The sequence below is a fragment of the Falco cherrug genome, chromosome 1 (genome assembly GCF_023634085.1).
Source record: "Falco cherrug isolate bFalChe1 chromosome 1, bFalChe1.pri, whole genome shotgun sequence".
Lineage (NCBI taxonomy): Eukaryota > Metazoa > Chordata > Aves > Falconiformes > Falconidae > Falco > Falco cherrug.
In genome coordinates this window covers 16,855,032-16,915,979 of record NC_073697.1, presented here as the reverse complement: position 1 = coordinate 16,915,979, position 60,948 = coordinate 16,855,032, and the positions used below count along the sequence as shown (strand labels likewise).

Sequence of the window (60,948 nt, the reverse complement as noted above, 5' to 3'; positions counted from 1 at the left end):
GAAGCCCATGGATGCTGACAGAGCACAGAGGCAGGAGGTACTTTGCACTGGTTATCACTGGGTGAATGTCCTCATAGGCAAAGCCTTGGTTATCAGGAGCTTTTTATGGCAGGGTCTGAGGCCCAGGGCTACCACGACAGTCGCGACATGGCCTGAGGAGCAGAAACTTTTCTGGTAGTTTGCAATGTGGTGGAAGAAGAAAAAAATCCATTTGTAGTGGACATAACTCTAGAAGCAAATTATTTATTGAAAGATCTTTTAAGCATTCCAGTACAGGCTTGTTTGCTCCACCATAGCTTTGAGTTGATGAAGATGAACAAATGTTTAAAAAAAAAAAAAAAAAAAAGGCAAAATGGACACCTCTATAAAATTAAGTAGTAGATGAATTATGGACACTGATTACACCAAACATAAACATGAAACCACAGGAATTATACACAGTCCTAAGGCAAAGTATGTAATGAATGTATGCAATTGCACTTACATCTTTAGAAATTTATGGCACACGCTGCTGCCCAAGAACTCAATAGCCTGGGTCAGGAGGACACTCCACTGGAGATCTCTGCACTGAGGGCAGCAGCTTTGGAACCAAGGAATACCCCGAGTGTTGCTATACCATACATTGGGCTTGTTGGGTGAGTGACCAGTGGACCCAGCAGTGCCCAACTGAATTTATTCAAGAAAATTTAATATTAAACCAGTTTCGCTGGTACCTGTTGTTTTGTGCTTCTTCTCCCTTAGCTAGAAATCCCAGTGCCTTTGACCACAACACATCTGCCTGCTGAGACAGAAATGACCCGATACCCTGATCCTGTGGAAGTCAGCGGGAATCCTGCAGTAAGTCTAAGCTCTGGCAATTTTCATTTCCCCCAAGTATGTAAAAAGCAGCAATATTGCTGACTTCCCTCCTCACCCCCATTTCTCAGCCACAAGCTCTGCTCCATGATTATTCTCCAACCCTGAGCTTTTCAACCCAAAGGGACTGATTGTACTGAGGACTCTGTATTAAAAGAACTGTTGGATCTCATCCCCATTTCAATCTCTTGCACTATGCTCACCTTCCAGAGGGACCAGCTCTCCTAAATCAAGGCTGCAAAAGATACTTTAGTGAGTTCCCTCTGCAGAGCATGAAACCCCCCTTTCCAGGAGCTGGAGAGACTGAGCTGGCACTCCAGTTGCAGTCTCCTGGTAAATCCTGCAGCAGCACTTGGCCTGCCTTGCCTTCCACATCCTCACAGTAACAAGTACCTGGACAGCACTTTACACTTCCTGCACCTACAGCCCACCCCTCGCAGTGCTCGTACAGTCAGAGATACCACCGCTCTGGGGGGGACTGTTCAGGCAAGAAAATACTCGTAGAGATCCAGTGTGCAGGATCCATCCCTAAAAGGCAGGGAAAAGGCAAACACCTGTTATGGTTTGCTCGGTAAGTCACCCTTAATGTTCAGTTCAGGCTGTAACAAAGACCATTCTTTTTGAATAATCTCATTCTTTTTCTTGTAACAACAGATGCGTGGGAAAGATAGGGAGCAGGAGAGCAAACTGACAATCTGTTTCATTCCGTTCAAACTGTGAGATGCCGCTAGTGATCCCTCTGTAATGAACCTCTGATAGGCAACTGCTGCTGTTAGGACAATTTGCTTTTTGTCCTCAGGTTGAAAGGAGCTCTCTGCTAGGCGAGAGAATTTTGCTGGTCCTGGGCTATAAAGCTGGTTGCTTGCAGGGCTGCTACGGGCAGCAGGCAGCTTATTGACTAGATAGAAAAAAACTAACGTATGTGTTGGGTCTGGCTGAGACGGAGTTAATTTTCCCCGTAGCAGCCCCCACAGTGCTGTGCTTTGTATTGGTAGCCAGAAAGGTGGGGCCACCACACCAGTGGTGGCACTGGAGCTGCGCTGGCACAGCATCAAGGCTGTCCCTCCAACCTTCCCCTCACCAGTAGGCTGGGGGTGGGCAAGGTCTTGGGAGGGGACACAGCCAGGACAGCTGACCCACGCCGACCAACGGGATATTCCATACCGGGATATTCCATACCGTAAAAGCTAAGGTGGGGGTGGGGGTGCATTTGTTATTATCATAATGTTTGTCTCCTGGAGCACCCGCTATACTTACTGAAGCCCTGCTTCCAAGGAAGTTGCTAGACACTGCCTGCTGTGGGGGAGGAGAGATTTAGCTCTTGTTTTCCTTTGCTTCTGCATGCGGCCTTTGCTTTTGCTTTATTGAACTGGCTTTATCTTGACCCGTGAGATTTTTTTCCTCTTAGTGTCTCCCCACGCCGTGGGAGTGGCAGAGTGGCTTGGTGGGCACCTGGTGACCAGTCAAGGGCAGTTCACCACGCCAAGTCCTTTGCGGCAGCAGCGTGGGGCACGAGCCAGAAGCGGTTCCGTATCAGGCGTGCTGTAGCAGTGGTGCGGGGACAGGCTCCTGCGCGGCTCGCGGGCTGTGTGGCTGCGCCGCTTATCTCTTCTTTCTGCTGAGCCTGGGAAGGGCGAGTACAAACGATGGCCACGTGCTTTGTCCTGGCATCCATGGCCTTGCCGTGCTGGGGGAGCTCTCTTGTGGGAAGGGTGAGGGAAAATACATCTCTCTCTTCCTCCCCAGGATTCACGTGGATGGTTTTATTATGCAGATTCACGATGCCCTCGTTCGCCCTTACATGAGCCGTTTAATACTAGTGATTAACGCTGTTCGCAATATTAGGGGATTTGTGGAATCTGGCATCCTGGTGTATGGGAAGACAACTTTTGGGTGAGGCAATGCTGAAATGTGCGGAGGCAGGCAGTCCCCGGGTGGCAGGGTGTGTGGGCAGGTCCCCAGGGCCATTATTGCCTCCTGTAACCTGGGACTTTACACCTGAACAAACAAGCAACCCTGGCAAACTGAGGCGCCACCTGGCAGAAGGGTGCCGTGCCTGCCCCGCTGAAAACCCAACAGCTCCGGCACGCTGCTAGGGCCTGGCCTGTGCCGATCGGGGGGGAAAGGAGGAGCAGGGGCGTTTGTTAGCATTACAGCGTTTGTCTTGTGGAGCAACTGCTACACGTACTGAAGTCCTGCTTCCAAGGAAGTGGCTGGATATTGCCTGCTGATGGGAAGGAGAGAAAAAAATCTGCTTGCCTTTGCTCTTGCATGCAGCCTTTGCCTTTGCTTTATTAAGCTGGCTTTATCTCGACCCATAAGGGGTTTTTCCATCTTATTTTCTCCCCCCACCGTATCCTGCTGAGGAGGAGAGTGATAGAACGGCTTGGTGGGTAGCTGGTTCAGCCAAGGTCAGCCCATCACAAAGTACAGCTTCATCACAACAGAGCGGTGCCCAGCTCTGGTGGAGAACCCTGCGCCAAGGGGTTTGCTGCTGGACATTACCGCAGCACTGCTAATTTGATCCCTCAGTGCCACTAGGACAAACCACTTCCATCCTCCCCAGCACGGCTTTACTCCACCAACATCATAGTCTGTGCCCTCCGCATTCAGTCCCACTCAACGCATGAATGTGCTGGCAAAGCTCGCTCTGCCAACACCATATCGGTGTCAAAACAGCCCCAAAACTGAAATGCAAGCGCAGGGACTTGTTCTAATGACTCTTCAGTGAGAAGCGTCAAATGGTGAAAAGTCCATCACCCCGGAGAGTCCAAGTTTTTCCTGAATTCTTGGAGAAAAACAGGGTTTGGTGCAGTTGCCACTAAATCTTAGGGAAGTTCACTGTCACCTTGGCAGGAAAAAGCAGTGTGTGCTTCAGGAGGCAGAGACCAGCGGGCCTGGTAATGGAGTGCTGCTACAAAATGCTTTTCAAGCTGGCGGTCTGAGTCCTGCCCCGCGCAGCATGAAGTAAGGAATTCACACAAACTGGTGTGAAGGTACCTCTGTTCTTCATGGGAGGAGGAACCGGCAGACCACTGGGCCACTTGGCAAAGCATTCACTCTTCATCAGTAGCTCATTTACTTCAGAATGAGGTGCAGAAAACTAGCGTGAACAAGCAGGGAATAACCGATGCGTAAGAAATGCGTCTCTAATCTGTCAGTTACTGATTCACTTTTGCTTGGCGCAAAACGGCGCATACCTTAGTTTCATGTATGTGCTAATTTATTTGTGAAATTTATTGTTAGCTGTACAAAGTGCGTGTTAAATACTGGTAAGTTTTTAACTTTTCAACTTAACAGTCGAGTGGTTCCACAGGTAAACCGCCCTGCCTGCTACATTCTTTCTGCCATCCATTTTCAGGCACGGCATTTTCATGTCAGGAGAACTGCAGTGTGCAATTCTGAAGCCAGCCCTGCTCCGAGCAGGAGGCTGGGTGAGGTGACACCCAGAAGTTCTTTCCAATCTTTTTTGTGTGATTGGCCAATACATCTTTATCTAATCATCTTCTATTTTGCAAAGCTTTGTCTTATCCCTTCCTTTATAAAATTTAAAAGAAGTTATGGATGGATCCTTCCTCTGAGAGGATAAAAGCCCCCAACCACTTTTGTTCTCTGTGCAATCAGGCAACCAGATAGGGCTAAAACAAAAAAGCCCCAAAACCTCCAACGAGAAGAAAAACTGTCATTTCACATTACATCTCTGTCAGTATTTAGAAGCTACTCTAACTGGCAAGTCATTCCTCAGAGCAACTGCTCTTCATTAGCAGTGTTTTTTCCCGTATCTTCCGCTTGGCGCGTATCCAGCACTGTTCAAAAAAAAACCCCAGTGCGTACTTGTCACGGACACCCCCAGCGCCCCTGATACCTTCTGCCTGGATGGATGGCTTGCCAGCCGAACAGCAACGAGCAGCGTTTGGAAGGGGGACAGTGTTGATGGAGCTTGTCCAAATTCCTGCAGCACCCATCAAGTCTGTCTGACACTTGATACCAAAGCCACCCCCACAGCAACTCCCTCTGCAGAGCTGCCTCCGACCCTTCCCTGTGCCCAGAGTCCGACTTGCTGCAGCTGTGGTTAACCCTTTGCCAGCAGCCATCGGACTTGCTGGTTTAGCAGGTCGCTTCACGAGCTGGCCGTAGCCATGCTCCCAGAGCAGCTCCCTGAGCCTCTGTCAGAGCACCCCTCTGGCTCAGCTCAGCGAGGCTGAGCCTGGGAGCGCGGCCAGCAAACGGTCTGATCTCAAATGAAGACTGAACCACAACCCTGGAGAAAATCTGGCGAGAGAGAAGGGATTGTTCCTGTAAACCCGTGATGCACTCGCTATGGAGGCCTGAGCAACAGCATCCAATACGACAGAGATTTACATACGACAACTCACAAGCAAGCTCTTCGTACTTATAAACAGAATATACACACTATATGCAGCATGTAACACACCAAGTGATGGAACAAAGCCAGCGTTCTCTCTAAACACCTAGTATTGCACACTGTGCTCTGCCAGGTGCTGCTCCGCCTTCAGCCAGAGGCAAGGAAAAACGTGTGGAACAACTGCCTAAGGTGTAACCCTGGACTAAAAGTAAAGAAGATGCGTACCTCACACCAGAAAACAAGAATCGGGACAGACATCTCAAAAATATTTTTCCTTATTGCAAGGTGATTTAGTATCAGGCAACTTCTCTTTCATTTTGTTTGTTTTTACAACTGTGCTGTTGGAAACACCCACAGAATGAAAAATACTGCAGCAAGCCTGAGAAGAACCCAGTTCTTCTCTGCCCATATTTCATTGCAGCAGGGTGACTTGGAGGCCATAGGAGCTGCACACCTGATGTGGAGCAGAGGAAGGACGAGGTCTGAACGAGGCATGCTGGGGCAGATCTTCACCTGCTGCCAACATGTCGCCTGCAGTCCGTGTCACAGCAGCATGACTCAGAGTTCTGGCCCCTGTGCCTCACTGGATGGAGACTTCCTCCAGAAAGGGAAGTGGAAATGCTTCCTTTAAGTATAAAACTACCTTCTGGTGTCTGAATATCTGACACGTACTAGAAACAATACCCAAAACACAAAAGAATTACCGTACATTATTATAATGCTCTCTCCTTTCTCTAGCTTGCTTGCTTTGGTGTTTTACAGCTCACTGTATACCATGAAGAGACGCAGGAGATCATAAATAACTGAAAGAAACCTTTGGTGGAGGGCAGGAAAATCCTCATATATTCATGAAGAAATAAATCTCCTGTCTTACACATCCAAAGAATCTTGATTAGTAAACTGTTTAAAATTAGTTGCTTAAAAAAAAAAAAAAAAAAGAAACTCAAATTGATGAGTCTCTGGATATCAAAAATGTGCAGCTTCTTCCCTCCTCTGTGCTCCTGCCAAGCACTGGCACACCAAAGAGAAGACAGCGCAAGGGGCAGCTGCATGGTCCACAGAGACCGTACAGGCTTTGGACCCAATGGACAAACGTTCCCATCTGTCCGAGGGCACATGGCTCCAGCCTGCTCCGTCTCCTTGGAGCGAGAGGATCACAGACAGTGGTGGTGAGAGCATAAAGCCCTGCAAAGCAGTACTGTCTCAGGAAGTCGTTCAGCTACACCAAATACCACTGGCATCAGAACCTAAACACTTCTGAAACTTCTCCCTTATTTTTCACCCACTTCTCCTGAAGCACAGGGGAGTTTTGGGTGGCTGCACAGCAGAGGAAGACAACAAACCCACCTTTTTTCTAGCTAAGAACACTGTGCGTTTGTTCCCCACGTTTGAATGCACAAAGAAGCTAGTATGTGGCTCAGAGACTCAGACTTACGCAGCTGCCAGGTAACTAAGGGTCCTGGGTAATACAAGTAGGTATGAAGCAATTGTGCAACACCTCCAGCCTTAGGTGAAAGCCCAGAGCCTCGTCTATGTGAACAAAGTGGTGTGCAGAGCTGCTGGGGCTACAAACCCAAAGAAATAGCTGCCTCAATGCTGAGTGGAATAAATAAACACAGCCAAATGTGATCAGCCGTAAGCAACAACCGGGCATTACGCACTGAGGGAGCAGTGGCATCTTCTGTAACAGAAGAGATGGACAAGACACTGAGTCAACCTATGAACAGATGGATATGTTCTCCTGCAGCACGCTGTGTCCAGATTATGGCAGGAAAAGATAGCTGTGGCAGGTCTTCACGCCCATCTCCCACTGGAAGCAAAACTGCGGCTGAAGGAGAAGTTGATCTCACCGTTTCTGTACTTTCCCCATGCTCCAAATGGCACTATGACAACTGTGCTGTTGTCTTCAGTGCCGAACTGCATTGCCTGAGAGAAGAAACAAATCGTCAGCATGATTATCTCGCTTGGAAAAGGAAACAAGTGTCTGGCTCTGCACGCGCAAGAGACTTCCCTGCCCCTTCCCAGCCCTTATGCTGCATTCTTGGTATGCCCCAGAGCTTTCCATAGGATATGCCACCATCCAGAACCCCAGTGAGAAACGGGCCATTTCTGTGTTGATGACACAATCAGCACAGGAATAACTGGCAGTTACAGTCCCATGCAGTTCAGTGGATTGTGAGCTAAGCCAAGTTAACTGCCGTGGTACCTGGCAAGGACGTGGCAAGACCCGGAGTGAAGAAAAGGCTAGCCAGCAGGGCTAGGGCATGTCTCAACCAATTCACTTGGATGAGTGGTTGTATACTATACTTGTATTATTAAAACCAAACCAAACAAAAACCAACAAATATTTGGTGCTATGAGAAGCCCTAGCATTACCTGCTCAGTAACAACGTGGGCAGCTTCAGCAGGATCATGGCACTGGTTAATGAAGTCGCAGATCTCCTGACTGTTCACCATGAAGTTAATACCATCTGTAGTAAGGACCAGGAAGCTGTCGTCTGCATGATGCAACTGCAATAAAGGCACACATTATGCACAACGCTGGAGCGAGTGCTGAAAGGCAAATCAACCGACTTCATTTTTTTGCCTTCTATTAAAAAGCGCTTTTTTGGGGGGGTGCTATACGCTCTCCTGTTTTCTGTGCAAGGACTAACTGGAACCCCCAAACCCTTGGAGAGCTAAAGGCTGCCCCTTGAATCCTTGAGCACACCCACCAGCCACACAGACTGTGTTCCCTGTACTGGAGAAAAGCATCTTAAGGTGCTTCCAGTTGTAGGAAGCAGCCCTCTGAACACACTAAAGGCTGAAAGACCAGACCTGTTCATTGCCCAGTAAACAAAATGCCTCCTTAAACTGAGGATTTCAAGGAAGACATAGACAGCACTGCAGTCATCTCCCTAAAGCCCTCAGCCTAGTGGGTGACGTTCAGTTAGGACCAACTGAATGTAAGTTCCCCAGGCCCTGGGAGGTGCATTGGGGAAAAGTAACAAACACGAGCTGAGAAGAAAGCCTTCCTGCAAAAGTGAAGGCAACTGTGCTGAATACCTTCTGGGTGGTTAATTTGTTTTCCAGACAACTACAGAGCTATGGTAGGATGCACACAACTACCCTTTCCTCTTCCCTTCCTCCCAAGTGTGCAGACCTCTAGATATTCTACTTTTTTTGATGACAGCCCATCCATATCCCACCTAGTTCTCAGTGATGGTTTTATATCAGTATTAACCACAAAATTACTCATTTGGCCACGAGACCCAAACAGACTAACAGCTTTGTATGTCAGTAATGGATATCACGTGCTCTTTCTTCCCTCATCCTATATTGTACTGTGATAAATGGGATTTAGAAGTTGATCTGGTTGAATTTAGTATCAGGGCCTGATTCTTTTCTGTCCTGTTAGTGTTAATCTGAAATTATTTCATTAGAATTGGTCTCTGGTTACTTCACCACAAATAAAAAACAATGCTCGGTCATCAGGCTTCACCTGGGCATCTGTCGTGTGGGTAGCACCACGTGCATCAAATAGCTATGATGCCCCTTAGTCCGAATGTGGCTGTCCCTGTTAACCAGGCCTTCTTTTACCTGAACCCTTTTTGTTTCCGGCTGGGCTATCACACCGCTGTTTTTAAGATCCAAATCTCCTATGCTCCGCGTCATTGCAAGTCTACCATTCACATGAGGTTGTCCCAAACTGTTCCAGGCAATGAAGCCACCGCACTTCCTAATCCTGTCCAGAGGCACGAAAGAAAAAGTGAATATGAGTTACTGCTTCACACCATTACCCCTGTCTCTATCTGCAATTTCTGTCACTAGCTCCTGAGGCGGAACGGGGCACAGAGTGCCTAAGCTGGGAGACTGATGGTTGGCTTTTGCTGTTTGAAGGCTCCACACAAGTGATGTGGCTTGGTGGGCTGAGTCCTGACCTGGGAACCATAGCACATTGCTGCAGCAATTGGCTCTAACTTGGCAGTCTTGGACAAGTCTGAACCACGTGGTCGCAGCTCTGTACCGAGTCCTAGCTATGCTGATCCTACTGATGAGACAGTTTATGCTCATGCAAGGCTTTCCGCATCCCCAGTCCTCTAAATGGAACCAAATTAATTAACTGGAGCTGTGCTGCTTTCTGCCCGCTCAGGGGTGGTCTTGGGGCATTATGTTGAACTCTCTGCTTTCTTCCAGGCCCAACCCAGCAGCAGAACACAAGCACATCCTGACCTGAGGCTGCGCCCTGCAAAGCCACGACATCAGCTGACAGGGTACCTTTCCTTCTCCTCCTTTCTTTCTGGAGTATGGTCAATGGTGAGTTTCATGGCCTTTCCCTTTCGACACAGCAGAGCACGACTGTCTCCCACACTTGCCACAACCAGCTCGATACCGTCCCGGAGCAGAGCCACTGTTGCAGTGGTCCCAGAGTTCACCAGAGTTGCTATAAACATCATACCAAAGAAAGAGGTTTTAGCACTGCCTCGAAGCATGGGACCATTTGTAACAGCAAGTTTCAGCTGGTAAAATGAAGACAACTTGTGTTCTACATTACCGGTCAGTAACTGCTTTTAAGTTTAAACTAAATCTAAAAAAAAAAAAAGTACCGCAAACATGCATGCATGTAGGACTAGGGGGAGAGAGGGGAAGTGGAAAGGATAAGTATTTCTGTGCAACAACATGGCTCCATGCAAAGAGGGCAAGTGGAATAAAAGTGGTACAAGGTACAGTGGTTTCCTTTCTGCTTGCAGCAAACACTTTTTCTGTACCACAAGCTCACCCCAAGTTACAGGGTTATCGTCCTTATCCCTGGGCACCGTGATTACATGGGTAGCCCACCATAAAGCTGATGGCCCTTCCCTGCTGTTAGATGGTGAAGTGGGAAATTGAGTAATAGTAATTGTAGCTCCACATAGTTCACCAGAGGAGAAACACTAGATCGCTCCTTTCCACCAGTCTGTGGCTGTCAGAGTTGTTACAATCTTCCTCTGCTTCCCCCAGTCTTGCTAAGAGACAAAGGGTTGAGCCAGCAGGCTGCTGGCTTCTTTCAGAAAGAGATGCTGCTCCCTTCAGACCCTGTCAACTTGCTGGAGGTCCTAGCACAAAGGTCAAGCTGGATTCTGCCTCACCTTGTGCCTGCAAACCGGTGTGTGCAGTCAGCTGCCAGTGGTTCTCCAGGCAATCTGCCCCAGGAACTGGTGGGATCACTTGATGGGTGTGTGGGGGTACAGTGACTGCCTCGAGGGCAAAACCGAGCCCTGGGTGTTGTCTGTCTTCTCTTACAGGGTAAGAGAGCTCTGAGCTGACTGACTTGTGTCAGGGACCTGGCTGAATTAACTGGTGCAAGTAAATTTAAGGGTTTCTCATTTCAATTTCTACAATGCTCTGGGAAAAGAAAAAAAAAAAAAAAAAAAAAAAAAAGAAGAGTGCCTGAAAAGGAGAAATGCGAGTCTGCCTATTTCAGAAAGGATCTGCCGTTTTATCTGTGGTGAAGGAAATGCCAGAAGAACTTTCCAGCTTTCCTTTTTTGCTTGCTTTTTGAAAGAAGCAGTCCCATTTGACAGTTAGTTCTTCCCTTCCCACAAATTATGCAAAGGTAACTCGGTGAGAGGTGCCTGGAAAGCAGTAACGGGCTACCTTGAGCTACTACAGTAAAATGTCTGGCCAGGACAAGCTACGGCCCGGAACACATTTGCATTCGCAGCCAGTGGAGGTCCCCTTGAAAGGTCCTCTCTAGGCCTTCCGCATTCTGGGATTTTCCAGTTTTCCCAGGTTTTAAAAGCAAGCCAATTCGAGAGGAGTTTTGCTGTAACTTAGTAACAAGAATCCCCAGTTACCGTCCTGTTTCCACATGACTAACAGCTAAAAGATCTTTCCACCAAGCTACGACTACAAGCACCCCTCCCCTCTGGCCCTGCAGCCCTGTCCCGAGGGAGGCAGGATGGATCTGAGACAGGAGCGTGTGCTGGAGCCTGAGGAATGCCGGCCAGCCCCATCCCTGATCAGCTGCCAGCAAGCAGCATACACGTGGCACGACTTGCTGCGTACTATGGAAACAGAACTGCGAGTGCTCGGCGATCCTGGCAACCTCTTTTCCCAACCCTGCATGGTCTCAGCACCCTCTAAGTCAAACAGGGCTGGGAGTAAACTGAAGTGCACAGCGCCCTGGAAGATGCATTGAGCCTTGTTGTGCAGCGAAAGCAGTGGGTTGATGAATCAAAAAAAACCTCACAAAAAAGTCTGAACGAAGCTTGTGTTATTATTTAAAACAGGTATTATTACTGCAGTGAGGACTCGGTTTAGCTACACACTTAAGCAATACGTCAGTCGTGAACCATGGTGACCTAGGTCAAATCTTGGACTACGTTACGGCTGCCATGCAGGCTATGGTATTCAAAACTGTTTAGATGCCGGTAGCTTCTGCCTGTTCAGGTAAGCACTGACATCCTGATTCTAATTTGAAGCAAGGACTAGTCCAGTGCAGGCTCGTTTAGAGGCACATAATGAAAGTAAGATGCTAAGAAGCACCAGTACGATTAGAAATTTTAGTAGAACCAGTAAAATACCTGTTTTAGCCAACAGTTAAAAGAAGGGAAGAACTTACGGAAAACTACTCTCTTACTTCACAGAAAAGACATTTTATTTAGACATTAAAATTAATGCAGAACTGCCGCTACTCTCCCATTTCGTTCCTTGGTTTTGGAGCTGACAAACATAAACAGTTTCTGAAAAAGTCAAGATCTGTAGTCTTTAATTCAAAAATGACTGGAAACATTTGGACATTCAGGTGAATCTGTATCTTTCAAGTGCAAACTCTCAAAGACAAGAGCTGCTACCACAAAATCAAGGGATGGTACTAAAGAACAAGTCAAGATATTGTCCAAAATTGTGGTAATGGTCATAGTGACTTGAGCTTTATATACATTTATTAGTTAAACAGCATTCTTAGAAAAATAAATGCTGCTCACACTCTCTTCCTTGGGACCAGTTCACGTTCTGGGTAGGGGTGCAAGAACATGGATGTAACTAGACTATAAGCATCATGTAATTTCTAGCACAGCTCAAAACCATAGGAATGATGATGGGATAACATTTCTAGTGTTTTACTGCAACTGCTGCTAAGTTATTTAATAATATCAAAATATGTTGTATCAGCATGTATATTGGTTTTTAACAATTAAAGAGTTTATTTTGTTTTCCTAACAATATCACTATAAAACTAAGATCTTTCAATAGGTTCTTAACACTCACTGGACAACTTCTACTGCAAGTCATCTCAACTAATGTGACAAAGAGGATGTGGGAACCTTCCAGTAGTCCAGGCTAGGAACCGCCGGACTCCTTCACCTGGGACAAAATTAAGCAGATCTCTCTTTCCACTGAAGCCCAGCATATAGTGTCCAGGGCCTCCAGTTCTAGAGCTGCTGACCAGGTACAGTGTCTGCCACAAATAACACGCACACAGAGGCAAAGAGGAAATTCACCCAGGGACTTTGTTCAAACAAAATAAACCTGCAACACTGAGATGAAAGAATAAGGGCTGCAGAACAGGGAAAGCAGTCACTCTTGGGTTTGCCTGCACTGTCTTTTGCATGTCTTGAGACTTACACATGCATCTTTGGTCACAAATAAATCAAATTAGCCTTGGTGTTTCTCGGGAATTGCCACCAACCAGTTTAAATTCAGCCAAAATAAAAGATACACTTTTTTTCCTTTTGTTGGAGGTACATAACCAACCACCAAATCAATCAAAGAATTTCATCCATGCTAGAGGGCCAGCTGTCTCATATTTGGCAAGAATGGCCACACTGAAGAACATCTTCAGTACAGAATATGGCCCAATCTGCTTCCTCAAGGTAATTTGTTTTTTTTATATATGAACACAAAAATGGGGAGTTCAAACTGGTGCCAACTAAAATGGAGCCATCTTAAAGGCACTAAATAGAAGTATATGAATTGTTCTGACCCATGGGAAAATATGCAAAATAAACACCCCTTTAATATTGTAACTAGTATCTTCTAACTTGACTAGGTAATCATCAGGGCACTTGGTTAAAAAGGCTGCCTTTGTAATGTTGATAGATTTATGAAATATTTAATTACAATTTCTCCAGCTCTCCCTTTTCCTCAGTGTTGCAGGTTAACATACTCAAAGAAATAAAAATCATATGTTTGAATGGTAACTGAAAAAAAACAAAACCAAAACCCACTACTAAAGTTTAGTTATTTTTAAATAACTTTTGCTGTTTGCTCAGCATAATAAGATTCCAGGACTGCGTTTCAAACATAGATACATCGGTTAATACCTGGCTACATTTTAATAAGATGGCTATTCCAGAAGTGAGTGGCCAATGTAATTAGAGTTGGATGCACCGAACATGGAGGTGAATGGAAAGACTCCCTCTTGTCTTTTCTGAGCAGTGGATCACAGTGAACAGAAGCAGCAGCAGTACCTTGTATGACGGCACTAGGCCAGGAGAGTGTTTGTCTTACATTTCTCTAGAGGGATGCTCAAATTTCCTGAAGAACGTGATTCACTTCCTTATTTCTGTCCTTGCTAAGCAAAGCTTACTTTTCAGTTTTTATGGCTGGTCAAAAACATCAGAAAATTATGTCTGTCTGTGTTAAAGCTGTCGCATGGATAATGACATATTTGTTGGATGTGAGCTTCCTTTACTGTGTTCTATACCTAAGTTTATCAATGATTTTGAAGTGACAATATAGTTAAAACTATGGAAGTGAATATAGATGTATTTTTGAACAGATAACAAACACCACGCTTCAGGGCTCAGGCATCTCTCTAAGCTGTAAATGATTAGAAAGGATTTAGGTGGAGGACAGATTATCCCAGGTCTGCCTACAGCGAGTTTCTCATGCTTTTGTGTAAAATAACAGGTACAGATCGCTGTCAGAGGGGATACTGGACCAGTCTCTGTCGGGCCAGTACAGCACTCTAACAGCACCAGGGAACTGCATGCCAGACACAGTAGCAGCACCTGGAACCCATACAAACACCTTTTTTCTACTGAAAGCTCACTGTAGCTATTATGCTATGTGTTTTCCATCTATGATTTCAAATATTCTGTAATTGTAAAGTGACCAAAGGGCCATGCCCTTAAAGACATAGCTAGGTGCTCCAAGGCACATTTCTAGTCCTGTTAAATCTGTGCCATTATATGAGGGTTTTACCTCTTAAACAGAATTGTAAACAATGCATCAAACATTACCCATGCAATTTTGGTGACAGGGATTTGTCCTAGGACTTACGTTCCTTCAAACACCCAGGCACACATTTTCAGAGCTGGTCGTGTGTTAGTAAAGACCTGGACATCCTGAACATGCACTGGTGGTTTTTTTTGCAGATACAGTGAAAGCTGAGTGAACTCTGGCAGGGTCATCTACTGGAAAAAGACTAAGCTATTATTTTCCACTTTGACAACTATGGCCAGGTTTCAAAAGAAGGTCAGTCCTGGGGAGCCAGATACCCAGTGTTACACAACCAGCCACCATTTTCAAGATACTTTAGCAACAGTCTTGACTGTCACGTCTAGAATAGCCACAATTAATCACAAATTTTGCTGGCAAACTGAATCAGTTTGAAAGTAGGCTTCTAACGAGGACACATGCCAAGCATTGAAATTTTATGCAACTTTCAAAACAGCGGCAACAAAAATACCCACACCAAGTAGTCAACATAGAATTGAATGATTTTAACAACAGATATGCAAAAAATTTAATTTGTTCAGAAATCCACACTTGTCTTTGCACCCTTTTACTCCACTCCTTGCCTTATAGCTGGGCAACCAGACAAGAGCACTGGGCACTTTTAGATCCTTCTGGCTCCTGCAAGAGCTTGCAGATGGTCAACCTATCTGAGAAACACTGAGTGCTTGCCAGAGTGTGGCACCTGTGGATGTTTGACAATGCTTTTGCCCTCTGTTTCGCTTGACCTCAAGCTTTTTAAATGAGGAGGGTTTGCCCAGTGTACTGGTAACTGTTACGTAAATTTGCTGGCATTTGCATTATGTTTCATTAGGCAGCACCTGTTAGTTAAATGGTATGAAAAAACTCTATAAGCAGTTCCAAAACGCTCAGCTTACTGCACAACTGGTCGGTCAAATTTTGTTACCCAGTTCCGTAAGTGTCATGTCCAAAATGCTATAATGAGAAACCATTTTCAGAATAACAAAATAATATACCCATTACAGTTCCCAATCGTTCCCCTCGAGGAGCTGCTCTGCCAATTAATAGAGGTCCCTTCAATAAGCCAAACCAAGAGCTGCCCTACTAACAAAAGGATGGGGAGGGGGACAAATATAAAAGATCTTCACATTAGTGAAAATGAAAGGTCCTGATCCAGGGACGCACATAAACCTGTATTCAGATATTTTCTTGAATTTGGGCTTTTGAGAAAATTTATTTGCAAGGAGGCTCTTGGATTAAAAAAACCACATCTGCTGTAGTGATGGGTCTCTCGTGTTCGGTTAAAACACACCACATAGGTCAGTGGTGACTCTGGACTTTTTTTACAATGTCATTTTTTGTTAAAGGATTTCAATATATATCAAAAAAGGGGGGATATAATGAGGAAATGAGCTTTATAGATTTAATCTCCCTTTTTTAAGGACTGCATTTCAGGACTTAAGACTTTTTTCCTGATACCCCTGATACCTTGGCTTGTATCAGGTAAGAGGAAAGGTGTGTATACCTCACAGTGTGCAACAAGCAGGCTACCTGTCCTGCCAGAAAATATTTGAGTCTATCTAGATTCATCTAGCAGTTGAACTGCAGGAAGCTGCTCAATTCCTTGACTGTATTCATTCACTGCTTCAGAAAAATAGCTTGAGAATACAGTATTGCTTCAGTTCCTAGATGGCCTGTTGGTTTCAAGTAGTTCTTCAAGCGAAAACTTTTATAGTTTTTTTCTGAAATGACCTTAGTCATTTTGCCAGCATCCGCACCAGCACTGGGACAGGTTTTTTGATTGTTTGTTTTCAGTTGAGTTTTGTTTGGGATTTTTATTAAAACTGGCTAAACTGACTCAAAATTGTGTCTCATGGCTGAGGAAGCTCCTATGACAGAACTGGGATGCGGACCTCTATCTCCCTTCCCAAGTTACTCTAAGCTCCCCTTGCTAGAACTGGAACTTCAGATGTGCTTAGTCTCTAGACACATATACAAGAACTTGACTAACAGCCAGGACTAAGGAGTCTAAAAGGGCTGGTGCCAGCTTTACCACCACCTTACCACAGCCAACCTCGTTTTCCTCTTCACTGCTTTTTTCCCTTTCACACTCTGCTACTCCTGTGATTCTGTTTGTGCAGAAGCAATATCAATTGTATTAATTTTGGCTTACGTTCCTCCTCAGGTGCAGCAGCCAAGTTAGAAAGGGGAACTTCTGACACTGTTGCTTTTAACCCACAGGAATAACAGCTTTAAAACAAACAAACAAACAAACACACCAAAAACTCCAACAAAAAACCCAAACCAACCCCCCCCCTTGCATAGTCAAGTTACGATCCTGGCAATTCTAAATCATTTTTTGCTAACTTAACACTTTCTTTGACAGAATCACATTAAGAGAAATTGATGGTTATGCTAACATTCAGATTATTAACTCCCCCAGTAAATTTGACTTAGACTTTTTCTAGCGCTTTCATTTTCAGGAGGTAAAGTGTAATTGTTTCATTTGCATTAAGTTATCAGAGCAAAATCCTATGTTAAGTAAAATTGTTTTCAAGCATTTTTCTGGACATTTTACTACAAAACTACTGAGCAAATAAGAGAAACCTTATTCTCCACATCCATAGGAGTAGAATATTTTTTTACCTACCATCAGCAGACAGATGAGCATGCCTTTCGTACGCATTGTTTATTTCTAGAAAAGCTTTGTTCAAAACATTTTCCAGGTTCTCTTCCTCAGCAAGAAATTCTCTGGAAACAAACAAGCAAGCAAAAATGTTCATTTCTTTCCAGGAAATACACTTCTTGATGAATCTCTTTCATAGCCTTATTGCCTCCCTGAATGCTTTGAATAATGATGGAGTTCAGTGAAAAGGAAATATGATTTTACTAATGACCTGCACTGGAAGCATAATCCCGTAATTTTGCAAATACATAAATTCCTCTTCCAACACCCAAGGATGTGGCACAGAGATACAAAAGAGTGTAAGCAAGCCATAGGTCAGTGATCACAGTGACCCCATCTGAAAACAGTCAATTCATACTCCCTCTGTATTCCCAGTCCTTTCCTGGAAGGTGGGAACAATCATATTTTCCCCTCTTGTCTTTGTGGTCTTACTCAATGGGGCAGGCACCATACTAAGTAGTTGCTAGCATATCCATTGTAATGGACTGTTCCAGACTGGTGTTCCTGCTGTCCCGTTGGGCTAGGTGACTATATAACCCAGGAGGATTAGTGACTATGTATGACCCACTTTTCAGTCCTAAGGAAGGAATCTCTACTGTAATTCATTTGACACGCATTCACTTGATGCACACTTACTTAATGTATTTTTCCATGTACTTATCACAGAAGTCTGCTGCTGCTGCCCCACCATGTCCATCATATACCGCAAAGTACAGGATATCCTCTGTCAGCTGAGCATAATTAAACCGGTCTTCATTTTCCTTGCGCTTCCCAATATGGCTAGCGCAGCCCACGTTGGCCAGGCTTACTTTTGGAATCGGCTTCCCATACTTTATGCTTGGTGGGAGGAGAATAGGTTCGTCAATGCGATTGTCCCAGATGCCAAAGGTGTCCCATGTAGTAGGTCGCCCACTCCCATCTGGATCGAAGCGGGAAGCACGGCGCTCAGAGGTGGAGCTGTAGCAGGCAGCTGTCGGACGCTTCTCGTCTTGCAAGAGGCGGGACGTTAGCACAGCTCTCCTTCTTACTTGATACCCCCCGTTTCGTACCAAATTAATTAAAGTGGCTGTTGACATAACTTGTCTTCAGAGATTTGTAGGAATAAAAGATCAGGAATAGCAGATATGCAGCTGCTGGAATGTCCATGAGAACAAAGAGAAAAGTGATCAGGAAACAAGCAGTACAGAAAGGGGAATTTTCAGTTACATCATTCAGGAAACAATGTCACCCTCAGAGCCCGCTAATCATGCATAGCACAGCACTTCCTAGAAGAAACTACAGAGCAATCTGCATGACTCACCGAGAAACAATCCCACACAGACCAGCCTACATTTAACAGGGAGTACTGCAGATAGATGAAGGTAAGTAATTTCTGCTGGCCACCTGCATAATGATATCCTGAATTTTCAAAGGCTGAAGAGGGTGTGCTGGAGCAAATAAGAGCAATAATGACTTTGCTCCATGTCAGCTAAAATATGAATGTGTGAAAAAATATGGTAAGGTCATGAAAACAAGCTTATAATGCACACTGAAGCATCTGCACTGTAGCTCCTGAGGAGGGAAAGGCAGAAGAAATATATTTGCTTAGATTTTAAAGAGTTTTTTCATCTGCACGTGATATTTGCTTGTTATACTCATTGAGGACTTGAACAATATTCTTCAACATAGACCTGTGAAGTTAATTGTGATTTTCTTAGGTTTACCTAAGAATGACCACTAAGACTGTATCCATGGCCATACACAACTGTGTATACAAACTTGCACCCAGAAAACCCCGTGCAGCAATTTGCTGTTGTGCCTGGCCCGAAGTCCTCTGCCACCTGAAAGGGGCTCCCTTGGCTAACACAGGTAAGCAAGATTTTCTACTGGCTTCTCAGGTCTCTTTTCCAGCCCGGATGAGTTAAACACACGATTTGGCTCAGCACAGATAAAAATTCACTAATGATGACACATCTAGCACGCAGAAAAAGTAGAAAGGTGGGCTTATGTAACCTTTTGCAGAGTAACACCCACCTTCATTAATGTCCAACAGGCTAGGATGCAATCTGTAGTAACTGCATGTTGTTGCACCGGAGTAATTTGAACTGGACCATCAGATCACTGTTAACTAACCGCACTAAATTTTAAGTGAGGGATTTCTAACCTGATTGCTCAAAGTTTGCCGAGAGCAAAATTACGAGTGAAAGTTATTATATGCCATAATAAAGGAATTAAAAATATGCAGGCTCACGGTGAACGCCAAAAAAGACGGCAGGGCAGTCTGATGCAATTGAGCAGCAAAGAGCAACACGTGTACTCGAGAGATACTGTAATTCTGAGCTGGAGTGCCTTGTCATTGTACTCTCCCCTTGCCCATCACAATTGTGTCTGTAGATCTGAAATATTTGTTAAAACTCCTTTTTTAAATTACTAAACAAAATCCAGGTGCTGGCAAAAACACGCAGTCAAAGGTAACTTAGTAAGTCATTGCTTTAGCAGAAAATGGCTGCGACATGAGCTTTTTGGAGCCCCCCATTAAACTTGTCATTCACAGCTCAAAGCATGTTGTTCTAGATGCTCTCGGTTTACCTTTCGTGTGAGTCTTAGAAGAAAGGTTTCTTTACTTAGCACTTAAGAGAGTGACTGCCAACTTGATAAAAGGCCAAAAGTGCTGGGAAAGGTTGCTGTTGCATCAGAGGAATGTGGGCTAGGCCACCAGGTGAGTGGAACTAACCACTTGGAATTTTAACATTTTCCATTTTATTGTCAAGGTGACTGCAACATCACATCTTTATTTCAGTATACTTACAGGTGCTTAATAACTGGTTTATTGTTAATAACTGGCTTAATAACTTTATTGAGTTACTTTTTCTGTTCTCTTCCCTCGACTCATAACAGTATGTTAACTTCCTTCTATGAGACACAGCACGACCAAATTTAAAACCTGCCAATTAAAAAAACTCACACTTGGTTTCACTTCCGTCAGCTTGAAAGGAGAACATGAAATGCTAACTATATTTAGAACTCCCAGTATCCACAGCATGAATCAGAGGATTAATCCAAAATCTCAAGCTAATTAGTGTGTTTGTTCCCTATCATATTCAACTCTCAAAAGGCCTTTTTTTCCAGGCAAGTATAAATGCTGATGATGGTTTCACTTTTCAAGTGTCTCTGCAAGTCAGGAGTAGGAACCTGATCTTTAGTTCCTGTGATGTAAATAGTTACGCTTTTAGTCGGACATACAACAGCCTGCACTTTTGTAACTGGTGTATTTGCAAGCACAAGGCAAGCCTGTCTGGGCAAAACAAGAGCAATGCATTGAAAAAGGGGGCACTGATGTTAAAGCCAAAGTCCAAGATACAGGCAGTTCTAGATGGAAGTCTGTTTTGAGGTGCTTCATCTGATCCTATTAATCTGTACATGTTTAACCTCCAGAAATAGATCCTGCAGACAGACAAATACAAGGCTTAAAGTGAACAAAGTGAGCAATTAAACCCTAGTTCAATGTGACCGGTGCCCCTTTTATAGACCAGCTGCTTCTCAGCAGATGGAAATTTTCCAGACTGCAATAAGAAAAGGGAAAAAAAAGAAACCCGGAAGAAAGAGAAGGCGTTCTTTCTGCCCCGGGGATTAAACATATTTAAAAAGGAATTTTAAACTCTGAGCATGTATAAGCGCACTTGCCTTGCAGGCTTCTCAAACCCCACAGCTCTGAGCAGTATTTCCTGTCCCTCTATGTTAAGCTCGTCTTAAATCAGAGAGGTTTGTAAGCCTGTGACAACACCCCCTCCCCGCTGCCGGGATGGTGACCCGCAGGCAGCTGCAACGCCAAGGTTCATGCCGCTGCCGACTGACCGCGGCCAGCCCGCACCGCCTGCGCCCGCCCGGGTCGCTGCGCGCACCGCAGCCGTGCGGCCACTCGGGCAGCGCCGCGGGGCCCGCTGGGGCCGGCCGGCTGCGGGGCACGGCGCGACCCCGAGGGGCAGGGCCGGTGGAGGCGCGGCCAGGTCAGCGGCCCCTCAACCCCCGCCGCTGCCGCCTTTGCGGTGCGCCCGGCCGCACGGAGACCCACGGGGTCCCCGCCCGGCCGCCCTCCGCCGCGGCTTCCAAGACCGCGCCTGCCGCCGCCGGCAGGAGCCAGTGCCGGGGAGCGGAGCCCTCCCGCTCCCCCCGGGCTGGCTCGCTGCCCCCGCCGCTCGGCCCGGCCCCAGCCGCCACCCACCCGGCTCCCCTCAGCGCGGCTCCCCTCAGCCAAACGGACGAGCGGAGGGAGGAGATTCCGAGCCCTGCACCCCCACGCTCCCCCAGCGCCCCCCTCCCCTCCCTGACCCCCACCCCGGGCCCCGGCGCTACGCTAAACGCCGTTGCGGCCGCCGGGCTGCCGGTGCGGGCGTGCGACGGCCCTTACCTCCTCCCGCGCCCGGGCAGCCGCCGCTGACCTGCGGCCCAGAGCTGCGAGAACGGCGCCGGCCCCACCGCCCCCCGCTGCCTTCCCCCCGGCCCGGCCCCGCCCCGCCGGGCGGCCGGAGCCCGCCGGGCCAATGGGGCGGCAGCGCGGGCCCGCCCCGCCCTAGCCCTGCCCCTCTCCGCCCCAATGGCGGCAGCCGCGGCGGCCGAGCCCCCCCCAGCGCCCCCGCCCCACCCCGCCCGCCGCGCGCCCGGCCGTTGGCCGCGAAGGGCGGGCGGGAGCCGACGCCCCGCTGAGGGGATCCGGGCGGGGGCCTTGCTGTGCCGGCGGGGGCGGCCGGCCCGCGTCCCGGTTCTCCCCTTCGCAGGGCCCGGAGCAGGGGGAGGGAGGGGGGTGCGGCCTCGGCCGAGGCGGCGGCAGCGGGGCTGCCCCGGCGGTGTCCCGGCACAGGCCGTTCCTGGCGCTCCGCCGCCTTCCTCGGCCCGCGAAGCCGGGGCCGGCCCGGTGGCAGACCCGGCAGGCTGCCCGCGGAGCACCGGCTTCTCGAGAGCGCCTTGGGGAAAGGTGTCTGTGTTGTTAAGGGAAAAAGGGCAGTAGGTGCGGAATGGCAGCCGTGCCTGTGCCAGGGCCCTGCCGCCCCTCCATACCTGACCCGTGTCCGAACGGCGGCTTAAAGAGATCATTTGCCAGGCGCCGTGCTACTGACACGGCCTTTGGCCTTTATCGCAATTTGGCAAATCAGTTGCTTCTAATTACAAAAGCATTTGAAACGCACCTTCCCCTTGCCCTCGTGCTGTCCGCTAGACAAGTAGACTGGAAAACAGAAGCCTGCAAAGAAAAATGCCGGCTGACGCAGTTTCCATAGGAGCTTAAGGAGGCCACTGTCAAGTTTATCCCAGATATTTGTGAGTTATGGAAGTTTTTGGGTTGTTTTTTTGTTTGTTGGTTTGGGTTTTTTTGTTAAATTTCAAGAGCATTATCGCCTCTAACTTTCCTTTGTGATTGATTTTGACGTTACTTTATAAAATGCTCTTTAAAATGTGATGTTGGATCTGTAGGTTTACAGACCGATGATTTCGATTTCCCACCTAGGGACATCGCAAAAGCACTGTATTTCAGGAAACCGAGTTCTTAGGTCACCTGACTATGAGTACAGATTCTTGAAAACTTGGACCTAACTATCTGTATCTAGTGCTGTTATTAGGTGGGGTGACATCCTTAATTTGTCAAAGCTGCCATTAATATTAATGATCTGCTGCAATGTCATCTTTACTGTGTTCTGAACAGAGCTTGATGTCAGCTGTCTCCCTTCCATGTTCAGTAGAGGACACCTAAGCCATCCTAGTGCCCACTCCACGATGTCCCTCGACTACAAAATCCATTGGCTTCTGGCCAGAAAAGCAGCAAGAAACCCCCTTGTTGCTCTCACTGTATGGGTCTACTTGTAGAAGAAGAGGTTAGGCAAGCATGGTAGCACCTACCAGATTGTTCTGGTTTCCAGATGTGTGGTGTCCCACTCAGCATTCAGAATGAAATTTGACCCTGTGAGTCTTTTGAGCATAGTAATGCTGTCATCTGTCGCTGCACGTTGTTCCCTGGTTCCCATTTGTTTTCAGTGAGACAAAGGAAAAACAATGCACTGTGGAAACTAGTTCTCCTGGCATGGAGATTGTCCTGAGCAGAAGGTGATCTATACAGCAGTGTATCCAAACTGGCACAGTGATGTATTGCAAATGAAAACAGTACATTACCCTGTACGACAGGTATTGCTATTTAGAGAGCTGTACCAGCAGGGGCTTCCCAGAAGTGTCAGACCTATATGATGTTAGGCATGGGTGCTGAGAGACAATTTCTACCCTTGATAGTTTGCAGTGAAGGCCAGCATGGAAATGGTACGTTTTGTGCTGAGCCTTTATATGCAGTGGAAATACTCTTATATTTCCCGGGTTTTGGAAGTTAAGTAGGATGCAGCTGAAGAGGCTGAGGCAAGAATTCAAGGTGGCAGGAAAGAAGAGCAGGCATAAGAAGAGCTTTGTGAGAAGGCAGCAGGCTTGAAGATGAGGCCAGGGCACAACAGCAAGGATCCACAGTGGAAAAGGTAGAGGTGCAGGGCGGTGGGGATAGGCTACAGTACAGCACTTGGTAATTTGAGGAGCCTCTGACAGCACCCTGAGGACAGGAGGCAAAATTTCAGAAACAGGAAGGGCAGGAGCCCATACCATGCAACATTTGTTTTTGACTGCAAACAGTTAATTTGGACTTTCCCTTTGCTTTTTTTTTTTTATTTTTTATTTTTTTTACCTAAAAGATGACTTAAATTTTCTAGATTCCAGCTCTCCTAACATGGAAGGTAACTGCAAGATTACCTTTCTTGCTCTTTTCTGTCTTACTGCCTCTGGTTTTGCTTCTCCATCATGTTCCTGACCGTTCCCTCCCCCACCTCCCATTCTCCTTTTCCTTCACAATTTGCACATATTTTTCTGTGATTATTTCTCTCTTGCTACCTCTCTTCCCTTTTTTACTCGTGCTTCTTTTCTGCATCCTTCCATCTTCAGATTCTAAAACCTTCATTGACTGTCTCATATGACTGGAAAACAAACCAAGCTACTGGAGGCAGGGGGAGGTTGGATGCCAGTGTGCTAGCATGCTGTCCTCCCCAGCGGTGTAACTGAGCTCACAGAAGCTGTGATTCTTGGGTGGCTGGAAAAGAAATGCCCGTTGTAATGGCCATGCATTAGATCTCGGATCAAGCCAGAAATGCAGAGCAAACTGGTTCTGAACACCATGCTTTTCTCACCAGCACCATGTGCTCTGTGATGCCTGACATTACAAGTGGGAAAACTTACTTTTTCAGTATGCTTTCTCTCCTCAGAAGTGAAGAATTGTTCCTTATGGTACACTCCCAGCTAATTATCTCTCTGTACTCTCTAGGTCTGCTAGCACATCAGAAGAGACCAGAAAACATCCTGTGGCTGTGGTGAAGGCAAGTACTCACCCTCTTAACACTGACCTTCAAGTAATTGACAACAACTATCATCTTTCATGGCACTTTTCAAAGGCAGCCCTTCAAAATCTGGTGAGCTAATTGTGGGAAAGGCTTGCATGGCTGCTGTCAGACCCTAACTGTGCCAAGAAGTTCCACGGGCTCTACCCCTGCCATGGGCATTTAGCTGCCTGTGCTTGTGGCCAGTCCTGGCATGGCCCAGCTGTCAGCATGGATCTCAGTGCTGGGAAAGGAGCTGTGGGAAACCTTATTGGGGATCTCTGTCCCTTGGTTCAGGAGCCAGATTTAAGCTCAGGCCCTTGTCTGAGCTATGCTGTAGGTACTCGCATGCCTGGCCGTGTACCTTGCTGATCCTGTGCTTCCCTGGCTGATGTAACTTCCTGGCTTGACCTTGAACCTCTCTTGTCTGTATGGTCAGCTTTGGTGGTCCTTGGACTGTGGCTGACCACTGTTGCTGTCACCAGCTGGCCTGGCTCTCTGTGTTCGGGTGCCATGGGACCGTCAGTGAGGTCCCTGCCCACCTCACCATCACCCTTATCCCCAGCTTGCCTGCCCTGGTGGAGCAGCCATGCTTCTTGCTGGCAAGGACTGCATGCAGGGTGTGGGTGAAAAGCAGCTTCCTTCTTCCAGGGAAATGTGCTTTTTGGCACTCTTGCCATGTATTGCCCTTGCATAATTAATAGTAGCATTAACATTGAAACATGACTAAGAAAAATAATAAGCATTCTGATTAGAAACAAGAAATAGAAAAGTGAAACTGCATTATTTTTGGCACTGTACAAATTATGTGCAATGCCTATTTCTCAAACTCATGTTCTATACTTTTATGGGTGATGTGACGTCCCTTGTGTGCTTAGATTTTAGGATATGATAGTCTTGTTTCCTCTGGAATCTTACTCAGTAAGTTTCTGTCTCATATGGGACCCATGACTTACACAGAGACAGAAGGCATTCTGAAAACAGGATGGTTATGTGGCAACTTGAGCAGATTCACAGGAGCACCCAGATCAGACTGCTGCCTCTGAACCAGTTCTTATTTGTAGGAAAGATGGGAGTCAGCTGCACATCTGTTTCCACTGGACTCCTCTCAATTCAGATGACATGGCTTGCTTCTGTCCCAGTAAAGATGGAAAATAAACTTCTATATCTAACTGTACACTTTCTGGGACAGTCAAATGAAAATCGTGGCTAGAGGATTAGCTGTAGCCATTAAAACAAAAGCCAAGTTTCTGTACTTAGTGATCCCAGGCGTGGCAGGTTATTCTTGGCTGCTCACCAGGTGCCCACCAAGCAACTCTATCACTCCCTGTCCTCAATGAGCAGTGCCAGCACTGCTCACCAGCAGCCAAAAAATCTGCTGCATTTTCAACACCACTCTAGCTACAAAGCAGCACACTATGAGGCCTACTATAGGGAAAGTTAGACTGAATACAGCATGTTTTCTGAAAGTAAAAAAAACCACAAACGGTTGTTTTGTTTATCCTAAAACTTTAAATGGCTTTTGAGTATCCAGTTTATTTGGAAGCAGGAAAAAGTTTTTTGCTGAGCCTTTTGTGCCCCTAGTGAAGAATCTGTCCTCTTAAATGCAGGAAAAAGTGGGCTGGAACAGAATATTCCTAGTCCTTCACATTGTGCCTTTGGCGTTCTCCATTTACAGCATGTGCAAATTGAACTTGTCCTTGAACCCTTGTGAAGTATCCTAAGTTAGAGAAGTTGTGATACTTAAAACATTAGGATATCAGCCATGGTAACTTAGTATTAGAAATATGTAGTTGAAAGATCTGATCTCTGGAATGGCTGTGCAGCAGTACAGCTGATTTTGTTTCAGCAACAGGACTTCAGTAAGGTAATATCCCAGTTCAGAATTCAGTCATCTGTCTGCTGAGAGGAACCACAAGCATATGTCTGTCTTAATGATTAAAGAATTTTCCTAATGACCATTGAGGAGCTCTTGTGATTTGACAGCAGGAAATCCTTCTGGCTTTTGAGTATGTGCAAAATATTTTAAAGCAGGCTTTTAAGTGGTTTCCTTAGCAACCATTCTTCATTAGAGATCGACACATGCTATTAAGTATCATGCTGGGTTTGGATCAGCTTTGCAATATTAAAGACACTCGTTTAAAACTCTGCCAGGTCACGTGCAGTTTTGGAGCCTAGATGGAAGCTTGCCGGCTGCCAGACTTTTTTTCCAGACAAGCAAGGACACACCTCTTGGTAGTGAGCTAGCATAGGCACCCTGATGGGTGGAGGAGCTGGCCCCACTCACTATTGGCTGTTCTCTCATCCAGGAACTGTTAGTAAAGGGAGATTTTATTTTCATTCATCTGCCACTCCACCCCCTCCCCCAAGAAAACGCTAGTGACTTGTGATTCCCTTTTAAAGAGATATCAAGCACAGCTCTTAACTGAGCACAGCTCATACTCTTTGTTTTTCTTTTATCTCAAGTGTCTGGGGCATCAGATAATTTATCCTTCGATCCCATATTCAGTGCTTATGATCAACAGGAATGTCAAGCCATTAGCAAGGTTAATAGTGGAGAACCTGGGAGCTGTCATTAATATAAAGAAGCACCTCTTCTGCTCTCCTCCAAAGCTATACTGTTATTTATTTATTATGATTTAGATTGCCTTCCCTATTTGCTATGGATATTGGAATTTAAGGCAGCTTTAGCAGAGCTGACCTGAGAATCTTACAGGAAACAAATGCTGCTCAGGGGAAATGTGTTTAACGGTAATCCTAATGCAGGGCATTTGCCTGGCATTTGTCATCAGCCTGATCGGATGCCCCAGCAGTGCTGGGGTCTCTAGGGGCAGACTTCTCTCTAGTTCTGGCTGGAAGCTCAGAGTTTGTTCCTGCCGCCATAGAGTAAGAAGGAGTAAGAGTAATTTTCTCCTGATGCTTTCTCAGTCTGTGCCTTTGTTTACCTTGGGATTTGGTTGCTGCAAAGCCTCCAGGTGAGGCTTCTGTCTAAAACTGTTCAGCGACACAGAGGCAGACCTAGTGTAGCACACGATAGCTGCCTGCAGCGCCCTCAGCATGCACAGTGCTGAGTACTGTGAGTTATTTTGCTCTACCTTGGCACCCAGGAGGTCTTGGTTTCTGCGTGCAGTGGGAAGTGCCGAGTCCTACTGATAAGGCTACTAAATGAATTTATTAGGGTGTTGCTTTGAGAGACAGGCGGCTTTTCTGGCTTCTGCGCCCGAACTAAAATTGGAGCAGGTATTCAAGAGGGAAGAGGAGGGACTGCCAGTGCCTATGGCTTTGACAGTCTCTGCATTGTTGGTCTGAAATAGCTCATGTCTGTTGACCTTCAGAGCTGGGCTGTGGTGGCCTTTTTTGGGCGACTTGGAAAACAGGGTGGTAAAGTGAAGTAATGCCTGACAAGCATCCTTTAAGGGTAAGAGTATTCTGATACTTGCATTTTTTTAGGTAAGCCTGCTCTGTAGGAATATCTTCTTATTTGGCCATGCTTTTTTTTCTGTAATTCTCCAGATAAAGGCTTTTCCAGAACTTACATAGGAAAAGAGAATGCTTTTTGACAGTGGGCTGCTACTTTGTATTCATGGTTTTGAGGGCAGAAATCAGCAGAAATTTCTGAAGTTAAAACTCATGCAGAAGTCAGATCATGTGTGAGCCAGCTTGTGGCTTTATTGCACTTAATAGCAGTTTTTATTTCCTGTTGACGCTGTACTCGTCTTTGCTTGGTTGTGGTTAATACAACTGCTGCTGGCTATTATGGAAGGAGTTACTACTTCATCCTAAGACCGAATAGGAAGAATAGGATAATAGGCATTAAATGTTCGATAATAGGCATTCAGGGTTCTAAATTCAATCTCTTCTGTAAGGCAAAAACTGAGATAATATTAAAGTTAAAAAATATGTTTGTAAAAAAACAAAAATCAAAGCGCCCGTAAGCAAAATGAAATCCTGTAGCATCATTTTGTAATGTAGATGATTTCATGAAATCTCATGTTTACAAGTAAACCTGTCAGCTTATAAGGTCTGACCCAAAGCATACGGAAACTGCTGAGGATCCTCATGTTGACTTAACATGGGCTGCACTGGGTCCACAGGACAATGGATGTGTTCAAAATCATGTCCAGCACTGAACAAAAGCTTCAGCAGTGTGTGTAATCTTTGCATGTTATTGGCACGAGAGCGTCACCTAGAAATACCATATGTAAGCAACAACCCGCTGCATTCCATGCATGATCTTTGCCTGCTTTGCCATTTACCTTCTGTATGGGCCCATTACAGTAAGTGGGAATCTGGGGTGCGGTGTAGTTGCGGTGGTTCTGCACTTGCAGACTATCTGCTGCTGACATCTTCTGCCATATTTGGTTATTTTAAAACTTAGATCAGTTTAGTGCATGAATCTGATGATTATCCTTGGGGGACAGGGTGGATGGTAGCAATAAACAGCTGGATGTATATAGAGTGAGGATGCTGAGAACAACCAGAACTGAGTTTACTGCTGAGAGAATATTTATGGGGAATTGTACTTTTTACGGATGAAAATAAGATGCATAAACTGGTTGTTTTGTCAGTTCAGCTCTTTTTCTAGGATATCAGAGGTGTGAAGCATTAACTTAAAGCTCTTTCAGTGAGAAGACCCAAGCCTGTGGCTGACTTCTCACTTCACTTCATAGCCATGGCTTTATCTCTGCTTCTTATCTGCAAAGTGGGGACAGGAAGGCTTCTCAGCATCGCTAGGAGTGTTGTGAGGGTGATTGCAGGAGCAGTTGTGATGAGTTCAACAGAGGCTGGACTATCTCCCAGGCTAGCTGTCGAGGGGGGTACCAGTCCACGAGCAGCATAAGGCTGAGCAGCCAGCTCATTACTGCATTGCACATGACTCCGTATAGTGTCAGCGTTGTGCGTAGCTAGTATGAAGCTTTGTGGAAATGTGAGAGCACCTTCCTTGCTGTTTCCTTCAGGAACTGAGGATGATTATAGTGTGGCCTGTCTAATGTGTATGGCTGCCCCCTGTTTGGGCTGCCTGGAACACCGGTGTTTGTGCTGATCATTCCCTGGTGCCCACTGACACAAAACTGTCCCAGCCTTCTCCAGCTGTGGCCTGACAGACAACCTTTTCCTGTGAGAAAGGCATACTGTCACATGGAAAAACCTGACAAAAAGGAGCTGATCTCATCCTGATGAATGACAGTAAGCAGCCCTTAGCCTGGGATTTATTCTGAGTGGCCTTCTGTGCAGTGCCGAAGACATGGTCTTCCAGGTGTCCAAGGTGTAATTGCAGTAGTAACAGTGATTGTTTGTGTGCAAATAAATTCCTGGAAATGTTTTGAAGCTGGAAGGATTTGCTGATGGCTAGGCTAAGTCATCAAGCCACACACAGTTAGTTACTTTCCTATGGAAACATTTCACCATTTTCAGAAGATCAGTTTCATCTTCAAAAATGCATCTTCAGCTTCAGGTTCAAATCCCTCGCTGATGCAAGAGAGCAAACAACTCAGCTGAAATCAACAGAACTCGATCCCCTTACTTCAATGGTAAATTAATCCTGCCTCTGCCTTTTCACCTAATCTCTTCAGCCCAGAGAAACAAATTAAATTGTCAGTGCTTGAAAGAAAAGGCCTGTTTAGTTTTCAGGGCAAGACAATACAGGGAGAAGAAAGAGATAATATTTGCATTTAGCTTCATTCAAGGAGTGGAGGTGCCATGGTTATGCTGTTAAATGTCATGCTGTGTTTGCTCCACTTGCATCTATTCACCCGAGCAGGATTAACTATCTAGGATGATATTTGTGAATATTACTTGATTTTTTTTTAAGAACAAGCGGAGGGTAGTTCAGAAGCCAGTTTTGAAAAGAGTTGCATATACGATAGTAAGTATTGATAAAAACAAAAATGAAGAATGGCTCCTTACTTCTTGGCTCTACTGGGACAGGAGGTGGCAAACCTTACCTGTTTTTTGCATCAAGCTAAGGGAATGCTAATTTCAAGAAGGTGAGCACATCCTGGTTTGGTCTGTCACACCTGCTGTATTCTAAACCTAGGCGACCCTGGCCCAGATGTAGTCCTGGGTGAATACCAAAATGCTGGACGTTATTTGATCGGTTGGGAAAACCTGGGTAAGAGGAAATGTTTCCTCATGGGTTCTCACAGGTCCCAGCTCCACTCGCCTTGGGTCTCTGCTCCTGGAGACCCTTGTGAGCTGTTCAGCCTGTTCAGTCTTTATCTTCCAGGTGAATAATTGTGTGCAGTTGTATCTGCACGATTATGTTCTGTCTCTCATTTGGGGTTTCAGGTTGCTTTCAGCCTGTGTTTAAGATCTCATTTTTTTCTACACCACTGTGAAACAACTGTTTTTCTACTATGGCTTGATCCACAGATAGAAATAAGCAAAACGATGTTTTGTGCTCAGTGTCCCAAATAAGAAAATGCATGACTGGGTCAGCCCACGTTCAGGTAAGAACTGGGAGAAGTTGCATGACATATGCAAGTGCAACTATTCTTTAGTGAAACAGAGTACTGTCAGGCACATCCAGTGCTCAGCTGCCAGTATAGTGCTTTTATTTAGTGTCTGAGCCTAAAAACGATGATGATTCTTCAACAATGTACTTCCATGGAGAATTAATGACACTCGGTACTACCTGTTTTTTTCCAGAGCTTTCTGTTTTTTGGGTGGATGAGGGGAGTAATCTCAGAGCAATAAATTCAATGGGAATTTTTTTATTGATACCTGTAAAGTTTTTACTGTAGAACAGAACCAGCCAAGATGCTCCACAAAAGTACATGTAAGTTTTATTAATCTTCCGCCCCTCCAGCCCCATTTCCTTCCTGCGATCATCATGCTCTGGCTGTGGTTGGACAGAGTTCCCTCTTCACACAGAGCAGAGTGCATTGCGGTTGCACCCTGCCATCACCACCGTTGTTTGAAGATTTACAAGGTTAGTTTTTAAACGCCCTTGCGTCAAACAGAAACATATATGCATGCTGTTTCTGTCTTAACAGCTGTCAGTCCTAAACCACAGTGTGAATAGTGAATATTTTCCAATAAGCTGCACAGAGCTGGAGTGGAAGATCCTTTCCGCAAGCCACAGCATCCCTAAGCAGACTCTGGGCATCTGAGAAGGAGACCTGGCCATTCCCCAAGACATCTCTGCAGGGGCTGATAACCAGTACTCCAGGAACACAGGAGATGTGGGTCTTCATTTCGGGGGAGCCAAGAGCAGAAGACAGTTGTTAGGGCCACAGTTAATACTCTATTGAAGGTAAGCTGTCTGCTGTTTCTGCAAGATTTATATCTCCTCTTCTCCACAGGTGTTTCTTGTCTCTTTGCTTGGCCTCTGCACTGTCTGAGGCCTCCACTTACCACAGCAGTCACAATATACCTGTTTCTGATTTCAGTGTATTACTGTGCGAGCCTTTGGAAAAGCAGCATTTTTAGGCTGTGTTTTAACTTAATTCATTTTAAATGGCACATTATTAAATGTTGCTTGGCACTTGTTGACCACATAGGAACACATGACTTTTGCACAAGCTACATTTTTTAAAATATCTGACAAAAACATACATAATATTATCCTTATTTCTTACTGGAATTTCTAAAACATCTGACTAGAAGCAACGTAAAGGGAGATGGAAATTAACAGGCCTCCAGTGTGACCTGCACAGCAACATGTCACTTAATGCAGACAGTATGATAGCATCTTCTTTCAGTGAATGCTTTGATGTTATAAGGCTGGAATAAGAAAAAGCAGAGTGCCCAGCACAACACAATACACATCATCAGCAGCAAATCTAATTTGTTTGTCTCAAAAGGGCAAGGTAACGCACTTAAGTAATTCTGTAGTGCAGCAAAGTTGAATTTCACAGACCTCAGTCTATGGCAGTAAGAAATCAAGACATAAGACACCTGTTGCAGATGGCCCAACTCCTTGTTGGGCACTTTCCCAACATGTATAAATTGGGGGTGGGGTGGGGTATCAGTTACAGATGGACAATCCAGCTGATGGGACAGACCTTCAGACACTTTGAAGGCAAATGCAATGAGTAGCTGTAACACATCTGATACCTTTATGTTTGTCCATACATCTACATAATAATATGAAATGTATTCAAGTGAATATAATATCCAACCAATGAAAGCACAAGCAACTTCAACAAATGTTCACAATATTATTTTCAGGATTTTAAGACTCATCCATATACCTGAATTCAATTTCTGACTTACTCTCTGCCAACTCTAAAAGAGTGGATACCAGAAAGATCCAACGCTAGCAAACTGTAGAAAAGAAACATGGAAACATAACCTCCAGCAATGTTTTATGATGATGATTTGTAAGCAGGTGTTTTGATTTATACCTTGATAGAGATTTAATTGCCTGACACCAAGAAAACCTGTCTGTCATGCTGTGCAGATGTTTATCTGGAATGACTAGATTGCTGTGGTGAAAGTTACCCATTTGGTTTTATTTGCAGGCTTGATGCGTAAAGATGTCATCTTTTGGTTCTCACGTTGTGTCTCTTCTTGGGTGCTAAAGAAGCATAGGTTTGGTTAGGACATTGTGGTTAGGGGACCTCCTTACACCTTCTTCTCGAGAAGTGGGGACTTTCATAGAACCAGGTGTACAATTACAAGTGCAGGACCACGGTGGTATGAAGTCAACTTTTCAACCTGTCCCTCCCTACCTGCCTCACTAGTCTGAAGGCTGGCCCAGTCATTGGCACGTCACTAAAGTGAGACTGCTGGATTTACCTGCAGTCTGAGGGCAAAACAATGCTACGGCCACCCACTTCACACCTTTGGACAACACCAGCTCGCCACCCACCTCTTTAAATGTGCTGCAATCAAAACTGCAGTTTATGGGAAGTATTTTATGGGAAGACTGAAGACAAAAGTGCCTTGACACGGAAGATAGCAAAAACTACCCAAAGGCCGGATTAAGGGCTATCTGGGTATTTGTAGCTCATATACATGTAGGCAATAGCAAAAGCTGGGGGTGAGATGGCAGATGGGCTACAAAGTTATTCTAATGCCCTTTCCCTGAACTGTCACGTGGGCAAAAATCTGTCTCCCCCCAGAGCTCTCCTCCCTTATGCTCTTGTCTCTGCAGGGGAGTCATTGCTTTCTCTGTTGGAAACCGGTTTTGTAAGTGCATTACTCACTGATGAAATTACCTTTGTGTCTTGCTGCTAGTTATGGCACCAGCTCTGAAAACAGCAGTTCTAAGAAGTGTGTCCGCTCCTCTGCCCTCCTTATTCCCAGCAAGAATCCAAAGGGTGTGTGAAATATAACTCGGACTCTGGTACAGAAATAAATCAGGTAACATGACCTGCAGGTCAGTTAAATAAGTCGCATTGCAATTTCTACTGCACTGGCTTGTTCATATTGGAAGATGTTTTCATTTTATTGAAAAGACTATGTGCATGCAAACTCCACAAAGAAAAAGGACACAAAGCACAAGTATTGGCCAAGTCCTGCTGAGACTCTCTGCAGCCGGCAGGTAACAGACAAGATCGTTGCAGTTGCATCCCGTGCCTCACCCCAGGGCTGCAGTTTCCCCCAGCCAGCAGCTGTCATAGGGATCAGCTATACAGTGCCACAGGTGCCAGTGGTTGGAAAACCCATTTTTAAATTCCCTGCTCCAATTTGGTGTCTGATGGAAACCCCCAGGGCCGCACTGGAGTAGTGCTGCCTGCAGGCTGGAGTAGTTCCAAGTATCCGGGGTTCCCCTGGATCTCCCACTCTCAGGCAACTCTGCCTCAGCAAAATCTGTGCTTCAGGTCTCCATCTGTGCAACGGCAATCATTAGACTTTGGTACCATCCCAAGCAAGGTGGTTTCACCAAAGACTGTAAGAAGCATAGGTATTTGGGTCCACTGGGGCACCCAAATATAGTAGGTGGGCTGCTTCACGCCGCCCATCCTGGGGCGCACTCAAGCCTGTCTTGCAGGGACAGACAAACCAAGTCAGGTAGCAGAACACTGGAGGTCAGCTCGAGGCTTGCTGAAAACTCCTGGGCAAGCCAAGTCCAAAAGGGATCCCTCACAGAGCAGCATACAGACCTGAGGGAGTTAGAGACTGCCTACTTACTCTTCCCTCTGTGAGGTTTTTTTTGAGACACTCAAACATATTTTTACTTCCTTAGGTTTCCTGTAGGAAGGGAAGATGTCTGGCATTCGCTGACACTGCTGGCTACTGCTTCAATGAACGAGGATTCATATCACAATCAGTTTTGCAAGGCTGGCGAGGAGTGGTATGGTACATTGACCTGCTCCTGCTGCTTTTGGGGTGTGGCATAAAGATCCCTGACGTGCAACAGTGGTGCTTTTGGTGACAGCAGAGCCTGGGACCACTGCCTGGGTAAGTGCCAGCCCAGTCAGGGAGTCATTTGTCTTTGGGTTTGGTTCTCACAGAAGATGATTACTTGTCTGGTGTTCAAAACTGAGTTTCTTCTCTGGGATATTTTGATGTAATCCTTTGACTTTACAGAAGTCCAGTATTGTTGTCCTCCTTCAGTGCAGCTGGAGGTGGTGCAAGTCCTCCCGGAGGGGAGTCAGACCATGATTTCTCCTCAGCGTAGTTGCCTGCTGCAGAACTACAAGAGGGGAAAGTCTGTAACTTGCAGTATTTTTGCTCCATCTCTTAAAGAAGGAATTACTCAAACTCATTAAAAAATGTTACAGAGGTAAAACTGTCTAGCTCATAGATCCTTTCATTTCCTACTCTAATAACTTTGATTTTTTTTTAAGAAAAAGCTAACACCACTATATGATCACTTGCAATTTTTTGCATTTTCATGGAACATGCATGCAAAAAGCCCAGCTGATGATGATTTCTGCCAAAGGGTTTGAAATAAAATCCTGGCTTTAGTAGTAAAGTAGCATTTTTTAGCACTTTGTAAAAATTCCAAATGTTTAAAAAGTCACAGAATCCATGATTGCTGTAACAAACCCTAAGTGCTGCTAATCATAGCAGTAATGAGCTTTTAATACTAAAATCTCGCTGGCAGATAGGTTGGGAGGAAAGGGGTATGTTACCTGTGTGTGCTGAGATGGTACATTGTTACATGCTCCTGAGCTTCTCACTTGTTTTTTTGTTTCACCAGTTACAGATGTATGCCAGTTTTCTCAGCCTCTTCACAGAGAAACTGGATGTCTTTTTTGAAGAGATGTTTTAGTTGGGTGGAAATTACTGGACTCACTACAAGGGGCCAGGTAGTCCAAACCTGTGGCCTGTATCACGTAGGCTTTTTGGGTCCACGTTGAACAGCGCACGGTTAGCCAGGCAGGGAACCTATTTGCTAGTCCAAGGGTGGCTAACTGCAACTTGGTAACAAAGAAGGAAAACCAGCACTCGCAGCACTCGCCGCGCTCTCTTAGCCCTTACGCCTCCTAGCTAGAAAACTTACTCCTGGTCTGTATGTCTCACTCTGTTTTCAGTGTGAGGTTGCGTGCCCTGCATTAAGCCAAAAGAACAGCTCCGGGCTGTGCCATGCCCCGTGGAGAAAAGTCCCACCTTGTGGCTAGGGCTGCCAGCCGCTCTGCTGGGAAGGGGCGTGCTGATGTTGAGTCAAGCAGCCCTTCCAGCATTATAAAGCCTCGCTGGGCAAACAAACGCTGAGCTGCCTGTGAAGCAGGGTTTGCTGCTGAGACGTTTCTGTACCACATGGACTCTGGACTCGTCGGCCAGCAGCCTGGAGCTTCCCTAACAGAGCCTCTGAGACTGATGGAGGCTGATGGCACGTGGCCGTGAAACAGACCTGGTGAGAAAGGGGAGGCTTGCGCACTGGCTGGTGGTTGCTGACTAGATCACACTCATCCTGGAAAAAACGGTCCAGGAGAAAGACATACCAACACCATCACACCTCCAGGTGAATGTCTCCATATGGGTGGACCAGGCTAGGTCTTCATTTTGAGACTAAAAAGATTTCCTGGCCTGAAGAAACGAGGCATTTCACTCCATACGGATGGACCGTTAGGGGTTATTAATACACACCTACTAGCCATTTTTGTTTTAAGAGTATCAAGTAGTACTGGTACCTACCACCTGTAGTTATTTTCTTTTTTTTTAATGGATTAGGTTGAAAAAAGTTTTCTTCTCTGTGCTGCAGGCCCAAAGCCGTCCTCACGGGCGTGAGGAGGCTGGAGTACTGTGCCAACCCCTAGAGATGGATGTTTGACCCAGAAGCACAGATCCCTGTACCGCACCCAGTACTAGCGAGTACCGGTCTAAGCAGAGGTGAGTCCAAGATGCTGGGCCACCTGGGAAGAAGCTACTTGAGGGTCACCTGCTGCATGGTGACATGTGCATGCAGGCTTTCTGGTTTCTGAGAGGCACACGTAGGGTCCACGTCCCTACACAGCTGGCTCATGAAGACAAGAGAAAGCTGTGGTAAGCCCAAAAAAGTTGCCTGGGTGGCACATCTTGTGCTGCCTGCTTTGTGGAAGAAAGGTGGAAGATGAAACTCCCCAGTGAGTAAAGTAACAGGACAGAAACACTGCAGTGTTCCTGCAGCATTGCCCATGCTTCTGTAGCAAGCAGCAGTTTATAAAGCACTTGATGATAGTCTAGTAAAGGCAGGAATTTTTCAGTGCCTTAGATGGGAAGGGGACTAAGACTGTAGTAGTAAGTTAATGTAAATATCTTTAAATGTCTCAGAGTAATTACCATGTAAAGAACTGCCTTTATCACTGTTAACACTTCTCTGCCTTGCTTAGGCATTCTGAGGGAAAAAAGGAAACGGCTGAAATGCTGCTTTTCTGCAGCACGTCCCTAGTATGCCAGAGCAAGCTTTCTCAGTAATTTGTTAACGTAGGACAAAAAGCAACACCTTTCTTTCTGAGCAAGCAGGCTGTATTGATTTCCCTTAATGCCATCTGGCAAAGCTACCTGCTCCTGCTGCTCTTTGGGTGCGGGAGAGCCACCCCGACCTTCAGCAGTGGTGCTTTTTGGTGGCAGCAGAGCCGGGGACGGCTGAGTGCCAGCCCAGTCAGGGAGCCGTTTGCCTTTGTGTTTGGGTTCTCCCAGAATGGAACCTGAGCTCTGGGACCACTGTGACACCTGTAAGTGACTCGAGGCACTTCGTTCCTTCTGCCCTGGGGTCCGGTGGGTTTTCCCGCCCCAGGGCAGGGATGAAGCAGGATCCGTTGGCATTCCATGTCCCGCGGCAGGGTGCTGCAGGGGCCCCACGGGCCGGGGAACGCACCTCTCCGGCGAGGCTGCTGCGGGGCAGCCTGGCACTGCTGCAGTTTAAACCGTGACCGACCGGTTTCCGACGGTCCCCTCACGGCAGCGGCGGAGGGAACGGGCGAGGTCGGCGGGGCGAGGGATTCCCGCTGCGGCCCCTGGCAGCGACGGCGGGGCCCGCCGGGGCCGGGGCTCCCCGGGGCAAGGTGAGCGGGGCGGCGGGACCCTGCACCGCCTGCGGACGGCCGGGTGTCGCTGCCGAGCTGCGGGGCTGCCCGGGGGGAGCTGTGGGCTGCGGGACCGGCACCGCGGGGGGAGGTGGGGGCTCTGGGGCCGGCGGGTCCCGGGGAAAGCCCCGAGGAGGGCGGCGGGGGTCGCTGCGGACGCTTGGGCGGGGGGGAGCGGTGTCCCGGCAGGGACGGCCGGGGGTGCCGGGGCTCGGCGCTCGGTGCCGCCGTGGTGACCCGGCACACGGCCGCCAGTGCGGCTCCGTTGCCGGTGTCGACCGGGTCCCCAGGGGCTCCCCGCGGCGCCCCGGCCCCTGGAGCGGGACGGCCGCGCCCCTCAGCACATGCGCGGAGGCGCCCCGGGCACCTGAACGCAGTACCGGTGGGCTACGCCGAGCATGCGCGGTGGCGTCCCGTCCCTCCTGCTGCCGCCTGGCGGCCGAGGCGCCATATTGCAGGTGGGGCTCTGCGCATGCGTGCTGCGCATCGCTACCCGCCGGTAACGGCAATACGGTGCTCCGGTGCCTGCCAGGCGGAGCAGTCGCCGCCGCCGCCCTTATCGCTGCCTCCCGGTAAGGAAACGTGGGTGTGAGTGGCGCGGGGCCGCCGCGTGCTCACTGCCGCCCCCTGCTGGCCGCATCGCGGTACTTCAGGGCCCCGCACCTGGACCCGGCCGCGCCGCCGCCCCCTGCCGGCAGCAAGGCGGCACTGCGGCACGGGGTCTCGTCCTGCGCCTCCTCGGCAGGACCCGGCCCGCGTGCTTAATTCATGGAACCATGGAATCATTCAGGCTGGGAAAGACCTTTTAAGACCATGCAGTCCAACCGTTAACCCAGCACTGACAAGTCCATCACTAAACCATGTCCCCAAGTGCTGCATCTACATGCCTTTTAAATACCTCCAGGGACGGTGACTCAACCACCTCCCTTGGCAGCCTGTTCCCATGCTTGACAGCCCTTTCAGTGAAAAAACTTTTCCTAATATCCAATCTAAACCTTCCCGTGCAACTTGAGGCTGTTTCCCCTTGTCACCTGGGAGAAGAGGCCGACCCCGACCTGCCTACAGCCTCCTGTCAGGCAGTCGCAGAGAGCGATAAGCCCCCCCTGAGCCCCCTTTTCTCCAGGCTAAACACCCCGGCTCCCTCAGCCGCCCCTCACAACACTTGTGCCCCAGCCCCTTCCCCAGCCCCGCTGCCCGTCTCTGGACACGCTCCAGCCCCTCAGTGTCCCTCCTGCAGCGAGGGGACCAAACCTGAACACAGGATTCCAGGGGCGGCCTCACCCGTGCCCAGTGCAGGGGGACGGTCACTGCCCTGGTCCCGCTGGCCACGCTGTTGCTGACACAAGCCGGGATGCTGCTGGCCCTCCTGGCCACCTGGGCACGGTGCTGGCTCATGCCCAGCCGGCTGCCCACCAGCACCCCCAGGCCCTTTCCCCCCAGGCACTTCCCAGCCGCTCTGCCCCGGCCTGGAGCGCTGCGTGGGGCCGGTGTGACCCCAGGGCAGGACCCGGCACTCGGCCTTGTGGAACCTCATACAAGTGGCCTGGGCCCGTGGATCCAGCCTGCCCAGACCCCTCTGCAGAGCCTCCTGCCCTCCAGCAGATCAGCACCCCTGCCCAGCCGGGTGTTGGCTGCAGACTCGCTGAGGGTGCACTCGATCCCCTCGCCCAGATCATTGATGAATTCCTCCTGCTATGTCTTGTCACCTGCCTCTTTTAAAATTTTCATTCAACATCTCCATCTATGTGGGTCAATGCCTGCCTCTGTTTTTTTAATTCTTGCCTAAGTTTCTCGTACCCTCTCACTTTTAAAATTATCTTTTTGTGTTTATGTGTCAAGGTTCTGGCAGCGGTGGTGCTGCAGGGCTGGCTGCTGTGGCAAGACACCAGGGGCTGCCCTCAGTGGATGGAGCCAGCTCCAGCCGGCTGCAATAGGGACCTGCCAAAGCTGAGCCACAGTTCCCCAGTGCTGAGCAGAGGGGAAGGATTGTCAGACTGCTACTCCCCAAGCAAGGTGCCTTCACCAGAGTGTAAAAAGCAGCGGTGTTCCTGCCCGCTGTCCTGTCAGACTGGCCCATGAGGGAGCTGCCTGGCAGCTGGCCCGAGACAGAAGAAGAGAAGGTGAGCTATGCAACTTGTTTTTTATATGTCTTGTAAAACGAGCTAATTCCTTATGGCCAACAGGAAATGTGTCCATCTGTACTAGAACTGGGTTTGAGAGATACATGGAAATAAGTTCTTGCTGTAATTATGAAGGTCTAGTGCCTCCGTTTGTAGTAGGAAGGCTCTGTGGGGAAAAGGAGTATTTGGCTCCTTATAAGGGCTAGGAATAAATGTGGTTTCATAATTCAGAAGCCAGGATGTTTTGTGCAGCTTCCTGTAAATCTTTGGGAACACAAAGGAAACAACATTTCCTGTCTTCTCCTCTAGCCTTCTCCATTTCCCATGAAACTGCTTAACCACTTTGAGATTTTGTCTCTACTACCCAACATTACTGGCCTTTGCAATCAGGTTCCTCACCCTGTAGGGGTTCTGTAGTATGCTTTTCTACTGATAGTTACACAAGATAAGGACAGTGGAAGTATCAGAAACTTGCCGGCTCTCAGCTTCCCTAAACCAAATCAGTCACGAGGATCTTTCTACAGGTTAGAGGAAAGGAGAAGTCACTCCCCTTACTACACAGCACAGGCGACTTTCAAGTCAAGGAGAGCTAACAGTGTACAGCTCAGTCAACGCTTCAGGGTGTGACCGGTTTTAAAAAAAAAAGGGGAATGAGAGTCTTTTTCAGTCTTGTCCTTTCAGCTTTCAGGTTTCCAGTGTAAATAAAATGGATTTCTATTAGTTCTAGTTAAATTATCATCCTTTTAATAACACTTTCTTCTTGCTACATGTATCAAAGATTTTTTTTAAAGTGTTCCTAAGAAATTTAGCCTTGTGGTACTTCTTTTTGGTTTTTTTTTTTTTAACCCACTGGTGAAAACTGGCAGTGCCTATCAAAACAGGCTCTTCTATAGAAACCTGCAATTTTTTTTAATACATGCACCATACAAACCTTTATCAAGTAATCAACAGAAACCATCTTTATTTAACATGTACTTTTTAACACACCAGAATAAAACCAAGAAACTTTCTCCAAAAATCTGACTGTAGTTTTGGACCTTTCTTACTTTGGAAGAGCTATACAGTCAATTTATTTAAATGTGTTTAACTTCTGGACATAAATTATTTTTAAGAATTCAAGCAAGGCTACAGATTTATTTTAATAAAAGGAAACCTCAAGAGATCTGGCTAGCTTTTGTTGCTTTCTGAAACTTAGATTTTTTTTTTATCTAATATTTATGAATATACTGCACAACAAAATAAGTATTCTTATATAAATTATTTATGTACATATGTTTGAGGAAGGAATTAGCATTTTACTTAGTGTCTAAATCAGGAAAACTACTTTCTAGATGTAAAAACCCCAATTTTCCCTTTTATTTTGTCAGAAGGCATACATAATAGATACTGCCCCCAAATCTCTCTTTGCTCCTACCTTACAAGCAAAGTAAAACAAGCAGCTCTGTTTTAAATTCCCCTCTCCCCTTCTCAGATAAGTTAACCTTATACATAAAAGCCTCTTATTTAGGAAAAATATTAAGGTTTGTTCTGTATAACTCTTCACTTTTGCCTGCAACAAGCAGATGTTAAGGAATAGATTAATCAAACCTAAATGTCATTTGGAGTAACATTAGCCAACATTTCAGGTGTAATGTAGGCAGAAAAAAACAGGGTCTGAGTTCTCTGCCAGGCAGTGTTCATTCTTGGCGAGTATATGCTTTTTCATAGCTCCACTGTAGCCTATTTAATGTTCTACTTTTGATTTTGCTTCAAATTTACATTATTTAGCTAGCTCTAAGTATTTACACCACAGTGTAAATCTAGGTGCAGGCAGCCTTATACCTCATAGACAATATTTTCCTTAGAACCCTGGCTTACGTGAGGACTCTGTGTTGTCCTGTTCCCTTGTATGAATCCGGATTTCTTCCCTTGTATGAATCCAGATTTCTTCCTTTGTGGGTCCTTGTTATTTAGAAATACTTTGAATAGTTTAAATCCCACTGTAGCAAAACATTACGGCGTAACACATAAATTACGAAGAAAAAACTACTGCTAGCATGGATTGCTTCCCAGCGTTCATAATAACAGGGTAGCACGCTGCATTTCCAGTCCGTCACCTCTTTCTTGTCTTACTTGCTGTAGCCACAGCCTTTTGCTGTGGCTCTCCCCCTCCCCAGCAGCGGGGAACAGGCAGGGAAGGGAGGTGCCAAGGAGCCTTACCTGCCTTCTCCCCAGAAAGTCACCATCCATGTCCTCCTGCTGCTTTGGAGCGTGGATTGGAGAGATTCTGCACAGGCAGAGCCAAAGGTACTAAGAGATCTATGGCTGGAGGTGTTTTAAAGAGCAGAAAGCTGTTTAGATGAAAATCATGGTCTCTCTGTGCAATTAAATCTGGTCTCTGTAGGGCATAGAGACCGGTTGTTATATTCTGCCTCTTCATTTTTTACTTCTGCAGATTGAATGGGGAGGGGGGGTGTGTGCAGATAGCGCCTGCAATCCATAATCCTTGGCCCTTTTAGATTACACTTCAGTGGATTATTCAGATTTACCTGGTTTAGGACATTTCTGTGTAAAATATTTGCATTGCACAAAATCTATTCTTTCTACTTTTTTTTTTTCTAAGAAAATAACTGATTATCAATGTTTTATTTGAATGTGTGTTTCTCAGTTCTCTGAATTCTTTTTCCAGTGTTCTATATAACAGTCTGAAATTTATCCATAAAACTCGTAATTTTCTGACTGTAGTGAGTTTTCCTGAAACTGGGATATCATGCATCTTTTTATACAAGCTTGCTTTATCTCTGATGCTTTTCTTAAAGCTCTGATTCTTCCATAAAAGATCATTTTGTAAAAGTGTCCTAGTGAGGTTATTTCTTGCCAAATTTTCTATGGTGCACATTAAAGCCTCTCTCTCTCTGCCACCAACTCAGCTACAGTTAATCATGCAATTTAGTCTGATGATAATTTATTCTAGCTAATGATGCATGAGATGTAAAAAGCCCAAAGGAGGAGTTTGGAGGACTGGAAATGAGGAGGGGAAAAATTCCCAAACCAAACATTCCTGCCTTTTTTCCTTGCAAACTCAGCATATCTTATGCTGAAATTACTGAGACACCATGGAGCCCTGCTTTTTTTACAGCCTTTTGGTGGTGGAATCACACTTTAAATCATTCTGCAGAAGCATGACTTAGTTAACACTTCATTATGCAAGAAGATTTCCACTATGCTGTAGTTGGCAGAAAAATCTGACTTTCCTCATGCATTTTATCCATCACCCACTTCAAATTAAGAAAATGTGACTTTAAAAGTTTTTGTCTAGAAAGCAGATGGCTGAATGTCTATTTACCCAATCGTCAGTTGTCCTAGGTGGATATGTTAAAAATATGAAAGAACAGATACCACAGTTAAATTATTATATTTCTGTGGTTTGGGGTTTTGGTTCGGTTTTGTGTTTGGGTTTTTTTTTTTCCCTTCAAGGAATAGATATTTTATTGTAAAGCATTATTTGAAGAGTAACGTGCTTCATCTCAAGGATCAAGAGTGGCTCACGGTACAATTTTACAATGTGACTTGTTAAATTAATGTAGTAAATGAAGAATATGGTTATTTACCCACATAAGGGTTTTCAAATTGTGATCTTCAAACTACCAGTTGTCTGACGCATCATAGTAACCGGCACATACATAGTCCCAGGGCCAAATAATCTCTTTTACAACTTGTGTTAAGATAATGGGAGCCTCAAAAAATATTTGAGGGTAGCAAGTGGTGTAGGAAATCTGGCAGTCATAATCTTAGTGGAATTTTTTTTTTTTTTCAAAAAGCAGACTTATTGATAGAATAATACTACAGAGAATGATAGAATGATAGAATTGTTTAGGTTGGAAAAAACCTTTGTGATCGTCAAGTCCAACCATTAACCCAGCACTGCCAAGATACCCAGTCCCCAATGACATTCACGCTCTTCTAACACTGGGATTCAAGCCTCTAAAAACATGTAGATACTTATGTTTATTTTCTACAGCTGAACTGCAAACTCTTTATTCAGTTTTTGCTCCTCTCTTTAAGCAAGACTTCAATTTACAATATTTATAAATTCAGACGGTGAGGTTCTATGCAGCTGAATGATAGCTTCTCTTTTAATTTTGTATCCTTTTAAGATACAAACAAGTTAAAAAAGAGATCCTTTTTAAATGGATAAATACCCTTGCCATTCCACTGGAAGCGTACTCAGAAGAAAAGAGGGGGGAAAAAACCACCGATGGCATTGCCCTCAAAACCAGTCCAGCTGCACTGCCAGAATTCGCAAACCTGCGCCTTGCCCTTTTTTTTTGGATCTCTTTCAGCTAAATATGGTGTTCTAACTGAAGATACCTCAGTGTATTCCAATAGGCATGGGCTTACACAGAATGACTTCTCAAGGCTGGGCTCAGGTCTTTAATAATGTAATACACTGACAAAGAAATTTCTGAAATATTTTACAGGAATTGCCATCAAGAAGTCATCCAGTCCACTTCCCTGCTGTAAATATTTTTAGACCCATTTATGTAACTTGTTGAATAAGGAGTGTAGTGAATGTTGTAGAAAATCCCTGCTACTCTTATATTGTCTATTTTGCATTCTGCTAACACACAGGGTTTTTTTCTGCTGATGTGACAGGGTATCTTAAAATATTTGTAAACCAATGGCCAAAATGAGACAATTTTTAACCATATCCTGAAGTACCTCTTATTTCAAAATGTCACATTATACTTTTATAAACTGCCTATATACATAGAAAGAAGCAACTAAAAGGTAGCCTCTGGTCTGTATTTCTTGAAGAAAACAATTTTACCTTACATTAAATCAGTCTGTTAATTGGTTCCATCTTTAAAATCCTCATGACAATGTAGATTCTGCTTTGAAAACTGACATCTCCTCCAAGAAAGAAACCCACATAGTAGTGCATAAATTTCACACAATTTGAAAAGAAAGACTGCCAGAAATGAAACAGAAGGATTAAGATTAAACTAGGTTGCATTCATATGTCTAAGTTAAAATTGTGAGTAGCCTTTCTGTGGAGATAACGGAAACTCAGATGGACATGACCCTGAGCCTGTACAACTCTTGATTCTAGGAAGAATATAGAGTCATTGAGTAACTTGGGTTGGAAGGGCCTTCAGGAGGTCACCTGCTTCAGGTTCCTGCTCAATGCAGGTCTGTGTTCAAAGGGCAGTCGGGTTGCTTAGGGTCTTAGGCATTCAATTTTTTTGAATTTTCAAGGTTGCGGGCTCCACAGCCTCTCTGGGAAACATGTGACAGCATGTAACACCCAGCTCTGTCCCTGCCTAGCCACAATCTTTCTACTGCACAGCCCACCCCCACTTCCAGCCCCAATATACAGCCCACCCCCACTTCCAGCCCCATACACAGCCCACCCCCACTTCCAGCCCCATACACTTCCTTTTACACATCCGAACTTGGGAGTTTCCTGCTCAGCCAGTCCAGCCGCCTGCTATCTACACCCATTTTCCTGCAGTTCAGGACGGCCTCTCCTCTGCATTCGGGAGGCTAGCCTCCAAGGCTGGCCAGCTCTCCTTGGCTCTTGGCTTTTCAGAGCACCCTCCCACGAGATCCTGGCTGCTAGCTGCCTCCACAAGCTGAAGTTTGGAATTTTCATTCTGCCCCTGCTGCTTCTGCTCTCTTGCTACTGCTACTATTAGCTCCCTTCACTTTTGAGGGAAAAAAAATAATAATTGTAAGGCAAGAGCCAGTAAAGTAGATCTCAAACTGTGCAAATACACTCAGTTTTTAAAATTGCCGACACTGGATTAGAATTTTAGCTGCTGCACGGTATTACATCCAGTTGCCTTCACACTGTAAAGATGGCATAAGCTTACTCCTTGTTTTTCAAAGTGTCAGTTTCCTTGGAGGAGAGGAAAAGGTCATGAAACAGTTGCTCCTTCATGTCTGTGACTGTGCCACATGTGCTCATGGACTGCGAGAGAGGAAAAAGTGGCCTGCCAGATTCAGAGAGCAATTTGCCCTGCTTCTGTCTGTGCTTGAGAGAAGGTTATGGATATTTATTTTTTGTCTGATTATTTTTAGGCTGCCTTTGAATTTCAAACACCCTGAGATCTGACAAAAGCTGTGCTGGCCATTCTCTGAACTGTAATCCTCCCCAACCGATTCTTTGCTGGCCCTCTCCATGGCATTTCGGTGAGAGCACAGCAGATTCGTTTCCGTCTTCCAAATGGAGCACCCCAAAAGCTGTCATCTGCTTTCTGTCATCTGGTATGTCATGACATAATTCCAACTGCTTGCTCTTTTTTAACCCTTTCTCGCTCCACATGTGATATAGAATTGTCTTTCCTCCTCTCTCTGCTGTGGGTTTTTGCGTTGCCTGTCTCTGCCTTTACCTCTAGAGAGGAAGGTTTCTAGAGGGAAGATTTCACATAGAATATAAAGAGATTTGGTTCTCAGCCCAAGTGCTCAGTACTCCTCTGAAAATAAACGTGCTTTCCATCACCACTGAAGAGTCTTTAAAAAAATTTTTTCTTTTGAGGACCCACATTTTATTTTAAACAACAGAAGAATCAAGCAATAAAAAAAAATTATTGAAGTGCTGAAATTGGCAGTGATAAAGCTGGTATTTTATTAAATATAACCTATTTGGAACCTATTTAAGTGACTGGTAAAGCGTTTAAAACGTATTCAGTATTTACATAAAATTTGACTTCATATGGTAGAAGCCTTCCTATTGTGGTTCCCAGGCAGAGCACAGTTATTGGAATTCATTGCTTGGCTGGTTCTTTGAGGGGTCAATTTCCAGTAGTTTCCCCATGACTGGTAGGATCTGAAGGCACTGAGGAAATCCCGATGAAGACAGCTGACCACATTGCATCACAACTGATGCAAATTAATTGAGCCCAATTTATGCAGGGCTACATTTACTTGCAAGAGAGCTAAGCTTTGGTCCCTGCAATAAAACCAAAATGTCAGGGAGGAAAGGTCAGAGACAGACTTCAGAAGTTGCTGCGGAGAAGAATCAGTTATTTCAGCTCCCCACTTTAAACCTGAACTCAGTAATATTCTTCCCTACGTTGTGGGTTTTCCATAGGGATCTCCCAGTTTGTTGAAGGAATAACCAGGCTGGAGAGGGAATGGTTGAAGGTAGTAAAGCAACATGTCAAACCCCTTTTTTCCACATTATAAATTCAACTGTCTGGGAGGAAACCACCTCATGACTTGGAGCACTTTAGGGCGAACATTAATAATAACGAATTCTAATTGGTCATTATTGCTTGAACAGAAAATATCGGATTTCATTTTCACCAGGAGGAAATGAAAATGTCATGTACTGTAATATGACAAGCATGGAATTTACAGTAGTGATATGTACTTGTAATTACCTTTATATGTGTAAAGGCACACAAAGCAGAACACCAGGGAGGCTGTTTTACAACAGATTTAATCAAGAGAACATCCACGTCTCCTCGTAAACTTACTTAACCAACTTTGAAAAAAGAATGGAGTTGATTAGACAGGTTAATGGGGTGATGTCTTTATAAATGACAGATGGCCACGTTAGAACAGAAAGTTGTTCACTCTCCATTTTTTATTTTATTTTACTTATGAGACTATTTTACTGCTTTTTTACTTATGAAACATTGCTCATACATTTTTGATTAGCAGTGGTTCACTGAAAAAAAAAGCAATTTCCAATGCAACTGAACTTTCAACTGGATGGATGTTGTCATTATGCTTAAGTGGCAATAATCAAAACGAAAATACAAAATGAATTTTTTGGAATTCCAGGTCCTTATAAACATTCTGACCTCCCCACATTGGCCTGCAAATGGAGAAAAGTGCTTACAGATTTGCAAGCTCATAAGAACGTAACAAAGGAACGTAACATGAAGAAAGAAGGTAGCTTTTTTATGATAAAGGGAACCCATTAGTAGTGAATTTGACAAAGTAATTAAAAAATTAGAATTCAAAAAAAGGCAAGAGTCTTGGAAAAAAAATCCGCCTTGGACATAATGATTTTATCTCAGAATTATCAAAGCGTAGAATGTGGAATAGCCTTGCTTGTTAGTCTTCGCTCAGATATATGAGGTATCACACAAACCGTACTAACTGAAGGAGGATTCACTGAGTACCTACACAAAGACCTCTGGTACGTGCTCTGGGGACCCTGGCCAGGCTTGAAGAAGAAGAAGTGCAATAGCTGAAGTCGTTGTTGAAAGCCACCGCCACAGCAGCGGCTCCTGGCTCTTTCCCGGACAGCAGGCTGCTTGGCAGAGGTCTGTGTGCCGGCATGTGCCACAATCAGTGAGGCTCTGCCTAAAGGTTTCCAGTGCCCGCTTGGCTGTTAGATAATCACAATCCTGTGATTCTTTTTGCAGCATTCTCTCATCTCTCTGCTCCCATATGAAAAATGGCCATTCCTAACCAGCCTAGAAATAATGACAAAATCATGTGCGTTGCTAACCTTCTACTCTTTTTGCCTCCTCCTTTGGCATTTGTCACTGATCTGAAGCGTACAGCTTCCTCATCTGATGTGGGTACTTGATTAAAACAATCCTATCAAACATCTCTCTAGCCTTCCAGACAAGAATTCGAAAACCAAAGTCTATCAGGAATGTTTTATCTTGAAAATTTCTGTGTGAATTTAGGATTTATGAGAAGCACTGGACTAAATTTTGGAAAAACTCTGGATCCGTGGGGCCTTTGTGCATTTATCAGGATTGAAGTACCAGTGCAGTGAAACAATCCTTAAGTATGTATGTGAAACTCTGCAGTAGATAGCAGTAATGAAAGATGATTCTAGATACTCATTCAGGACAATGTGGCTGCAGCAAGTCAGAATCTGGCTCAGAATTTTTGCAAGCTTTCCAAGTGCTAGCATACTGATGATTTTTGAATAAAGTACAATAGTGTATCACAAGTTTAATTTCATTTATCTGTAGATAAATTTCCATAATGGTGGCTAATCCTCATTAAGGGGAACAGATTAGCTTATCCCTTAGCTAGGTGAGCAGGTGGCTGGCAGCTGCAGAGAGGTAGTGGTCTAGCTTTTAGTGGAAACGTTATAATCGGCAGGTTTGGGTGATAGTTTGAAATCATATTTAAGTTACTACACAACTCAATCGACTTGTCCCACAATTCAGTCTTATTAACACAAAGAAAATACTTTTCACACAGGGTATTCATCTAGGTAATAGCTGTGACTGGCTTTGTGTTCCGTTTTGGCATTTCCAACAGATTAATTGCTGTAACGTCAGTAGCACCACTTATCAGTGAATTACCATCTGGTCCAGCGTTGCCAAACTGAGATGGACATCGTGCCATGGAAATTGTTAAGATCTACCTTTGCTCAATTAATTTCTTAAGTTCAGTCAAACTTTTGCCACGTCATAATACCACATCTGACCCCGTCTGCCAGATTCCAGATTTTCTGCAGAGCTCCTATTTTCCTCAGAGTTAGCTAGACACTCACAGCATTTTGAGGAGGAGGTACGATTTTTTTTTGTTTTCAGTTGGTGCTGACTGGAGTAATCAGATCAGTGGTGGATCTCTGGTGTCATAAATGTAGTAGGGATAGGATGTAGGGGATAATATAGAAAGGATTATGCAAAAAGATTTGTATCTTCAGGAAATACTAACTTTCACAATGCCTGATGCTTAACTGTAAGCTATTGTCTGCCAGCACGTGGCTGCCTTGCAAAGTACTCAGTTTGAGTGCCTTGATATACAAAATACCATAGCTCATCTATTCAGACAATCCTTGATCACTTTATTGTGATTTCTTAAAGTAAGTAAATATGTAAAAGAATGTTCCTTGCTATATGGTTATTATAATCCTATGGAAGACTGCAGTTTAGAAGAGCCTGGTAAATGCTGCAGTCTTCTAAATCTTTTCACTCTCTTTTCGTTCCGTTCCTAAAACACCGATTCCCTTGATTCTTTACTTCTCTGTATGGGCTGTTTCCCTGTTCACCTCCTTGCCATTGATCCCTGTTTCTATTAAAACAGTCTCTTTGTCCCCATGGCTTCCGCTTTCTGCGGTTCTGTTCTCTGTTAAATTCACCTCACTGTTTTGATACAGTCCCTCTCCTTCCTTCCAGGACATGAAGATCACCTCCTCTTACTTGTCCTGCTCACCCTCCTACACTCAGTCCTATCAAACCTCCCTCCAACAGAGCCTCCTCCCTCTGAATCTCTGCAAGTACCTCTTCTCTGCAGGGAGAGCTATACTGAAAAGGAAATGAGGTGGTAAAAAAACGTGTGACAGATTAAAATGCAAGTTAATTAGTTAGTAGTTATAATATAGAAGTTTCAGGCGAGCCAAAGTCAATACAGATCCAAAATATATAAAAGCTATTTAAAAAGAAGAAAAACAAATACAGCACAAATTCTCAGAGACACCACCCAGCACCACCTTTTTCTTTTTGTGCTGCTTTTTTTTCAGTTGCTGCATGCTCGCTGGGAAACAATGGCTTAGCCAAAATCCTCAGGCTTTTCTGTTCTCTTCTGGTTTTACTTCAGCATTGTGATCCAGAGAAGTACTAAAAGCCAGAGAGAGATTACATAGCTTATGCGTTCATTACAAGAGCATCTCTGATCTTTGCAGTTGTAACTATACAATGGAGCTGAAAGACTGAAGCATCACAATATGTACTGTTTCAATAACAATAATAAAAATAATAATAATTCAAGGTTTTCTTACTAATTTCTTTCTGTGATGTAGTAAAGGCCTGTAACTGCATTTACTCTACTCCACAGATCTTAATCCAGTCTCTGTGAGAAGTGATTTGTTGCGGATTTCAAAACATCCTCTGAGATCATACTAGAGTTTTACACCAAAACCCTCTCATAATCCCTCTCAGAACTCTAATATGAAGCTATTTCTAGCTCTTTTGCTTCTTTTGAACTCTTTGCATTCAGTTCTTGCCTTTTAAATAGCAAAATCAGGTTTGGCTGAAGAGTTTGAATATACCTGAGAAATGACTGCAGTGCAAGGCAGGTGTAATAAGGTGGGTGGGTACAGCTGCTGCCGGGCCAGGAGCAGCTGCTTCCAGAAGCTCACAGAAGCCTTCGGGTCCAGCACAACAAGGCAGGTAAGTGCAGGCTCCAGGCCACCTTCCTCCAGCACACTCTGCAAGCGTACAGGTACCTGACCTGATGAATATGGCATTTGAACTCAGGTTTTGGTGAATAGGGCCTTACTAAAGAAATGTGGTTTGTCGTGTCTTCTGTACGCTAATATTATACACCTTTGTTCTGCTCAAACACAGCGCAGGGTTAACTACCAAAGCAGAAAACAAAGAAAACATGTCTTACAGAGCTGCCAGAAACTGGATTCTTAAGAACTTTTACAACAACAATTACACCTTTTAGTGCAAATGAGGGAGTGGAAAAAAGGCTAACAAAATAAGGGCGTATGACTCAAAAGGAAAAGTCAGGAGTGCTCATTAAAAACAGTGCACCATGAGTTGTTTCATAAGTTTATTCAGAATTTGCTTTGGTAAATGTTCATGAGATATTTCCTGATATGGCTTGGATAGAGCAAGCAATTACGCTGACATTCTGAAGATCCTTTCTGAGCTGAAGGAACCAAATAAATGAGCTAAAGCAGCTTCTTCAGCTCAGTACCAGAATGATTTCCTCAGCGAATGGAAATGCATTTTCTAATGTCACCTAGCTGAGACTCATTAAGCATTCAATTATTAATTCAGTGCCTTTCAAAACACTGATAGCAGCAATCTGCCAATCATGAACATGTGATGCAAATGAAGAGATACGCTGATTACACTTCTAAACAAAAATCAGTAAAATTCACCATATGCATTTTAAAAAAAAAAATTGCTTTACTTTACTCCCCACACTAGCTAGTAACACACGAGAAAAGATACCCCCGAGTCTTCTCTCCCTGCAGCTGAACAGTCCTAGCTCTCTCAGCTTCTCTTCTTGCATCCGATGCTTGAGTGGCCTCACCATCTTTGTGGCCTGTCACAGGACCCACCCCAGTACACCCATGTGTCTCTCACACTGGGGCGCACAGAATGGGACACGGCATCCTGGATGGGGTCTGCTCAGTGCCAAACAGAGGGTTCGGAAGACTTGATTAGAGCTTCTAAACAAACACATGTGGTAACACTTTAAATAGGTTATTTAAACAAAGTATATTTTTCTTAAAATCAAGTTCAGAGACTTTACCGGTACTTTCTATAATATGTTATGGCATTCATTCCCGGTCTGGGGTTTAAGTTCATTTTTAATCCATGCTTTGTGATTTTCTTTTGGGTTGTAAGGTTTAGAGAAAACTTTGTCATTTTTTATTCCCTTAGCTCAACATTTCCAGTTTGATTGTGGAAGGTAGAACCAGCATTAGACTTGCACTCACACTGGGGAACTCAGGGCAAAGGATTAAGACAAGGTTTACTCCCAATTCTCAGCTATACTTTAAATAACTTTTATCTAATGTAGTCTATTTCTCCAGATCCTGGGTGGTGGGGTTTTGGCAACTACCTTGGTTGCTTGAACATAAAACCAGCCCAAATAGAGAACAGATCGCCTGGAGAATTTGATGTTGGTTTTACATGGCTGAAAAATCAAATTAAAACAATTGTCTTTGGAACCCTAAACTGGCAGTCTGCTGAACATTACCGGCCTTGACTGATGCACATACCCCATTGCCTTTAACACTCGAGACCAGTCAAGTGCAAAAACGTGTACTTAGCCTGTTTAAAGGCTCAGATAAAAATTGTGTCTTCCTTATAAGAGGGAGGATATTACTTTAGGAAACTACAGGTTGTTGGAAGAAGGGTTCGCCGGAGTCAAGAAGACGCTCAATATGAGTTATGCACCTTGCTCAACTTTATCAGTTTCTAACACTACTTACATAGAACCGATACACATGCATATTCGTAAAGCAGAAATGTAACTGGTTAGTAGTCTCTAAGCGCGCGCGGTTCTCACACCCCTAATTATCATGACTAAAATAAGCATTCTATCCACGTAGCTAATTGTGTTGCTGTGCTTCAGCCTTGTAGTTTGTTACTCCCTATTTTCCCATACCGGTCCCCATCTTTCTTGGCCCTGCACCTGCTTTCCCAGCAGCTGTATCTTGTTACAGCCACGGCCTGTTGGCACAACGTAATTACTTGGTCTCAGGATTCAAGAATAGCTCAAGGCCACCTTTCTCGTTAACTTCAGCACAGCAACTTCAGTACAATTCTGATTACAGGCCTATTCTAATACCAGGCCTGGATTGTGCAGATCTTCAGAGATTCTAAGGCCATGCTTCTGCAGCCATTCTTCTACAACAGGTGATTCAGGAAGCCAGGGAAGCTCAAGCAACAGACATGAGAAATCTAAAACACACGTAAGAAATGCATCAGGAGACTCTAAGATTAATATGTCAAGATTACACAGTGTGTGTATAACCACGCAAGCTCACTGTAGCTTTGTAAAGACTGAACGTGTCAGCACTACAGTTCTAAAAATTTCTAATTCTGAGGAAAAAACTGCAGATGTTTCCTACTCAAATTAGAGATTATCATCTCTTCCTAATGATGTATGCATGTATGTATGTAACTAAGGGAGACAAGGAAAGAAAGGCAAGATAAAAGGAGCTCACTCCTTTCTTAGGACTTGGAAATTCAAACAGGAAAGCACCTATGAGATGCTCTAGTCTTGACATACATTCTCTGGATAAACATAACAATGTAAGAAAATTATATAGGAAAGGAATGGAAAAAGCATTATAATAGAACATGTTCCAGATTGTCTTTTCTTTTTGCCCCAAAACCATGGGAAATTTGATACCAACACACACAAAGTATGATGTTCCTAAACCAGGCCATGGCCAAGTTAAAATATTATTTAATAATAATATATCAAGTTATAATAATAGTTAATACGTAATAATTACGATCTTCTTTAGCATGCTTATCAGAAACATTGCACATCACTTCAGAAAGCCATTTTCCAGGAGAACTGTGGTTTGATTTTTGTTTGCATCTTTTTTGTGTAAACACAGTCAGGGAGGCATACATTTAAACAATTTTGTCGCAAACATGATGCAATATCAAGAACAAGGTGAAATTTTTATTTACCAGACAAAACACCCATTGGCCTCTTTGGAATTTCACTAGAGTCAGATTTCAAAACACGGAATTTTTTTACCTAAAGGTTCATTCCCTTTCCCTCCATAGAATTAAAAAAATGACAGCTGTTTATATCACAGAGGATGTTGATCATATTTGTGAAGTGTTAAAATGTACTTAAATTTATTTTTTTGTCCTATATCTATCTGCCTGTCTGCAAGTTAACGCCCAGGTCCCTGAAATGGTCCTTCCTTGGGAAGCCTTTGATGCCGTCATGTTGCTGTGATACTTTGTTAATAAAACTCATAAGCTTGCCTGCCTGTTCCACAGCCGCTATGAGGTCACGCAGTCCTTAGAATAATCCTTATTAACGCAAGCAGTCTTGTTAAAAATGCAGAGCGGAAGACTCCTTGAATGAAGAGTCCAGAGGAGCAGACCCTCTTAATTCTTTATTGCAAGAGATTCACCATATTCATATACACAAATAGGTTTACTTAAGCGGTCAAACAAAAGGTTCATTGCATCTGAGATAAATATACGCTCGTATTTGTAGCTCAGGTCACCTCAGAAGGGAGCACAGAAAGGGCACCGATTCTGGTGCTTTGCAACCACCAGTAGCAGGACCGGCGGTTTTACGTGGAGGTTTCCAATGCGGATTTTCGTTGACAGTTTGCACGTGCAAGCGTATGCGCTGATGGCAGGTACAGCTGCTGCACCCAGAGTCTGCTCCCCGCCTTTAACAAGGGGACTTTGCTCCCTCCGCAGCGCGCATCCCGCTGATTTTCGGGTGCCATCCGATGGGGCGCTACGGGCTGACCGTCACGGCAGCTCCCGGCAGGTGCGGGACGGAGGGACGAGGGCAGAGGGGGGGTTGCGAAGGCAGGTGCTGCGGGGCGGCAGCGGTGCCGGCAGGGGCACCTCGGGGCCAGGCCCTCCCGCCCGGCCTGCCCCTGCGCCCAGAGGCAGCCCCGGGCTCCCGCCCCCGCCGCCGGGCCGCCCCCGCCCCCTCAGCGCGCCCGCTCCCCTCGGGCGCTGCACAAGCTCCGGCCGGGAGCGGCCGCCGCTCGGCGGGAAAAGCCGCTGGGCCGGCCCCGGGGAGCTGCGGCCCCCCCGCGGCTCGGAAGCCCGGCCCGGCGGCGGGGAGGGCAGGCGGCGCCTCTGCCTTCCCGCCCCCCCGGGGACGGGACCGCCGACTGCGGGACGCCAGTGGGCTTCGGTACTCGGCGGGGGCTGAGGGGCGCCGGTTTTCAACATTGCCGCGTCCTTCGGTGAGACCGGGGGGCGTTTTGGGCGGGGGACGGCCGCCCGCCAGTGACACCCGCCCTCCGGCGGCGCCAAGGGGCTGCGTCGGGCCCCGGGCCGGCCCCGGTGGGCTCCGACAGGGGTGCCTCTCCCCGGCGGGGCGGGGGGCAGCCGCCCCGCTCCCCCTGCGGCGGGAGCCCTTACACATCCTCTGTCCCCCCCGAAGGCGCTGCCCGCTGTGCCACCCGCCTGCCGCTGTCCCCCCGTTTGCGGCCCCGCAGGTAGCGCGCGCAGCTGGTTTCGTTCCTGCACGCCGGTTCTGCGACTCCTATACGGTTTGTTTCATTCTTAAAAAAATACAAACCCAAACAAGCCGCCCCTCCCCATGAAAAAAAAAAAAAAAAGAATATTTGAAGCCCGCCGTTCCTGAAGCAGTCACAGAACAGTGCAAGGAAGTTTGGGGCAAGTTGGTGCACGCAGCGCCAGGGCGGCCGCGCCCCCTCGGGCAGAGCAGCCCCGCCGAGGGCGCCTCCTGAGCAGGCGGGGGGGGCGGGAGGCGGCGGGGCTGAAGCGCTGGGTGAGGCTCCGGGGGGAGGACGGAGCGCTCCCGCCGCCGCTCCCGCGGCCCCAGCCCCCCCCTCGCCCCCCTCCCGCCGCCGCGCCCCGCTCACCTGGCGCACCTGGGCGTGCGCGAGCCAGCGGCACCCGCCCCGCGCGGCAGCGCCCCGCCCCGCCCCGCCCCGCCCGAGGCGCGCAGGCGCACGGCCCCCCGCCCGGCAGTGCCCCGGCGGCGCGGCGCTGTCATGGCGGCGGCGAGCGGCAGCAGGAAGCGATGGGGCTGAGCGAGACCGCGGCGTGAAGCGGCGGCGGCTGCTGAAACTTCGCGAGCCTGGGGAAGAGAGGGGCGGCTGGCGCTGCGCAGCCCGCCTTCCGCAGCCGGCAAGCGGGACAGAGCAGCCGCCTGCCGGCCCCGCAGCCGGGCGCCGGGGCAGCCCCGCGCCCCCTCCGCCGCGGCGCCGGGCAGCGAGCGGTGAGTGCGAACTTGCTGTGGCGGCGGGTCGCTGCACCTGTCCGCGCCGGCAGCCGGAGCGGCGGCGGTGCAAGAGCAGGAGTCGGAGGCGCGGGAGGCAGGGAGCCGGGAGGGAAGGAGGAGCGTATTCCCTTAGAAAAATAGATTTTTTTTAAAAAATAATTAAACTGTTCACGGCCGCGTTGGGAGCGCGGCGCTCGCCGTGCGGCGGGACTGCGGGGGAGCGAGCGCTCCCGTGGCCGCTTGGCCGGCGGGGGCCGGGGGCCGCAGGTGGGACCCTCGGGCCGGCGGGGAGCGCCTGACTCTCCGCCAAGTGACAAACACCCCGGGTTGTCCTTCAGGGCTGTAAATACCTGCCCGAGGGCAGAGCTGCGGACAGACGCCTCCTGCTGAGGAGAGAGCCGGGACTCCGAGGGCGCGTCCTCCCCCCCGCCCCCCCGGCGGCCGCGGGTTTCCTCAGGAGCCGGAGCCGAGGGGAGGCGCGGGCCGCCGCTCACCTGCGCGGGAGGCCGTGCGGCGGGCGGCCACAGCCCCGGCCGAAGCGAGCTAGCCATGGCGAGCGAGGGCAAACAAGCTGTGCAGCCGGCAGGTGATGGAGGAGGAGGAGTGGGAAAAGAAGGAAACGCGGCGGAAGGGGGAAGCGGGCTGCAGCCTCTGAATCCGGGAGTCCCCATCCGAGGTATCAAGATGAAATTTGCTGTGCTGACTGGACTGGTGGAAGTCGGTGAAGTGTCCAACAGAGACATAGTCGAAACTGTATTTAATCTGGTAAGTCGATTGCTTTTTTTGGGGGGCAGGAGGGAAAAGGACAGCATGTGCGTGCAGAAGAATCCCGTGCTTTTTTGATGTTACTTTTCTGTCAGTATGTTTTTACGTGTTTGCACCTTCACCATGCTAGATTTCAGCAAGGTTCTTTTTATTTAAAGACCTCAGAAGCTGAAAATAAAGTATCTATATACGTTTAAACTTGAAATGGCTCTAAACAGCGTGCACCTTAGTTTGCCTCAGAGAGGTTGTTGCTTTATTTAGACTAAGTGTATTGTTATGTTTAAACATTCAACAGGTGTACTCAGCAGGAAAGTTAAATGTTGATTTAGTAACTCAAGCTGTCATCAAAATACACACGTTGTTGTTTTAAGTCAAAGCAACTTTTCCCATGAAGGTGTTTATGTCCCTTTTTGCTTCTTATTTGCTTTGGAAGTAGGCAGAACTTTTATGTTCTGTGTATGGGGGCTGAGGGTGTCAGGGGGTGGTTCATGCAAATGCTTTACATTGCTTATTGGGAAGAGCAGAATGTGTTTTCAATGTTCTTTTTTAAATTAGGTAGTCAGCTGCTGGTTTTTGAATACAGTATGGATGCATTTAATACTTCATAACAGATCTCACTGAAAATTGAGGATACAACTTTTCCTGTCGAAGCTGCAAACATAATACATACTGTTGAACTTCCTGGGCCACGTTTAAGACTATTAGGCTAGTTGTTAATGTTTGCTTGCTGAAGAAGACAAAACAGTAGGAGAAGAACTGTCTTTAAGTTTACAAAGATACTCTGCTACTATCAGAGATCGCAAAACATGTCTAAATGTACTCATTGTTCCTCCTTCTTCCTTTTAGTGAGCACCTTTGACTTTAAAACGGTGTGGTTTCTGACAAACCAGGAAGTGAGAGAATGTAATAGTGTAAAGCTCAGTAACAAGGAAATCTGAGGCAAAAGGCATACTGTTTTTTAAATGCTGTTTGCATTTCACTGATTTTCTTAGTAGTCTTTGCTACATGCAGGTTTTAATGGTCGCTAAATGTGTGCTCTGTCTGATGTTTCTTTGATGTTATCTTCTTGGGTTATGATAAATGATTATTTTTTTGATATTTTCATATTAACAGGATATAATGCTTTCATTAACTGTTTGAATATAAGTCTCAATAGACAGGAATTGCAGTACTAGCAAAAATGAAGTGCAGAGCAGAGGTTTCGTGGATGCTTGAAGTATGACAAAGTGATTTAAGTTACTTGGAGTCCACTTGACTATTATCCTTGACAAAGCACAGTGCTCAGATACATGGACATCAGGTTCAAAAAGATGTTCCGGTGAAAAGTTTACAACTTAAGACGCTAGTGTGAGGGGAAGCTGTTCATGAGGGTGTTAAATTTTACTTTGTTCCTAGCATGGTCTTTTGAGTGGTGTGCTGGAGCTGTGTTTTATGGCAGCAGCAGAAAGAGATTCAGCAGAATAATTGAAAATGTAAAAGCTCCTTTATGCTGGAATTCCTTTTCTGCTCCATTTTGGACAAGGGAGGAATGAAAAAATCAGCTTGATTCAGAGAATCCTCAATTTTAGATTTCAGAGATTTTGACCAGTGGATTTTCATTTCCCAGGTAGAAGTAGGACAGAGTTTCTGGCCCTGGAGATTTTTGAAACTGTTTTTTTACTTTCTGTGCAAGTGAAACAACATCCCTGACCTGTCTGAGAAGATTCCCCAACTGTTCCAGCACACCTGCCCATGATGTGTGAGGCTGAAGTTCATGCTCCTGCACTGTGCTATTTTATCAGAGCACAAATGGTTGATAGCTATCATGAAACAAGCAATAGTTTGGTGGTAAGGACACTTTTCCTGGATTATGTGAGAACAAAATAAAAAATTTTGGGCAATATCAAAAGAAGTAGGTCCCTTGGTTTCTCTGAGTCCCAGGAGAACACTGAGAATAAAGAGTTCTGCCTCTGTTTAGTTGTTAGCTGTGATCTTTGTTTTTGTCGATTAATACCTCTGTAATCACACTGATCAGAACTTAAGGCATTTGAAGTATTGGTTAGCAATGGTACTTGCTCTTCTGTCCGTGTGTCCAGAAAAGATTTAACTTCTATATGAAAAAGTGATTCTTAGCTATGACTTTTCTGGTACTTTGTTTCCTAATACCTTTCAGAGCGAGTTTTCTTGTGTGTGTGCAGGTTCAGTTGGGGGTATGAAAATCATGGTGTGATCTGCTGTTACTAATGGGGTTAAGCCCAACGTATCTCCCCCCCCTCCTTGGGTTTCATTCTGTTTGGTGACTCATAACTGTACTCGGCAGTGTTGGCAGAATCGGCTAGGTCGCTTTGTGTGCTTTGAGAGGAGGAGACGTACGGTATTTGGGGGATTTTTTTCATCACTAAAGTGAGACGCCTTTAGACCAGAGTGGAAGGAGGGCTGGGCAAATCTATGTCAGAAGGTGTTTATACATACTTATTCTTCATAGCATAACAACTCTCAAATGTGAAGATCTGATTTTTTTAAAAAGGGAGGTTAGCTGACCTAATTTTCACCTCTTGTGCAAACACGTTGCTCTTAATCATGCTCTTCAAGCTTGCTATAACATATGGAAGTTAGGGTGAATTTCTTTGTTTGCGATGGAGTGTCAAGAGAAACCCGAAGTGCTGTCTTGATGTTCCTCAACTGTAAGTGATGGCCATGCTTTATATGTGACAGACTCAGAAGGTCAAAAATCTAAAGTGCACAGTAACTGACCTGCTGCTTATTAAAGAATTTTAAGCTTCTGTAGTGCTGATTACTTGAGCAAATAGTTGGTTAGTACTTGTTCAGTCCAGCAGTGTTGGATCTTGGAGCTGAGAACCACTGATAACATTTTCTCTGTCCAGCAGTGTAGTGCTTAGTGAGCTTACTTCTAGCATGCATCAAAAACCTAGTAGTCCCACTTTATCATCTTTGGAAACTGTACTCTTAGAAATATTTGAACTCACCTGTTTTGTTTTGGTCAGTATTCACAGAGAACCTAATTTTCCAGCCCATGTTAGATACAGCTTTGTGTGTTTCAGCACTTTTTAAAATTGAGAAGGAAAATACTGACTTCAAAGAAGCTTATTATTCTGTGAATAACTTTGAAAGCACAGTCTTATTCAAGTATTAATTTGTTCTGTTACTTTTCTGACAGACAGTAAGCTAAACTATGGGTATATATTGCTGATGCATTGTAAATTATATTTTTAATTGACTTTGGGCAGCATAAACTCCTTGAATTTCCCTTGTACGTGAATCAGGTGAATTGCTGTTCATTACCTCATATCTGCTCCTCCCCCCCCGCCCCACTTTAGTTTATTACAATAAAAAACCTTTTGGTAGGAGATGAGTGGAACAATAAATTATTTATAGTGGTATCTGTTACTAACTTAAAATAGCTATGTGTTTTTCATAGTAAAATAGAAAAACAAGTTGACCTCCTACTAATGAAGAAACTTTCAACTAGAGTAGTAGAAATAATTCAGCAACTGGTAAAACTTAAAACATAACAATTAATTACAGTACTGTGCTGCTAGTGTCAAAGAAGGTTTTTAGGATCTTTAAGTTTTCAGATGTAGAGAATTCTGTTTTGAAGGCTCTGCAGCCTGCATTAGAAATAAAGGAGGTCCTGCAAAATCTTTTCCTGATTAAAATTCTGGGTGGAGCTTCTGGTCTACTCCATTCTATACAGGCTTGTCTTGTATCATATGTCAATGTTATCTTGTTTCCAAGTTATTGCAGGTTTCTTGTTTATATATAAAACTTAGGTCACTGGATATTCTTGTCTTTCAGTAGATAAAGGGCTCTCACCGACAAGTACTTTATTCATAATGAATGCTGTATGTGCAGGGGTTAACTATGCAGCATTAGCAGG

The 60,948-nt window shown here is 45.8% G+C and overlaps 2 protein-coding genes and 1 long non-coding RNA gene across 14 annotated transcripts in view; 2 read left to right on the top strand and 1 right to left on the bottom strand.

Annotated features, from left to right (window-relative positions):
- Positions 1 to 227: 227 nt before the first annotated feature.
- On the bottom strand, positions 228 to 18,242 carry PPM1K (protein phosphatase, Mg2+/Mn2+ dependent 1K). Its single transcript, XM_005440894.4, has 6 exons — positions 17,706 to 18,242; positions 17,034 to 17,134; positions 9,479 to 9,644; positions 8,801 to 8,945; positions 7,598 to 7,732; positions 228 to 7,147 (listed from the first exon to the last, which is right to left on the bottom strand). The coding sequence occupies exons 1-6, from the start codon at positions 18,143 to 18,145 to the stop codon at positions 7,016 to 7,018; spliced, it is 1,119 nt and encodes a 372-aa protein (XP_005440951.1). The 5' UTR covers positions 18,146 to 18,242; the 3' UTR covers positions 228 to 7,015.
- An 80-nt stretch (positions 18,243 to 18,322) lies between these two features.
- LOC114016308 (uncharacterized) lies at positions 18,323 to 50,638 on the top strand. Of its 9 annotated transcripts, none has more exons than XR_008734240.1 (9): positions 18,323 to 18,430; positions 18,767 to 18,917; positions 24,388 to 24,532; positions 30,812 to 30,888; positions 31,248 to 31,694; positions 33,623 to 33,748; positions 34,575 to 34,789; positions 36,540 to 36,667; positions 39,682 to 40,980. It is a non-coding gene; the product is annotated as an uncharacterized LOC114016308 (long non-coding RNA). The 9 variants fall into 9 exon arrangements; XR_008734239.1 differs by having other exon boundaries at positions 24,388 to 30,888; positions 31,248 to 31,370; positions 31,482 to 31,694; XR_008734226.1 differs by adding an exon at positions 50,392 to 50,638 and having other exon boundaries at positions 24,388 to 31,694; positions 39,682 to 39,962.
- A 6,212-nt stretch (positions 50,639 to 56,850) lies between these two features.
- LRBA (LPS responsive beige-like anchor protein) overlaps positions 56,851 to 60,948 on the top strand; it is a 410,948-nt gene continuing 406,850 nt past the window's right edge. For all 4 annotated transcript variants that reach the window (XM_055700881.1, XM_055700879.1, XM_055700880.1 and 1 more), the window contains exon 1: positions 56,851 to 57,071. In XM_055700881.1, coding sequence (XP_055556856.1) covers positions 56,856 to 57,071 — 216 coding nt within the window. In that variant the 5' untranslated portion in view covers positions 56,851 to 56,855. The remainder of the gene's footprint in view (positions 57,072 to 60,948) is intronic.

Bases quoted from the DNA above. Each gene is read 5' to 3' on its own strand.
- PPM1K (XM_005440894.4), bottom strand. From the start codon at position 18,145: ATGTCAACAGCCACTTTAATTAATTTGGTACGAAACGGGGGGTATCAA. The intron at 7,733-8,800 runs GTAAAAGAAGGC...CCTTTATTGCAG, and splicing joins CGGAAACAAAAAGGGTTCAG to TTGCATCATGCAGACGACAG. The intron at 7,148-7,597 runs GTAATGCTAGGG...TTCTTCTCTCAG, and splicing joins CCCACGTTGTTACTGAGCAG to GCAATGCAGTTCGGCACTGA.